Here is a 72,089-nt window from a genome sequence, read left to right as displayed (position 1 = left end):
TCGACCAGACCTATAGAGGAATTTCTGGAAAGTGGGTGGCCTCCAAATCAATCGATTGAAGAGTGGGATTAGAACCTTAGTACATTGACATACCAAGAAATAGAATAGAGGGCTCCATAGATGATTTGGAGTACAGTAATCATTGGGTGCGGTGGTAATTTTTGGGTCCCCTTAATTGACATATAGGGAGCCGTCAGTTATTCCTCGTTGATGGTTCTAAGACAATACGGGTATAATCAATGCGTACCTACTACAGTTGGTTTAAACAGGGTGGAAGCTTTAGTTCAGGACCCAAGATTTTGGCAGAAATTGGAAGAGATACAAATCAAGTGGAGACAAACCTTGAGCTTGCAATCAGGAACCTTTTTAAACCATTCCCCCTCGGAAACATATATTTAGTGGCGCCTAAAAAGAAGAAAAATCTCTGTGTCAACACAATTCACAAGAAAGAGGGAGGTCCCATATGACGTAGCTGAGCTAACAGAAAATATACGCAATTTAGAGATGTGTCTGAGGGGGAGAGATGAAAAGGTCAAACGGCAACGAGAGCAGCATCAGGCATATGTAAAGAAAAAGGAGGAAGAAATCATGAGACAACAATAACAATACCGATCAGACATGAAGGGAAGAGAGGAAGAACTAAGAATACAGTTAGAACGACGTCAACGAGAAAGGTCTAACTTGTTCGCTCAGATTTAGAGGTTGGAGGTGAATCCGAGTCTGCGGGCTAATGAACTCCAAAAAACATGAGAACAAAAGTGAACTTGGAGGAGGGTGTCTAATGAGAAAAATGTTGAAATGGAGGTGCTGGAGGAGGAAATTTGTCGTATGACTAAAGAATTAGAGACAAAAGAAGTGAAAAACAAAGAAGTCACGGAAGAAAATACGGAGCTTGCTTAGCATTTATCACGGTGCAACAAATGGCAGTAAGCCAACAAGAAGTGTTTGTAATAACGCACAGGGAAGGTCAGGTTTTCGCTCTGCAAGCCGAAGACGTATGTGAACAGATTGAAGAACTCAAAAAATAATCTACCCCTTTTGCGACTAGGTACGAGACTGTAATAAAATTTCTGGAGGTGGCTCAGGCACATTACCAAAAGTTCATCAAGCTCATAAGGAGGAAGAAGAAGAATGGCGAGTAGAGATTTTCTCTAAGGCAATGGGATCAATTAGGATTTTCTTTAAGTGTGAAAGAAAAATGGAAAAACTTTGTAAGCTGAATAGTTTTTGAACCTTCCATGAAAGAAAATGGTTATATTCGAGTATATTTACGACAATGTGCCCCAATTTTATTCGTTCATCCATCCATCCATTCACTCTTTCGCTCATTTGTTTATTCAGAAACATTATTTGAAAAAAAACGAACATTTTTATGACAAACCCAAATAATTTTCTAACTTTAGGAATAAATGTCATTTGAAAAATGACCAAGGATGCTCATCGGTATAACACCTACTCAAAAGCCACGAAGATGACGAAAGAAGAATTAGCACGTATGGCTAAACTGGAGGAACATATGAAAAGGATGATGGCAATGATGACTACAATGGTCAAAGATAAGGCCAAGGTAGATGAATGATGTAGCACTTTGGACAACCCAATCCCTCTTTACGGTGATACAAGGGAATATCGCGAAGATTTACCGCTTTAAGTGCCAGGTATGACTATTCAAATATCAAGAGTAAACAAGTTGCTTGCAAGTGAGGAGCTGAGAGAAGTGGACGAAGGAAAGTAGATTATGGACGAAGAAGCTCATAAATTCATCCTGATTGAAGAAAATTTGAAAGCCATTGAAGGATTAGACACCGTCGGATCTATAGAAGCAAAAGGCATGTGTCTGGCACCCGATGTGGTCATCCCACCAAAATTTAAAGTTCTTGACTTTGAAAAGTTTAATGGCGGCAATTCCCCATTACTCACATCGCCATGTACTGTAGGAAAATGGTTGCATACTCCAAAGATAAGAAACTGTTAATGCACATATTTCAAGATAGTCTGACCGGATCTGTGGCTCACTGGTATGTAAAGTTGGACAGGAGCTGGATTCTAACTTGGAGAGAGCTCACATGGGCATTTATTACTCAATACAAACATATTGTAAACATGGCCCCAGACTGCCTGACTCTACAGAACATGGAAAAGAAGTCAAATGAGAGTTTTAAGGAATACGTACAATGGTGGAAGGACCTAGCATTGCAAATACAACCCCAGCTCACGAAAAAGGAGACCATTATTCTATTCGTTGGTACGCTAAAAGGCATATACTATGATAAGATGGTAGGAAACGCCTCTAAGACCTTCACAGATATGGTATTATCCAGAGAAATGATAGAGAATGCATTGATGTCGGGCAAAATAAATGACCCTTTGAGCGCGAAGAGAGGTGTCGTTGGGAAGAAAAAGGAAGCAGAAACGCAAACAATCACATCGGGTGGATACCCATACTCTTACTTTTCATACCTGAGCCCAATACCTCCACGCCCCTAATACCTAGCTGTAAATGCTACCAATACTTCACCATTTATGTATCGTCCACCTGTACCCATTACAAATCCCCCCATGTTAACTATGCCAACCCGGTCCCCATTGACCCAAGCTTCATTAAGGCCACCATGAGATAGACCTGCGTTTGATCCAATTCTCATCTCCTACGTAGAACTTTTTCCAATTCTAGTAGAGAAGCATCTCTTTACACCCGCACACAAGGAACCAATGCAACTGCCATTTCTAAAGTGGTATGATTGCCAATGCTCGATGTGAGTATCACTCTAGCAATTCAGGTCATACCATCGACAAAATGCTTAGTGTTAAAATATAAGGTGCAAAATCTTATAAAGGCAGGAAAGATAGATTTCCAGTGAGAGAATACACCAAATGTTAACACAAATTCGTTACCAAACCACAGTCGAACGGTTAATGCTATAACTGAAAAAAGAGCCTTCAAATGAGAAAAGTGGAAGAAATCACAACCCCACTTGAACGATTCTTCAACATCTTGAGAAACTTAAATCTAATTCACACCGAGCCACTCAAATCTATAATGGGAATTGATATGGATCAAATATGCAAATTCCACCAAGGAGCTCGAGGACACTCTATCCAAGTTTGCCCAATGTTTAGGGAACATATACAGTGTCTCTTGGATTCTTTTCAGCTAGAGATACAGAAAGGTGTTAAGACCAATGAAATAAACACGTTAGATGTGAAACCTATCACCATCGTATATGGAAAGAAAACCCCTATTGGAAAAAGGTCTACCTCAAAGGTCGTACAGGATGATGTGTTGGTCATTAGGGTTCCCGGCCCTTTTAAATATGGAGATGACCAACGAATTCCTTAGAGATATGATTATGAGGTGGTTGGATCTAATGCCTCCAATATCTCAAGAATCAGTGGCATAACTCGAAGTGGGCGTTGTTAAAGCCAAACACAGTGGGGAAAGAACCCCGTGGTTAGGAAGTGATTTCAAAAAAACAACCAGAAATTGACAATAAAGAAGCCGATAAGAAATGAGAGAGGACCAAAAGGGAGAAGCCGAGAATGATGAAGTTAACAAATTTTTGCATCTGATAAAGCACAACAAGTATAACGTGGCCGAGCAGTGGAATAAAACAACAGCAAGAATTTCTTTGCTATCACTACTTTTGAACTTGGAGCCACACTGGGAGGCTCTTGTACGAGTTCTAAAACAAGCTTACATCGCTCACAATGTGTCAGTAGATAATGCCAGTCACTTAGCAGGGAGCATTTTGGCCTTAAATTACATATTTTTCAATGTTGATGAAATACCCCTGGATGGAAGAAGAAGTACCAAGGCACTACACATCTCCGTAAATTGTAAAGCCTATTCTGTGGCAAGGGTCCTGATCGAAAATGGGTCATCAATCAGTGTCCTACCTTTTTCAACATTGTCCAAGCTACCCGTGGACACCTCGTACATGGTATCGATCCCTTTAGTGGTGCAAGCTTTTGATGGCACTAAAAGAAACATGATTGGCGAAATAGAGATTCCCCCGTTGGAAAGAACCGTTAATTTCCTTATTCGCTTTTAAGTAATGGGTATCATGCCTTCTACAGTATGTTCTTCGGACGCCCCTAGATTCATTCGGCTGGGGTGGTACCATCATCCTTGTACCAAAGATAAAAATTTGTAGTCGATCCAAATTTGTGGATCGTGCGAGGCGAGAGGACCTATTGGTAGCTAACTTGCCAAACTCTTATTTCATAAAACTGGATGATGATGCAATAGAGAGTTCTTTCTAGACCTTTGAGATGGACACTACATCATACATGGCAAAGGGAATGCAATCCCCTAAGCCTCATATGTCACGAACAACAAACATGTTATTTGCCCAGACAGTAGGAAAGTGTTGGAAAATCCACTTAGGTTTGGGAAAAGACTTACAAGGTATCTCATAACCCGTTTTTGTTCTCACTCAAAAGGGTACAAGAGGGTTGGGATATAAGCCCACGATAGAGGATGTTGAAAGGATATGTAGAGAGCGGAGAGCAAAGAGGTTGGCTCGCATGGCTGGAGAGAAGTGGTGGAACCTCCTTTGATTTGTCTTCCACTATCTGAGACCTTTTACTCAGTGGGATTTGAGTACCAGGAAAGGACCCTAGTCAAGTTAATGATTAATGAAGATGTATGGATCTAAACATTATTGGCGATAGGGTACCGATGTCAAGAGACTAAGTTCGCTACGACCCTTCCACCTTGGACAACTAGCAGCTCATACCGTTACCTGCTATTCTTGAGTCCTCCCAGATGTAATCATTTTTAAGATTTATTATATCAATTTTTAATATCGTTCAATTAATATAATTTCCTTCAAAAATCCATGTAAAATTGTTCTCTTTAAAGAAATCAAGTTTGGATCATGTCCCTAGTCACTTTTATTCATTCAATCATTTTCATTCCTATACTAATATACATACTCATAATTATTTTAGGGATATACATCATGAATTGATAAATTATCCAAATTACATCTTTGAATCAAATTCTCATAATTATGTTTACTATAACGATCATGAGACGGAAGAGGATGAAGTTGTACCAGAGGAGTTTTTGAGGCTAGTTGAACAAGAAAAGAAGCTTATAAAACCCCGCTTAGAGGGAACATATTTAATCAACCTGGGTGATGATGAGGTAAGAAAGGAAATTAGGATTGGAACCACTCTTATACTAGAGCAAAGTCAATTGTTGAAGGATCTATTCATTGAGTTCTCAGATGTGTTTGCATGGTCATACCAAGATATGCCGAGTTTGGACACCAATATCGTGGAACACAGGCTACCTTTGAAATCAGATTGCAAGCCCATATACCAGAAGTTGAGAAGGATGAAACCAGAGATACTGTTGAAGATTAAAGAAGAAGTCAAGAAACAATTCGATGCGGGATTTCTAGAAGTAGCTAAATACCCAGAGTGGGTGGCGAATATTGTACCAGTGCCTAAAAAGGATGGGAAATGCAGAATGTACGTGGATTATAGAGATTTAGATCGAGCCAGCCCCAAGGATAATTTTTTTGTTACCTTAGATAGACACACTAGTGGATAACACTACTAAACATTGTATTTTCTCTTTCATTTACAGATTCTCGGGGTATAATCAAATCAAAATGGTGAGAGGGGACATGGAAAAGACCAAGTTCATCACAACCTGGGGAACTTTTTATTACAGGGTCATGCCGTTTGGTCTCAAAAATGCTAAGGCCACATATCAACGAGCAATGGTAACACTATTTCATGACATGGTGCATAAAGAGATTGAACTTTATGTTGGAAATATGATAGCAAAGTCCGCTAGGGAGGAAAGTCATGTAGAAAACCTCTGCAAACTATTTGAAAGATTGAGGAAATACAAATTGAGATTGAATCTAGCAAAATGTACTTTCGGGGTAAAGTCAGGAAGCTGTTGGGTTTCGTAGTAAGTGAATGGGGAATTGAAATAGATCCAGACAAGGTTTGAGTAATTCAAGATTTGTCACCCCCTAAAACTTAAAAGGAGGTAAGAGGTTTTTCGGGACAGCTAAATTACGTGTCACATTTTATCTCACAATTGACAAATAAATATGATCCCATCTTCAAGCTCTTACGTAAGGATATTGATGGTGAATAGACTGAAGACTGTCAAAAAGCATTTGAGAAGGTAAAAAAGTATTTGGCTAAGCAACCAATTTTGATTCCCCTAGTGCCAGGATGACCTTTGATTTTGTATTTGGTAGTGTTGGATAATTCTATAGGCTGCGTTCTGAGGCAACGAGATGGTTCAAAGAAGAAAGAGCATGCAATCTATTATTTGATCAAGAAGTTCACAGTATATGAGCCAAGTATTCCCATTTGGAAAAGATGTGTTGCGCTTTAGCATGGGTCGCGCGTCGACTAAGGCAATACATGTTGTATCACACCACCTTTCTCATCGTAAAGATAGACCTTTTGAAGTACTTTTTCGAGAAGCCATCATTTTCAGGAAGAGTTGCTCATTGGCAAGTGGTACTGTCCGAGTATGACATCGTCTGTGTGTCCCAAAAGGCTATAAAAGGAAGCATAGTCACGAAATTTCTAGTGGATCATGCGAAAGAGGAATACGAGCCCATGAGTTTTGATTTCCCAGATGAAGAGATCATGTCAATTTTGAAGCGCAAAGAAGAAATTTGGAGGGTGTATTTCGATGAAGCATCCATCGTGATTGGGCATGGGATTGGGGCAGTACTAATCTCCCCAAGTGACCAATATTTTCCCGCTACAGGTAAACTGGTGTTCACTTGTACAAGCAATGTAACTGAATACGAGGCATGCATTTTGGCACTTCAATTCACCATTGAGAAAAAAATTAGGGTTTTAAAAGTTTTTGGTGACTCAGCGTTAGTTTTTTACTAATTAAAAGGAGAATGGGAAACAAGGGATTCCAAATTGATTCACTATCAAACATATGTTCATGGACTAATCAAAGAGTTTGATGATGCCCAATTTTATCATTTGCCAAGAGAAGAAAACCAGTTAACTGATGCATTAGCTACTCTAGCCGCCATGTTCAAAGTAGGATCCAAAACAAAAGTACAACCTATACAGCTAAGGGTCAAGGACTCACTGACCCACTGCGCGGGAGTAGAATCGGGAACGGATGGGAAACCATGGTATGATAAACGAATAATTAGGAGGCTAGCTATGGGTTTCTTCTTGGATGATGATTTTTTTGACAAAAGACGATGTGACCAACCCTATTGAGATGTGTCAACACAGAATAGGCGAATCAGATAATGAAGGAAATCCATGATGGAGTATGTGGAGCACATAGTAACGGACATATGATGACAAGGCAAATCATGAGGGTTAGATATTTCTGGTTGACATTGGAATGAGATTATTTAAATTATGCTCGAAAATGTCATAAATTTCATATTTATGTTGATAGTATTAACACTCCTCCCACTAATCTTCATGTATTGGTGCCTCCTTAACCATTCTCAATGTCGGGCACGAATGTCATTGGTCCTATCACACAGAAAGCATCAAACGAGAATCGCTTCATCTTTATAGTGATTAATTATTTCACCAAGTGGGCCGAAGCGGCTTCATTTGCCAATGTAACTCAATCAGTGATCTGCAAATTTCTATAAACAAAGGGGGTCATTTGTCGGTATGGTTTACCTGAAAGAATCATCTCAGACAATTCCAAGAACTTGAACAATACCTTGATAGAAGAGGTTTACACACAATTTAAGATCAAGCATCACAATTCTACGCCATATTGTTCAAAAATGAATGGGGCAGTCGAGGCCGTAAATAAGAATATCATGAAAATCATTTCCAAGACAACAAAAACGTATAAGGATTGGCATGAGAAACTCCCTTTTGCTCTCTACGCATACCACACATTAATGAGGACTTCGACTAGAGCTACTCCGTTTTCATTTGTGTATGGCATGGAGGTCGTTTTACTTATTGAGGTGCAAATCTCATCTCTACGAATGTTAAGGGAGGTGCAACTAGAGGAGGCTGAATGGATGCAAGAGAGATATGAGCAGTTGAATTTAATTGAGGAAAAGAGAGTAGCAGCTTTATGTCATGGCCAGTTGTATCAGCAAAGAATGATGAAGGCTTATAAGAAGAAGGTGCAACCAAGGTAGGTTAGAGAAGGAGAACTAGTACTGAAGAAGCTTCTGCCATATGTTCATGATCACCAGGGAAAATGGATGCCAAAATTGGAGGGATCGCATGTGGTGAAGAAAGCTTTCTCTGGTGGAGCATTGATTCCCACTGAAATGGACGGAGACAAGATGTCGAACCCTGTAAATTCTGATGTAGTGAAAAAATACTTTGCTTAAAAACTAACCTTGATTGTTCTTTAAGAGTTATTGACATTAAGTAATATTGACTTTTTCTATTTTTCTTTTCTTTGTGCATCACATTTGAGGTTAAATTTTTCTTTGGAATCTTGCATTCTCCTTAAGGTTAATTATTTAATAAGTTGGCAATGTTCAAAGTGACGAATGGCATTTTTGAAATATCCTTCACTTGAAGAAAATTTATCTTCTGTTAACCACTTTGGATCACCTTGTTTGTTCAAAATTGACCCTTACCGAGGGATAACCCTACACATTGAAAGATAATTTGTGAGGTTTTGAGTATGGATCGATGATTTTACAACATTGTGAGGCAAGCATGAGATTATGTGCAATTTAAATTGAAAAGATAGGCGCATTCTCAAGGATGACCTTTGTGATAAGATTAACCATATTTTGAAATGATAAATGACATCCTTTTGTTCTCCCCATCACTTGGGGAAATTTATATCCCTTGCTACCCCATTTTGAGTCTGATGTATTTTTTTTTCTGAACCCTAATTAAAGTCATCCATCCCTAATGAAAGTAAAATTCTAAATTTTTTATCTCATTCCAAAAAAAGGAAAAAGAAGAAATAGGGAAAGCGAATAAGAAACAAAAAAGAAAGGAATTAGGAAGGAGTAAGAACGAAGAAAAGTGATTGGGAGATGGAAAGAGCAATCAAAAATTCAAAATAACTCCTCATGGTTTTTATATTCTTTCACATAATATATATTAGCTTGGAAAACCTTTCTCTGATTGACCCTTAACCCTTAGACCATGTTACAACCCTTAAAAAACCATTTTGATCAAATATGTTTGTTCAAATCAAGAAGTTAATCCTTAAGAACTTGTGACATCTTCAAGAGCATAAAAGAGGGAGATGAAATCTAGGGTGAAAACTCAGAAATGAGTAGTCTAGAGAGATTTCTAAAAAATATATATGAGATGCCTTGGAGGATAATACAGATTTTCAAAAGAAATTGATCCTTCACTCCGAACCCTGAAGTCATCTATTTGAGCCTATTTTAGCCCTTTCTTTGGCACCCAAACTCGAGCCGGCACTATAACCTTGGAATAAGTTCATTTCTGATTGCTCATGGCCGGTTTAAATTAGGGAATTAATCTACTTTGAGAATGTAAGATTCTATAGAAAGAAGATTTTGCTTAAATCAAGAAAAAAAAAGAAAAAGCAACGAAACAGAAGAAAAAACCAAAAAAAGAAGAAAAATTAGAGAGAGAAAGCAAGAGAAATGAACTATATTGAAGAATGTCTACTTTAAGACGCAATTTTGCAAAAGAGCATGGTATAGGGTTCATAGTCGGAACAATCCAAAGTTAGGAAAAGGAAATTTGGCTTCACAAGAATTAACGAGTTGGCTCTCGATGCAAGAAATTTATGTTTCAAGGGTGGATTTGTGAAATCCATAGTACCAATTTTGTTAAGTGAATTATCATATGAGAATTTAATTTATGGGTCATAAAATCATTTTAAAATTTGTTAAGGTGATATCCCATGGAATTTGATTTTCATGATTTGTTGTGTGTGGATAGGGATTTGATATTTTTCAATCTAAAAACATGATTCTCAAAAAGATGAATTTTATGAAAAATTCAAGAAAGGAAGAAAGGAAAGCATTCATTGCATTTATTGGCCCAAGCATGTAGGTCCATTTACATTTCATTGCATTTAGAGGCCCAAGTGTGGATGTTCATTTACTTTTCATTGCATTTAGAGGCTCAGGTGTGGAGGTCCATTTACTTTTCATTGCATTGTACACGAAGGCATAGGTGTGAGATCTATTTACATTTCTTCTACATTTTCATTTTAAAGATTTGGTTGTGAGGTTTAAATTTATCTTGTTTCACTCTTCATGTTTTGATGGTCTAGTATCTACTTTTCTAGTTTTGGATAACATAACATGTTTTTATCTGTTTCGATTTTGGTAATTGCAAAATATGTTATTCCTTGTACTGCGATGTTCAGTGCTATTTGATAGTGGTTAGGTCTCTACGTCTAACATTCCTTGTTACGCAAGCTACGAACAATGAGGGGCAGCTATAGACACTCATTTCTGTCTTAGCCCAATTGGAGGTCCATTTGTTCCCTTTAAATTTTTGTTCTCTCTTGGGCCTATTCGAAGCCCATCCGATTTTGGTCAATTTGAGGCCTTTGTTTTTCTTTTCTTTTTCTTTCCTTTTTGGGCCTGTCAAGTGCTCAAATTATTATTATCATTACTACTACTATTATTATTAAATATTATTATTATCTTTTTCTTAAAAATAAATAAGATTGAAAAACAATATATATACATTAAATGAAAGAAAAAAAAGGAGGCTTTTCATATTCTTTTTTTTAAGGTAAAAAAGAACAACAACAACAAGAATGCTATTTCTTTTTCTTTTCTTTATGACATAGACATGTCATGAGGGATTCGGTTTTGGGTTTCGATGAAGGGGATGTCACCGGACGTCAGTCCTCTATCCCTAGGAGCCCCAAAAATCTCATTTTTTCCCTTCCTCTTTCTAAAATAAAGGTTTTTTTAAAAAAAAGCTTGATCTTGGGAAAAGTTCTAAATTTTTTTTTAAAGGAGAAAGTTTAGATTTTTAAAAATAAAAATCTGCTTTTAGTCATTTTAAAGGAAAGTTTAAATTTTGAAAACAAAGTTTTGATTTTTTTTTTCAACTATTTCAAATAAAAGCTTTGATTTTTAAGAAAATAGTGACTTTTAAAAGAAAAAAAAGAGAGAAAAGTTTAGACTTTTTAAAAAGTTTTGATTTTTTTCAACTATTTCAAATAAAAGTTTTGATCTTTAAGAAAAGTAGTGATTTTTTTAAAGGAAAAAAACACGAGAAGGTTTAGATTTTTAAAATAAAAATTTGTTTTATTAGTCATTTTAAAGGAAATTTTAAATTTTTAAAATAAAATTTTGATTTTTTCTACTATTTCAAATAAAAGCTTTGATCTTTAAGAAAATTAGTGATTTTTTAAAAGAAAAGAAAAGAGAAAGTTTAGATTTTTAAAAATAAAAAAAAATTAGTAATTTTCAAGCAAAAGTTTAAATTTTTAAAACAAAGTTTTGATTTTTTCAACTATTTCAAATAAAGCTTTGATTTTTTTTAAGAAAAGTAGTAATTTTTCTAAAGAAAATTTTGATTTTTCAATATATATATATTTCCGACCACCGTATCCGAAAGCCGAAGAACTGTTGGACTCTCCGGTGATGGAGCCATGGCCAACATAGAAGGAGGAAGAGTTTTTTTTTTTTTTTGAAAAAAATGAGGTTAAAATGAAAGATCGAACAGAATTCTCTTATTTATAGGGGCCAAAATAGTTAATTTATTCTCATCCCCTACTTTTTAAATTTACAAAAAAATACCCCGCTTTTTGCAGTGCCACCCTCACTCTCTGGCCTATTTACACCCGTAACTCTTTTGTTTATTCAAACCTTCCATTTAATCCGAAATTTTAAAATTAAAAGCAAATTAATTGCTACATCAGTCCTCTATCTTCTACATTTTTTATCTTTTAGTCCCAAAATCAAGTTATATCATTCTGTTTCCATTTTTAATAAATTATTTATACTTATATCTACCCTTTCATTTGCATTTATACCTTATATATTTAATGTCAATTATGCACTTTTTAATATTTTATATTTATTCACACTTGTATAATTTTATTTATTCTTATTTCGTATTTATTTATTTTCATGTTCATTTATATTTATGTTTTTTTACACATTCCCTTACATACATTTTAATATTATATGTTTATGTTACTTTGATTCTTCTATTGTATTATGTGAATAAGGTGTATTATTGTTATTATTATCATCATCATGTCAAGGTCTTATTTATTTCATTTATTTAAGTTTTCTTTTTATTATTGCCCTTTTGAAAGAGATTTAATTTTTCATTGAATTTAGCCAATTTAATTAATTTTCCTATTTTATTACTATTCATTTTAAAAGATGGAACTTTAGGTCATTTTTCATCCTATAAATGTTGACATTAAGTTAGTTAAGTAGGTGATACATTTTAATGAAACCATAAGGTTTTTACATTTGGATTTAGGTTAGTCTTTAAGATCTTATCTACCAATTACCCTAGAAAATTGTAAATAATCAGAGGATATTTTTTAGGTTTTAAACTAATTTTAAATATCATATAGGATTCCTCTTTAGAATCTTCAATTAATATGTAAATATTCTTTAGGACTTTGTTCAAGATTAAAACTAAAGACTTTTGTAGGTGAATTGCAAATCATGAGTAGGTCTTTCTAAGTATTTTATTTTAGAAACTTTTAAGAAAGCTAATAAATGTTATTTAAGATATGCTAATTTAGGATTTTGACTAATTTAAACCTTAGATCAAGAATTTTAAAGTAAGATAAATCATAAACCCGACATAGGATACTTTCGTAAGATTCTAATAAGTTCAACGTTATTAATTAAATTTTTAAAAATAATAATAATAAAAGATCGAATAAGTTGTAAGTGGATTTTAATATTTCTCTTAATTCATTGGTAATTTCTAGGTTTTTTAGAATTCTAAAATAGAATTAATTTTAGGAATTGAATGTATTTTACTAGAATTATTTAGGTATCGTTTAGGGTTCCGTTAAAGTAAAAATCTCTAATTTAAGTTTTAAATTAGATAAGTTTGGTGACCACATCTTAATCAAGTTACAAGTAAACTGGAGGCATTTTCTTTAGAGTTTTTATTTAAGATTTCCATAAGATTTTAGTCTAGATTAAGACATTAATATGCTTAAATAAAAAAAAACCTAGCTCCTAAAACCCCATAGGACTATCCCTGGATAGGCGTTGTAGGGGTGCTATAACCTTCCCCACACGTAACCGTACTCCCGAACCCGAAATTTGGTGATGAGATCGAGCCTAGACTAGGATTTTTTCGTAGTATTAATTCTAGACTTTTAGATGATAGGTGGCTAACCAACCTAGCTCTAATTGGTTAGTGGCGACTCTACGTTAATTTAGGCTCTTCGTGTCTAGCTTTACTTATTAGGCCGCTTACTCTTATGTAGCCAACGTTATGACAATAACATTTTTGCTTGAGATGTGCGACGATATGACCGTATCGAGATGTCTCTCGCTAATCACATCGAATAGATCATACTTATAAGGGTCAATAGATACAAGAAATCTACATTGCAACCTCGTAATTCTTCCCCGGCTCATTCCCCTGACTTTCCTCCTAATTTTGGCCTGTAGCTCACACATATTTGAATGGTACTATTGAACGCTAATTGCACGGACTTTGCTCCTACAAACACCACCTTGAACTCTGTATTATAGATTTGATCATCGTAGTATATAACGGATTTCACTAGTCGACCCATTTTAATGTCGGTCACGGTTTGGATGAATAAACGCAAAGAAATAAGTAGAGAGTTATCTGAAAAAGTACACACAGCTCTCACCCGTGATGCAAGGTTCTTTTGTTTGATATTAACTTGATGTGCGTCTTGTTATGAAAATTACGCCCCTTTTATAAGAAAATTATGTAGGGAGAAAAAGAATATGTGCTATGAATTTTGTTTACGAATGCACACACTCTTTGCATAGTGTATGGTGCAAATAATTTTCATCACACCTTCAGAACTCATATAATTTTATTGAGATTTTGCACTTCATAACGTGCACAATAGTCATTTGAAAAGGTACTTTCTACTCGGGGGAAGTAAAATATGTTAAGAGAAATCTCGCCAGGTAGGGGGCTTTCTATAACATATTAACTCTTTTCGGGGTTGAAAAGCCTGACGCTTCGAATAATTCAGACAATTTAAACACCTCAACACGTTAAAAATATGTTCCAGTGCACTTTGAAGGTTTTATTTACAAACAGACCCTTCTATGCGGCTATAAAATGTCTCTCACATACTGATGCGATCCGCCTCGGGTTAGTGAGTCAAGTCATCTTAGTCACCCGATTGTCAACGAGAAATTAGCTTTCTATACTCGTAAAGTCTTGTAGTCGGATAAATAATAAGATAATGGGTGAAATTAAAATTGAAGTAGGTTAAATATAATTTGAATTAGGTAGGACTAACAGCGGAATTAAATATAGATAATTTTGATAATGGATGGAATGGAATTCGAACTCAAGAGTCAAGAACGAACCAACACTATAAAGAGTGCGACAGACAAGCAGATAAGTCAAGCGAGACTCGAAAGAAATTTGGAGAGGGAGAAACCTCACAAAGAACTCAAAGTTCAATTCGATTAAAATTTGATTAAAAGATTTTTTTTACAAGTTGAAAATAGCTAAGTATTTATAGCTATGACATAGGTTAGCCGAATAGACAAAATTATATAGCTTAATGACTAAGGATTCAGATTTAAATGAGCTGAAATGTACTCGAATAAATTCATAAACCTTCTTAGTACATGTTCAGCCTTTGGGGACGGCACAAATCAGCTTAATGAGAAAGGAATTCAGCTGCATGAATTTGGAAGCATTGGGAGCTGATTGGCATGTTTATGTTCGGCCATGAGCTTAAATGAGCTCAATTAATTTGCTTTGGTTCAGCCAAATGTGGAAGGCATAAATGGGGCAACTTGAATAGTCATTAGAAGTGTGAACAACAAGTTGAAGAGCCATTTGAAACTGAATGCTTAGAACTGAATGGTCTTCATGTGTGAATGAGAAAGATCAGCAAATGTGAACACCTTCAAGGCTGCCTTGGGAAGATGTTCGGCCATCTTAGAAATTTAATGGGCAGCTACTCCTTGGCTGAATGGGTGCTTAGAGAAACCAACAATCAGCACACCATGCATTGTAGCTGGTCATGCATGAATCCTACCAAACGTTGCATCCACCCATGCATGCACCTCGCATTAATGAGCATTCATGTATTCGGCTGCACCTAAAAGACAATGAACACATTAAAAAAAATTAAGACAAATTAAGTTCGGGTGTAACAAAATAAATACTTACTTTAGATACTTTAATAAACATCTAATGAAGCTAAGACAAATTAAATATGGACTAATTAAGACACATTAATTCGGCTAGCTCCAACTATACTAAAAACATGCAATAAGTTGTAATAAGATAAGAAACTAATCAATGAGCTGAAACAAAATAAGCTGAATAAAGTAATCACTTAGTTTATTCTAGCAATAAAGCAAAGGAACTAGAAATAAATTAAAATGAGCTCAAACAAGCTAATTTGAGCTGAACGAAGCTCGGGGAGCTAGAAAGGAGCTAAGGTTTACTTGCAAGAGGTTGCAAGGAGTCCTCGTTGAACTGGTCCAGACTACTTCATGGGGTTCGAACAATGATTCAGCCCATATTCGAGCAACTAAGGTCGAGATGGCCTCTCTAAAGACCTTAGCTCGAGCTCAATAGGACCATTAGGCAGCATCTTGGGTTCCTTGCTCAAGCTAGGTGAGCGTCGGGGCATGCTCGCACCATTCCCCCTCTTCAAAATGGCTTGTCTTCAAGTTGAGCCACGTATTCACGACAAAACAGACTACATTATAAGGCTCTTGGTGGTCAAATGAAAGAGAATGTCTCACAAAGATCTGATTAACACACACAACTTGAAAAGTCAAAATATTAGTCACATGCCTTCTCTCTTTAGGAGAAAACCATTTCGAAGTGTCACCTACACAATGAAATAGTTTAGTAACACTAGAAATTATAATCTCAAGAGAACTATTCAGAATCTTATTCAAAAATTGAGCAAATAAACCAATGCAGGGATCAAACACAGAAGTTGATTTTACCCTTCCGCGATGAATCAAAAATTGATCACATAATCCAATCCTGGGATCAAAATTAGAAATTGGTCTCACCTTATCATAATGAAACAAGAAATCCATTGATGGCAACCAACCAGAACCACAAGTCATTCAAAAATTATAACCTCAGAAAACAACATTGTAGGACTCAAATCCTTTGTACAATGATATGGAATAATATTCACCGGGATCAAAAACAAGATTTTCTCTTACCATCTTTTGTTGACTTAAATATTTCTTAACTGGCAATATGGTAAGAAAAAAAAGCAAACAAAAGTTATAAGCATGCACATCATGTTCGAATTCCTTAAGGCATAACATCGAACAACCTCCAGAATCAAAAATCTAACTTTGAACTTGCAAATCCACAGAATTCACATCTTTCATTTTCAGAAATAAAGATAAAATTCAGAACACACAGAAAAGGTCAACACATTTATTCAAAGTATGATTACGATGCTCACCTTTACTTGGCAATAACTCAAGAGAACATGCTCCGGGTTTGAATACATGATTTTGATCACCCGCTCCATAAAGCAAAAAAAGTTTCATTTTCACCAAGAAGTCATAAATGCCAAATAAAGAAGATGTAAGCAAAAACAAATTCAAACAATCAAACCTCTTAAATCTCTTCCGAACTGACATGAAAGTGCATGAGTATTTTGCACATGGGTTTAGAGACTTCTCATGAACATCACAATTAGATAGATTAGACGTCCTCCGCAAAAACTCTTTACCACATATGCTGAACAAAAAAGATGTGAGCATACAAACATTTGAACAGTTAAACCTGTCACATTTCATCTAAAAAGGCATACTTATACAAGAGGATTTCGCACAAAAATTTAAAGATTTCATGTATCCATCACAATCAAACAAATCAAACTCCCTATGTGAATAATCTTTATCACATACGTCCGAAGTTTGTATATGCTGAACCAATCCAATGTCATCAACATAATTGCCAATGTAAGACTTATCATAAGAAAAACTTTTCATGGCACTAGCTGGAACAAAATCATTAACATTAGTCATAAAATAACAACTAATCAAATCAAAATGAGATCTTTCAAAAATTAAGTCATCAGAAATTTTAATATCAACTTTCAAATCAGATTGCCGCGACTCGATTGCTAAAGATTCCTTACCTTGCTTATCTTTAAGCACTTGTGAATTAACGTCAACTTCGATCTTACATTTCTCGATTAATTGAAATCGTCTCTCATCAGGAAGGTATTGAAGTTGAAATTTGTCAATGGACCTTCAGAAACCTGAAAAGAAGAAGTAATACGAGGAAAACTTGCATATGGGTTAGCAAAAACACTCCTCGCTTTATTTTGTCCACTTGCATCTTTCCCACTCGTTTCTTCAAGTTCTCTTTCTTTTCTTTCTTTAATCTCGCTCTCTTTTTCAGTTTCTTTTTCTTGCTCACACGCTTTTTTGCTCTCAATCTCTTTTTCTTTCTCGATCTCTTTTACTTTTTCTCTCATTCCTTTTTTCTTCTCTCAATTTCATTTAAGATTCATTCATTTTCTCGCATCAACATTTCTTGCCTCTATTTTCTTTTTATTTCTTTTTGTCTCGTACTTTCGTTACAACAAGAAGACAACATGAAAGATTCAGAACGACAAGCTTTCCGTTGGTAATGAATAGAAGAATCTTTATAAGAGTCACGATCAACTCTTCGTGAATAACCTTCCGTGGGCGAATACTTTGATGCATACAGAACATGTTCGACTCTTCGTAAGTGTTTCTTCGTGGATGAACACCTTGATGCACTTTGAGAAATGTTTCTTCCTTCTCATTTGTCATCTCGAAAGGACTCAAACTCGAAGTTTGCTTTACTTTGTCTTGAACTCATCGGCATATAAGAATCACGGTATGGATCTTTTCTCGGATAATCATTGGATGTTTGTCCCCGTGATGATCTTATCACCGTCCCTCGACTTGGTGAAATTTACTTCCGTCGGACTCTTTCCTCCACTCGGTCCAATCGTTCATGCAATTTGTCAAATTTAGATTTCACAATTCGATGCATTTCTTTCATCACATACTGAAAATCTGATTCTGAAAGCTCTTCTTAAATCATGATTTATGGGTGCAAAGAAAAGTGTTTGAAAGTATAAAATGAATGCCTCACCAATGCAAACCTCACGTTTCACTCAGAAGGAAAAACTTGATGGCACTCCACTCGTGTTTGCACTCTTTTATGGCTTTTTCTACAATCTAATAAGCTCACAACTCTCGTTCCTTTTACCAATCTTTTCTTCTCTCGTAATTTCGTAGGAGTCTCTTTTAGACTAAATTTGAGTCTAGGGGGTCAGCTTCAAATGGGTTACAAGGATAATGATGAAAAAGGGTTAGGATAGGCTGAAAGAAAATTGGAATAGGTTTAAGTAAGGTGTATAGGGTGATAATAAATCGGATACAGAAAATGAACACTTTCAAGACTTTTTTTTAACTTCATAATAATTTTTTTTTATACTTCGAATTTTTTTTTTCAATAACAATAGATGAATGAATATAATTGAGTGCCTCTTTTTTTTATGCACGAATTTTTTTCCGAAACTTTTTTTTGTTCATGAACCTACTTCGGATTGGCCTCGAACGTCGGTACTTCTCGTTTAAATAGTTCTGATACCAAATGATGAGATCCACCTCGGATTAGTAAGTCGAGTCATCTTAGTCGCCCGATCGTCAATGAGAAAGTAGCTTTCTATACTTGTAAAGTCTTGTAGTCGGATAAATAATAAGATAATAGGTGTAATTAAAATTGAAGTAGGTTAAATATAATTTGAATTAGGTTGGGCTAGCGGTGGAATTAAAGATAGATAATTTTGATAATGGATGGAATGGAATTCGAACTTAAGCGTCAAGAACGAACCAACACTATAAAGAGGGAGACCCGGGACTTATATGGCTTAAGGTGGGCTGGTGATTGAAGGAAAAGGACCTTGACCCGTTACCTAAAAAGGTAGGAACCAAAGGTATCAAAAGAGAATCGGGTTGACGCCACTAACAAGCAGATAAGTCAAGCGAGACTCGAAAGAAATTTGGAGAGGGAGAAACCTCATAAAGAACTCAAAGTTCAATTCGATTAAAATTTGATCAAAAGATTTTTTTACAAGTTGAAAATAGCTAAGTATTTATAGCTATGACATAGGTTAGCCGAATAGACAAAATTATATAGCTTAATGACTAAGGATTCGGCTTTAAATGAGCTAAAATGTACTTGAATAAATTCATAAACCTTCTTAGTACATGTTCAGCCTTTGGGGATGCCACAAGTCAGCTTAATGAGGAAGGGATTCAGCTGGATGAATTTGGAAGCATTGGAAGCTGATTGGCATGTCTAGGTTCGGCCATGAGCTTAAATGAGCTTAATTAATTTGATTTGGTTCAGTCGAATGTGGAAGGCATAAAAATAGGGTAGCTTGAATAGTCATTAGAAGTGTGAACAACAAGTTGAAGAGCCATTTGAATGTGAATTTTTCGAACCGATGGTCTTTATGTGTGAATGAGAAAGATCAGCAAATGTGAACACCTTCAAGGCTGCCTTGGGGAGATGTTCGGCCATCTTAGAAATTTAATAGGCAGCTACTCCTTGGCCGAATGGGTGCTTGGAGAAACCAACAATTAGCACACCATGCATTGTAGCTGGCCATGCATGAATTCTACCATACGTTGTATCCACCCATGCATGCACCTTGGATTAATGAGCATTCATGCATTTGGCTGCACCTAAAAGACTATAAACACATTAAAACAAATTAAGTTCAGCTGTAACAAAATAAATACTTACTTTAGATACTTTAATAAACATCTAATGAAGCTAAGACAAATTAAATATGGACTAATTAAGACACATTAATTCGGCTAGCTCCAACTATACTAAAAACATTCAATAAGCAGTAATAAGCTAAGAAACTAATAAATGAGCTGAAAAAATAAACTAAATAAAGTAATCACTTAGTTTATTCTAGCAATAAAGCAAAAGAACTAGAAATAAATTAAAATGAGCTTAAACAAGCTGATTTGAGCTGAACGAAGCTCGGGGAGCTGGAAAGGAACTAAGGTCGACTTGCAAGAGGTTGCAAGGAGTCCTCGTTGAGTTGGTCCAGACTTCTTCATGGGGTTCAGACAATGATTCAGCCCATATTCGTGGTCGAGATGGCCTCTCTAAAGAGCTTAGCTCAAGCTCGCGTTATAGAACCATTGGGCAGCATCTTCGGTTCCTTGCTCAAGCTAGGTGAGCGTCAGGGCGTGCTCGCATCACATACCAAGCTTCATCATCCCTCACTCATATAATTTCTCTCCAATCATTTTTATTTCTCCACTATAAAACATTTCTCGGTCTTAAAAGTTTCAGCCAGTAAAAATATTTGGTTTACATTCGAGGTATTCTTGAGTCTTCGATGATCCGATATCACTTCGAGCCACAAACATTTCATATATCATGCCGAGATGGGATCATTGCCTCCAAAGCCTATCCTAGGAAAGTCAGTTATGGGATGATTTTGCTTTGTACGGTCAAGGGTGGAAGTCGATGTAAAGGTCTCAATCGACAACCATTATGCAGTAATGGATCAGGGTATAACGAGGGAGCCAGTTGACGGTCGTTACCTGACCACAAGCTCAATCTTTTCGAAATACCTGAAAATAATGCCCTATAAATACCATACAGAAGTTTGAGGTCATATTCATACGAAAAAACTCTAGGGTTTCTAACCGGAGTAATTTTTTTCTCCATTTCCAAGCAACCGATACCTTTAACCTTTATTCTTGTTCAAAGGTTGGCACCGTCGTGAACACAAGAGGACTCTCAGGCAGGGAGCGGCTATTACAATGCAATAAATGTAATGCTCCTTTCGGAGCGACGACAGTTGTCGTTATTACACAACCCATTAATAACTACAACTACTATCGCACCGACTCGAGTTTGACCTCTACTATGCCGGAACATTTTCTCTCCTCCAAAAAGCCCTCTTGTGTCTACCTCGGTGTCGGCCTTCAGACAAGAATGAAAGGTTAGAGATACAGGCTAGTTGAAAATAGAGAAAAAAATTACGTTGACTACATCGGAAGTCCCCAGATTTTTTTCGTATAATTATGGCCTCAATCTTATGTATGGTACATATAGCGCATTGTTTGCGGGTATCCAAAAAGCTTAAAATCCTGACCGCGTATTGACTGTCACCTAGCCGACCGGTTATACTCAAACCTGTAACTGCATCATGGCCGCCGACTGGGACCTTCACGTTGAATTCAACCCCTGATTGTATCAATTATTATTACCCCAAAATCAAATTTCCCCACAATGGGTTTCTAAGATCATGGTTCTATCCCGCTGTGACATGTGAAATGTATGTGTGCTAAGGTGAATTATCACATCCCCAACCCTGCAAAACTACCTAAGAATTTCTGTCATTTCAGTCTAAAACCCTTAACACTTTCAAAATACCGTAAACCTTAAAAAGCCCTAAACCAAAACCCTAACCCTAATAAAATTAAAACCCTAACCCTAAGAGAGAGAAGGGTGTCCAACTGGACAAGTTTTTCAATTAAATCAACCTATATCCCTAATTAAATTTGAAACCAACATAAAACCTTAATTAAAAAAATTGAACTATAGGCCTTATTTGCCGTTTATTTGTTCACCAGTGGATAAAATCTAGTTATAAGAAAATAAATATATAGCTATTTCTTAATCTTTATTAGTGAATTTATGATAACTCCACTAACAATGGATAAAAACTAATCCAATTATTGATACTCAAATTTACAAATTAAAAATTTATAGCTTCATGTTAATTTTAATGACCCAAAAAGTAAATCTGTAAAAGTAACAAATTTGAACAGTTGATCAAGACCTTTTACCAGGGCTTTAGCCGTTGACTCCCCGGTTATCAAATTACAAAATTTTTCTTTACAAAAAAAAAACCACATTTCTTGAAAATCATAGGGAATAATTTTCAACTGCTGCCATTTTAATTGTGCCGAGTCCCGAAATGCAGCAAAAACTTCTTCCCTCGAATCTAACGGGACCGCAACAAAATTCAAAGAGCTAATATATTCTGTACATTTCGTATCACCAATTATATCTGCAACTTTGAAGAGCCGACAAACCATATTTCTCCATATGAATTCCATCATCTTGTAGAAACTGTTACCTTCATTTCTGCCCCATTCTCGTTTTCGTCCTCATCACTATGGTCTACAGATGGTCGTTTCAATCTCTGGAATATCTCATCTAGGGACTCTGAATTAGATGAGCTCAAATGGAGGACGATAAGTTTGACTTCCTGATTCTGGCGTAGGGGAAGAAACCTTTTAGCCTCAATGCTTGCTTTAATACTTTGAAAACCAGATTTCATCGATCGTCATGTTGTGGCCAATCTAGAGGATGGCAATCCCTTCTAGTTACCAGAATGAGATTCGGTGATTATGTTATTCTGCACTGTTTTCTGATTTGATACATGTTGACCCTGTTCTTTTATCATCACAGTATACTTATGGCTGATGGCTTCTCTGCTTGTGCCATATTTATGGGTCTCTTCTTTCGAAGTTCTTAACGGAGATCCCTTCACACCATTGGTGGCTGAAGTTGTTGCCTTCATTTCAACAACCGTAGAATCCTGAGCAGTTCACTTTGAATCACAAACTGAACATCATTTAACTATAGGTTTTAGATGAAAAAGAGAGATTCTTTCTATATATGATTCATAGCAACTTCTATTAGTTGCCATACAATAAAGTAAATTGACAGATTCTTTTCAGATCGGTTACGTACTGTCATATCCAGACTCGATATCAGCACCATTGAAATTCCTTGCCAATGGGATAACTTGTTCACCAACCTTGCATCCTTGTTCGAGCCAAGATCGTTCTGTAAAGAAGGCAACTTATTAAATCCTCATCATATTTCTAAATAATTCTTAGCAAGGAATTTAAACCAAGACAATAGATATTTGCAGAATTCATAAATCAATGCTACTATTTTACCACAATAATACTTCTTTTTGTTATTACCAGATTCATAGCAGTAATTATCTATTTTACTATCTTTATGTTTTACAGTCATAACGTGTCACATAAATAGAAAAGGCACAACCAATAGCTAGTAACTGATAGGTAATATCATGCAAATGTCAAATACACTTCTTAAACTTCATTTCTTAGTTCTGAGCAACTAATTTAGAAATTGAAGAGTATTTATATAGATGGTTGAGAAGAATGGAGCATTGGGTTCCTTACCCTTTTGTAGGATAATTAATCCCGAGGAATCAAATCCATCCATATCATCAGCGTCAGTTTGAAATCGCAGTCTCTTCCAATTCCCAAAAAAACCAACTACACGATCAAAGAAATTGCTAGCAACTAACAAAGTATATACAACCATGATAAGTGGGATAAATATGGTTGAATCCTTCTCCAAAAAAAGGGACAGCATCGTCAATGTTCCCCATCGCTGTAACAAGAAGTTCAAATATAACTATCAAGAGTTATGCCAAGAGAATGATGAAACTTAGCACACACTCCCAATTTGATGGTAAAGCACCTAGGTTCCAGGTTTTGAGCATAGTAAAAATAAAAACAAAACAAAAAGATAGGACCAAATATGATACAATGCAGTATATTGTGCCAGCAAAATTTAGAAACTGGAGGTTTAGACAAGTTTTAGATCAGACACAAAACTCATAAAAACATACAGTAGACAAGAAACAGAAAAAGAACACTGGGAACCAAAAGCTGCTTTACTAAAATTGCATTGATATTACAAACAAGTATCATGATCTCTTTACAGAAATTCCAAAGTATACCGAATAAGTGTCCACTCATGAAGTGACTGAAAGCCGAGGTGCAGCATGGCGTATAATGAAAGTTCAGCTAATCAAACTAGAGCACGCTAACACTTTTATTTTCCCCTATAAACCAAAAAAGGTTTTAACATTTTGAAACAAATTAAGAAGATACTTTTATGTCGTTATCACTTCAATTAGTTTGCCTATTACAGATCATATGTAAGATGCCAATCTTGCAATCAAGAGGGCCAAGCCATAAGCATTAGAGTCACTAGACATACAGATAACCGGTGAATGCTATAGGAGAATTACCTTCTCGAATATGGTTTTTTTACCACCACAGTTAATAAGATTGAGAAAGTTGTATGAAATCGGAGGAGCATATCGAGCAACCATCCTAGTAGAGTTGTTAATGAGTAAACTGAATTTCAAAAGAAAAAATAAAGTAAAAATAAAAAACAATAGATCTCCAAGGAACAGCTTACGAACATATCATGAGCAAGCTGACTGAGCTAGTCCGCCATGGTGTTAATGAGTAAAACATTAACATTCCTATCTCGAATAAAGAGTAATATGTGTAGATGCAGATATACATCAGAGGTATAAAACAAAAGACCTGGAAGAAGAAGTAATTACCAGAAAAGTAGGGAAAGAAGAGGATAGTGCAGAAGAGAATAAGTTATATATAGGGGGCATATAAAATGGAGATATGATGTCAATGGCAACTCCATGCAAAGGTGAGGTAATTTTGAAGTGGAAACGTATAGAAGGCAAGAAAGAAGATTAAGGACGATAGAATGTCAAATTAACATTTTAAGAGACCTAGCATTTCTTGCCCAATCAAAAAATAGAACCAAGATTACAATATCTCTATGAAATTACACAAGAAAAATACAAAAATTTTACTTGTACAAGCACCTCCTGCTTCTTTACTGAATATATAAGGATAGAGAAAATAGATAGGTGTAAAAGTGTAGCCTCAGCTAGGAGAATCGTTGCAGACATGTTTCCAAGTACAATAGCCAAGACCTTCCTTAGTTGTTTCCTTAGGATGCATAGCCAAATAAATTCTGCAAAAGGAACACTACTTAGTTCAAGCATAGCAGATTAAAGCCTCTTATAAAACATCTTGTCCTTAAGGATACAAAAGCCATTATATCCATCCTTAAAGGACCTGAAACTATTGGAGGATCACAATGGTCCCCGTCTATCAGAGACTGGTTGCGACAAGTTCAACAGAAAGATCGATGGCAAAACTTTAATGAGAACACACACACACAGAGAGCTCCAAAAAGAACAAAGTTTTTGGGTCTTCCCAAAACAAAAACAAAAAAAAAACAAAGAATAATGAAACAAGGCAACTACTGATTCTAGAATATAAAAGCAAGAGAGCTCCAATTACCCATTTTATCCAAGAGCATTCCCATTTTCCCAAAGCGACCAGATGTGAAACTTGAAACATATTTCCTGAAATGACATCATATACGAACAATAAAGGTTCAGGAAACACAGCTAGAACATAAAAAATCTAGAACAAAAGAAGACAACAAGGTTAGAAGGACACCATCCAGTTGAATTGCGACGTTCGTAGTTTTTTACTGTATCTTCAAGCTGAAGGGCCTCTATAACATAAGTCATGTACTCACTGCAAAACCAAACATGTGTAAGATACAAAAAAGCAAATGCTTCAAATACACTGCTAGATTGAAGTCTCTATGCACCCTATTCAGTCTAGGAATTAAGAACAGAAGTTCGTCCCACGATACATCAACTAAGGTTTATAAGAAAGAGAGGACAATCAATATCACCACTTCCCAAGCACATTTAAAACAGTTTGAAGATGATTTACAACTTAGAACCAAGTAAATGCTCTGGATTAATAACATGCTTAAAGTCTAAAATCAACGTTCATTTTACCTTTTATACCAATAATACTCTTCTCGAGCTAGCCGAAGATGACGCCTGAGTGTTGCCATAGATTTCTCATCTGAATCATAGTCCATATCGTTTTCTCCTAGCAGACCACCTTGTGGCTTAAAAGACAGGTCTTCCCTAAACTGGAGAAAATTTGGGATACATAAAGTCATGTAACATTCCAAAAAAGCGAACCTTGTTCATAGAAATGTTTGTGAAAAAATGCAAAGAGATACCATTTGAGCTAACATATTATCAATAACATCCATGTATGGTCTCAAAGGATCACGCTTGGACATCTGATTGGATGTTGCTTGGGCAACCTGATGTAAGAAATAACCAGTTAGACAAAAAACATAAGGATTAACTTTGAATAATCAAAGAATGTTTAACCTCTGAGGAAAAATTGGAATGTTGATAAACTGATTGCTGAAAGCATGAGGAAACTTCAAATGTTTCATTTACAAAAATCTAAAATTGAACAAATATACATGTCCTCTTATCACGACCGTGTACACGCGTATGGTTGAGACTGAATTACAGTGAGATCCTGACACTAATATGCGCATGTTTTAGAGCCACACATTATTCTACAATGATACACACACAATATATATATATAAATATATATGCATAAATTATTTGAATGAAGGCAGGTGTGCATCATATGGGAAAGATATTTTAAAACTTTAATGGGGCCAACAAATACCACAATAGCATTTGAAAGTTCTTGATGAGTTTCATCAAGCTTCACAGTCATTTTAGCAATTTTATGAGAAAGAACTTTTTGCCAGATGGTCCAATCTGCCTTTCTCCAAAGGGTCTTTGGAACTTCACTAAAACCAAAACCAAGAAGAAATGCACCTATAACAAGCCCAAAAGTATTCGACAAAGCCATTGCTAAACCAAGGATCCCAACACTCCCGTCAACATAAACTTATCAAGTAACAGAAAATAAGAATGTGTCAGTTGACAAGAAAGGGAAAGTTTCTAACGCCCACTTTTCTATACTTTATATAATCTATCACTTCAAAAACATCTGCATGCAACATATCTGATCTAGAAAAGAAATTTCAGCAAATAGAATATGAACAGGGATGAAAAGAAATCCAAAGTCTTAAGAGAAGATATAAAAACATGATACAATTTCAAATGTAATTCAAACCTTAATAAGCATCCAAGAACATATCAGAAGGACTATAATAAAACGAAGAAAAGTAACAATAAGTAAAGAAAGACAAGCGAACCAGTTCCTATTCATCAAGATGAGGAGAATAAGTCCTACAAGGCCAATAGAACCCACGACTGAATAGAAGACTAAATTGACACGCACACTAGTCTTCAATCTTTCAGTCACAGAGAAGTCTCCAGCATCTTCAAAACCCTGAATAAGGGGCACCACAACCTTGCTTATAACATAATTTAATTATATGAGGAAATGCACCACAATCTGCAAAACCATATAGAAGAATCATCTCTATTCCCAACAAAATAATCCCACAACTTAACATAAATGAAAATACAACAAATGGATAAGTACAACCACCAGTAATTGTCATTTCAAGCCCACATGAAAAAGTTGTAATAAATCACAACAATATGAATACAGTGCACCACCTTTGAATTATTTTAACCTTAGCTTATAAAGTAGAATCTAAAAACTTGAAAACCTATATCCATCCCGAAAGAATTAAGAAAGTTCATTTACAGGAACTACAATCAATTGTGCCACTAAAGAAAATTGATCTAGAATACTCTAAATGGCATATCCCCGTGAATTTTAGTTCAACAAAAAAGGCATCCATCAATAGAGAAACCAAATAAACTAGTGCGAAATTCAATGAAGAATGAAACGTACCATGTAAGGAGAAAAGTACCCCAATAAGACCAACTCTAAAAAAACGAGATTCCTCCATTTTCAATATCATTATCTGGGTTCGATATCGTCTGCACTAAGTTAACATTATTATTTTTAATTTGTCTAGCCTAACTTATTACAATATTAAAAAAGAAAGAAAGATAGATCCAACAAATAAAGTACATTTCCGAACGGAATTAAAAAGAACAAAGAATTACCGTTCAGATATCCGCGGGGACGAGGATGATAATGGAAAGAGAACAGAACCAAGCGTATTCGACGGTGAAGAGGACGTAACGAGGGACATCCGGGCCAACGAAGTACCTCAAGGTGAGAATAACCATCCCTAAGGTTAAAGGCAGCGAGATCAAGTAAAATACCCACATATCCCCTTGCCTTTTCCTCTTCCACGGATTTTCTTCTATTGAAATCACAACCAGTCATGGTGGTTGCTTCTTTCTATCTATCACGGTCGGTCGCGGTGGTTGCTTTGTATTGTGCTCAACGCTTCGTGCGGGATTTCGTGCGGTGTGGGGCAAAAATCACAACCAGTCATGGTGGTTGCTTCTTTCTATCTATCACGGTCGGTCGCGGTGGTTGCTTTGTATTGTGCTCAACGCTTCGTGCGGGATTTCGTGCGGTGTGGGGCAAGGCGTTTTGGGACTAACGTTGCTTTAGGCTTGGGAGATTTAATTAACCTTTAGATGGGCTGATTTTCGTGATTGGGGAAAATTTTGGGCTTTATAAATGAAAAGGAAAAATGAGGACAAGACATGATCCGATAGAGATTTAAAAATCCGATAAGGGATAGAATCAAAGATGTTTCATATTTTTAAACTGTTGCCAATTGATGTTATTATTTTATTTTTAAAAAACTTATTCTTTTGCCCCTAAGTTTTAGCTCAATTGGCATGGGTATTATTGTTAATGCAGGAGGACGTGGGTTTTAATGGGTTAAAACGCATTATTCTCTTATTTATGGGTTGAGGAGGGGCTAGCATATATGATCAGAACTTGTAATATAATTGTTCAAAAAAAATTATCCTTTTATGTGGTTTTTTATATTATTTTTTATAATATATGTAGTTAGATTTTCAGAATACTATCTCGATATTTATAGGTATGGAGTTTGTTGAGATTTTTCTACTTGATCAAGTTTTTCACATCCTATTGGAATCAATGTAATTATTTTGAAATGATCGCAATACCTCAACACCTATGAATGTCGAGATCCTTATACAATATATAAACAATTATATTTATTAACAGTAATAATAAATTGCAATGAATATAAATATACATCAACATACCTCTTCATCGACTTGTTGATTGATTTCTCATCACGTCCAAATAAAGTCCTTTCAATAATGTGTATGATCCAAACAACCCCTAAGTTTGTTTAAATATTTAATGCAATAGGTGATTATAAATATTGATAATTGAATACACCTTAAGATATTGTACATAATTATACTTTTACCTTCTATTTAGAGGGAACTCTCATGATTAGGAAGAGATGGGCCCTAACCATGTTATCTTTATCCATGCCCATGTTTGCAGAAGCAGCCAACAACCATTTATCTCATCAATCAATTCTCAAGTCGCCTTATGGAGCACCCGATACAAATACATCAAATTCGCTAAACCCCAATTGAATCGATTGATCATCCAAGAAAACTCTAGTGAGGAAGATACATGGACCTTATTGCTAGTCTTGTTTGGCAACAAAATTCCTCTTAACATCCAAAACATCTAAGCTTTTATAGATTGATTCATCTCCTCCACAGTTGCAAATTGTGAAGGGGCTAGTTTGATAAACCTCTCAAATCATGTGCATTTCACACAATTGTCATCTAATTCTTCTTGTCCTTATCCTTAAACGGGATGACACCCAACAAATGATGGTACTTGTGCTCCACGTTGATGCTACTAGCTTCGATTAAGCGACATCCTCTAGTATTATAGTCACTTCCCCACGTGAAACTGTAATGAATGTGTTTTCGCCATCCATTTTTCTAACAAGACGACAAGTGACTTCAGTAATTTTATACTATGTTGAGCATGAACAACTTGGTCGTGTCACTGTTTAGAATTTTACAAAAAAAAATTGTTAATATTTAATTTCACAAAATCTTAAAAACATTTCTACAAAAAAAATAATTTACTTGCCAATTTTACCATATTGGCGGCATCTTTTGCTATATGTTTTATTTTAAACCTTAAATCAACCATTTCTTTCCTAAAAAAAGAAAAAAAATTTAAGGGTTTGAGAGGATTTTGGTTGAAAAAAAGAAAAGAGAGAAAATAATTGAGTATTTATAGACTGAAAGTCGACTCTCATGATTGTCAACTTTCACTCACTACACCAAAACAGGCTTTTAGCGGCGTTTTTTAGCGCCGCTAAAAGAATTTGCGGCGCTTTGAGAAGCGTCGCAAAAAACGCCGCTAATGACAGCGTCGCTAACTTTAGCGGCGCTTTCCCACAAACGCCGCTAAAGACGATGACTTTTAGCGACGCTTTTTCGACAAACGCTGCTAAAGACCCTGACCTTTAGCGACGCTTTTCCCAAAAACGCCGCTAAAGACCACAACCTTTAGCGACGCTTAAACAACAAACGCCACAATGAAGATGAGTTTTAGCGGCGCTTTTTAACAAACGCCGCTAAAACATGGCTTTTGAAAAAATATTTTAATTAAATAATATTTATTTGTATGATAATTATTATATTATGTTTTGTTTTGTTTTTAAGGATAAAAATATTAATTAAATTAAAATTTCTATTAAAATTTTAACTTTAAAGCTAAATATATATTTCCATGTAACAGGAATATAAATTCGTACCGATTTCAAATATTTCCTATAAAAACCTGTCATGACAGTGATATATATTGCATGCTTGATAATATATCAACCATCACAACCGCATATATTTCAAGACAATTCACAATTCTTAAACACCCATTCTCACAGAAAAATTTGCTAAGTATGACAGGCTTCAGATTGTTGAGAAAAATCAATACAAAGATTTATAACCTCAAGCTATCAAACAATTCCATTCATCTAAAGACATCCTTCTTAGAAAATTTATGAGCACTATGTCATACTCATTTATCAGCTATTAAAAAATTAACGGCATGTATGACCTTGCAATTCAATTAATCACCACATTTCGTCCAGCAAGCACTTTATTGGCTTTCTATAAAATTTAAGATTCTTAGACTATCCCCAGAAATTATCAGTCTAGATATTCAACACCACATTTAAAAGGGAAAAACAAAGATAATCCGTTTTTAATGACTTTTCCATAATTAGTGACTACAAAATATGCTACTCAAAACAATAACATTTGAACATGCTAATCAAAATTCTGGACCGCTAGACACAACATAAAAAACCTCTTGATAACTTAAGCCACGAGTTGCATGCATAAGATTTTGGTGGACAAAAATACCAAGCCGAGGAACAGCAGAACCAATTTCACTCTTCCATGGGCTGATTCTCTTCTGTCTGTGCTTGGGACACATTGACTTTGATTTTTGGAAGACAAAGAGATGAATCTTGTGCAAGTGCGAGCGAAGCTTTGACCAAGTGAATGCCCAGCTCCAATTGCTTCCTTGCTTCTTTCTGCCTCTGGACTTTGCCTGTCTTAAGCCTGGAAAAAGATTTAAAAATGGAAGGGTTATTATTTACTAAAGTGCATGTTATAATATCTTTCAATGGGAACTGAAAGCACCACAAACCAACCTGTTTTTGATGTGGTCAGATGCCCTGTCTGATCTGATTTTATCAATCTTTTTAATGGCCTTCAGAGTATTCTCTGCAAGGTTTCTATCATATCTCTCCGGCCTATTACGTTTTCTCTCAAACTCAAATGTTGAATCCTGGTGCAAAAAGAAAAGAAATAGAAATCATGCAGTGTTTTGGTATAAGCATTGTAATAATGCAATAAAAAGTCCAAAATCAATGCCTTAGGTCTATCACCTGTGTCATGTCCTTTCCATGCAAACGCCTATAGGCCTTGGTCCATTTTACTTTACAGGGATTCCTCTTCATCTTGAAGTTCTTGTGGCATTTCGATCTACAGAAACGGAAAATCTGCAAATGTTTGGACCATCAGAAATTAAAATCAATGCAAACAGCACGAATGACATGTAGGGAACATAGTACTATAAATTATTTTAATTGATGCCCTCAATCTGGCATAAATGTTGCTGAAAACTGCATGTATCTGAACACTGCCAAGCATAAACACATACCAAGTATCAAATTTTAGGCCACTACATAGAGAAATGCAACAAAAAAGAAAAATACTGCAACGAGAGTAACTAAAAAATGGATGAGAAAGACAGAAAGGCGACTTCTGGACAAACCAAAGGCCAACTCCATAGAATCAAACCAAATGTGTAGCATGATAAGCCAATATGGATAATAACTAAACAGAAACAAACAAAAGCGAAGAACCTTTAAGAGCAATAAAGTAATATAACCTTTGAATACATGTAAAAGTAAGAAAGAAACTCCTACCTTGGCATCGTTGCGAACAAATTTAATACCATGCCCCGGATATACAGTGGAGGAACAAAACCAGCACTTCTCTAATCTCATTCTTCTTAAATTAACTAACAAAACACAATTTCCTAAACAGAAAATAACATTGACAATATCAGAAATCATTTCATAAAGAGACTAATTAGCAAAATTTAAGGGGGTATCACAATCTTAAATTGCATAAGTTGACATTAGCATGAAAAGAGAATCATATATAACCTGAAGCATATGATACTTCCTTACATTCAATTCATCAGGTTTTCAAGTTTATTCGTCAGAAATTATCAAGCATAGACGAGACATAAAAACCCTAATAAAGAAATTCCACCTAATTATTTTACCCAAGTGAAATATTATAGACGGTGAAGTATTAAACCATTCCAGGTACCATAAAATAGAAATAGGAGTCATTTCTTACCGCAAACTAGCTACAATAGCCAACACACAATCCCTTCTAGCTCCTATATAAACAAATAATCATTAATCCTATTCACTGCATCCCAATCTGACAAGCTTAGAGTAGTCAATAAACCAATTATTCATTAATGTATAATAACAAAAGAATCGAACATTTGGTCTCTATAATGCAAATTAAATGACAGCTTTAGATGAAATTAAAATAGGAGATACACTGTAGAACATACAAAGATAAGGAAAAGAGTAGCAAATTATTTCTTACATGCATTGTAAACATGTTTGCGCCGTAAAGGTGGAGCACCTACTCACCATGTACTGACCAAACTTCTCTTTAATTGCAGGCAAATTAGCACCACCACCATTACCTAGCTCAATCTACTAGTTAACAATTATAAATTTTTTTTTCTACTAGTTAACAATTATAAATTTATAATTTTTTTCTCATAAAAAATCTTTTACCAAATTTTCTTATATTTTCTCATCAACCAAACACCTAAAATACAGAAATATTATTAACTCATGTTAACAATAAATGCGTTAACGATTAGAAATAGTATTCTTCATTTGGAAGCCAATGAAGCTACAGAAGGATGAATCATTAATTTGTAACGAAAACTGCATGGAACAGTGGCTAGGACAAAAAGGAATACAGATTTGAACTTAAAAACTGCATAAACTATATCAATGTAGGCATAAGTAGAAGGATGTTCTGGTTTTGCTTGTTTAGACTAGTTGAAATTTGAAATTCTTTATCTTTTCCCTCGGTATAAAGATGATATACTTTTACATGTATTTCTTACATGAACGGCACTAGTGGTATTTGAAAATTTGAATAGCAGCAACAATTCTTCAACAGTTATAGAAAATGGCATCAGCATATATAAATTGTCTAACTAGGTAATGTCATCATTATTAAAAAGAAAAAAAATGACTATCAAATCTGTAGATATCTACCTGCTTGCAAGGTCAATACCAATAAGGTCCTTTACAGTATCTATATTTTCACTATAGAAAGAAAAAAAAAAGACAGCGAGAGATTAGAATTTTTTTCTAAAAGAGATGTTTGCTGCTAAATTAGAAATATATATGCTAGAGAAGCATTGCAGTGGCAAAAGAACTATGCAAGGTAACACTGCTCCAAATAAGAGATCCCTAATTTTGAAGAAAAAGTTTGATAAACCAAAAGCAACAGCTTCAAACTGTTTCAGTTGTTTCAGTTGTTAAAGGCACCATGGACTTGCTCAAATTTTGCCAGTAAGTATAACTCAGTATATCTAAATGACAAATAACAAGAAACCTACCTAGAACCAGCTGATCGAAGAGACTGAGAAAGGGTGTATAAAAGTTGGGTCCAACACTCTTCAGCATCCTGTAAAAGACCCCAAATTACATATCAGAATATAAACAAATCTGGGAAGAACAATTACAAAAGAAAATGATAAAAGTTTGGGAAGAACAAAATAAGAATTGAATTTCATCATTTTTATTAAATAACGATAGATATGTACCAAAAGAAAACCAACAGTTCCATATTTACCATACAACCCGCTACGATGTCTGGTAAAAAAATATATGAATTAATCATAAATAATTCAATCTCACGGGCAACCATTAAACCTTACCACTAAGCCACCCTGATTAAACTTGTTTTCCATCCAAAGATCACAGTGCAATGAATCAAATAATAATAATAATAAATAAATGAATCCCTCAAGTTTTGTTCTCAGTGGAAATAATAATAAATAGAAGCAAAATTAGCCGATAAACACATGAAACACATTAAAAAAGTGAAGGTAAAACAATTGATAAACCGAACTTTGTGAGATAAACATGTAAAAAGCAGATAAAAGAAAATTTGTGAGATAAACATATAAAAAACAGATAAAGTTTGTAACCCAAATTAAACAATTAAATATACCTGATTTCCTCTGTCTTTTTTTTTTTTCTAAATAAATAGAATGGTAAACCATGGTTGAATTCTTTTTCATTGAAATGGAAGGGAAGGAATTGAGCAAGTAGTATTGGAAACAACTGAAAGAGACACATTTTCTAAGCTGTCATTCAAAATTTCAGTCATGGCTGCTGTTATTGCCTCGGCTTGCTTCGAAGGCACACCTTCCGCCTCTGATCTCCTAACCTATAAGTATAAGCACCATGTCTTCAGATATTTTCAAGATTCCAAAAATCAAACAAAAGTACAGTTTCTAAAACAAAAGAAGGAATCATTGTAATTTACCAAAGCTAAAGTGTCGATGAGAAACAATCGCTTTCCATTAGATTTAACGAGCTGAGAACAGTGCATCCGCTGTGAAAATAGAGTGGGAGAAGCTAACAATCGAATCGCAGAGGGAGGAATCGCAGCGCGTCGTTCTGCTCCTCCAAATTTTTTCGATTGGGATTTTGTGAACAAATCAGCGCGAATTTGGGATTTTTTAGTTTTTGGGTTTTAGGGGGAAATTTGGGGAAAAAAAGCAGCGCCAATTTTTTTTTAAGAAAAATAAATTTTGTGGCGTTTTAAAAAAAACGCCGTTATTGCTTATATATCAAATGGTTTAGAATAAATATTAGTATTTGTGGCGCTTTTTCAAAAACGCCACTAAAAATAGAGCATTTGTGGCGCTTTTTTAAAAACGCCGTTAAAGCCTCAAAAACTCAATAAAACAACGTCGTTGGGCCTAGTTTTTTTGCGGCACTTTTCTAAAAACGCCACTAATGCTCATTTTTAGCGGCGTTTTCTGAAAAGCGCCGCTAATGCTTATTTTTAGTGATTTTATTTATTTATTTGTTAAATTTTTTTTATTTTATTTGTTAAAAATTATTAGTTAAGTGATTTTATTTATTTATTAATTTTTTTAAATCTAATATTTAAATATATCAAATGGTTTAGATTAAAATTTTTAAATATAAAAGCATTAATTGATTGTATAAAATTTCATCATTTAACAAATCTCAAATAAACCTTAAATCCTAAACCATTTAATATATATAAAGTTTATCGATTATCTCTTAAATAATTTAAACTATAATCATAATTTTAATATATTAAAATTAATATTATCTCTTTCACAATTATATAAGAAATTATTTAATATATAAATTAAAAATACTAATTAATCTAAACCCTAAACCCTATCCCTAAACCATAAATCATAAAATATAACTCTAAAACCCTAAACCCATAACCCTAAACTTTAAATCCCAACCCTTAAACAATAAACCATAAACCGTAATTCTTAAACCCATAATCCATAAACCTTAAAATAATAACTCTTAAACTTTAAACCCTACACCATATACCCTAAACTATAATCATAATTAATTCAATATTTTAAAATTAATACTATCTCTTTTACGATTATATAAATTAAAACAATCAATCATGTACCAAGAACACTATAATCATTATTTTAATATATTAAATTATTTAATATATAAATTATTTATAAAGAATTTAAACTATAATCATAATTTTAATATATCAATTTAATATTATCTCTTTTACAATTATATAAGAAATTATTTAATATATAAATTTAAAAAACTAATTAATCTAAACCCTAAATCCTAAACCCCTAACTCTTAACTCTCAACCCCTAAACCTTAAACCCCAACCCTTAATCTATAACCTTAAACCATAAACCGCAACCCTTAAACCCTAAATCTTAAACCATAAACTGTAAACCATAACCCCTAAACTCATAATCCATAAAACTTAAAATAGTAACTCCTAAACCTTAAACTCTAAATCATATACCCTAAACCAAAAACCTTAAACTATAGAGATAATTAATTCAATTTTTAAAATTAATACTATATCTTACGATTATATAAGAAATTATTTAATATGTAAATAAAAAACACTCAAGAATGTACCCAAAAACTTTAAAATATTTTAAAATAATAGTATTTTAAATTTTCCATTTTTAACAAATATTTTTCTATTTTTTTATTTCAAATTATTTCTAAGTGTCATTATTTCAAATTTATCCATTTTTAACAAATATTCAATTAAAAATAAATAGAATTTTAATTAATATAAATAAACAAATTAAATAGTAATTAGACAAATAAAATGTTTTTGCGACACTTTTCCAAAAACGCCGCTAAAGACCAGAGCATTAGCGGCGCTTTTCCAAAAACGCCGCTAAAGACCTGAGCTTTAGCGGCGCTTTCTCAGAAACGCCGCTAAAGACCAGAGCATTAGCGGCGCTTCTCCAAAAACGCCGCTAAAGACCAGAGCATTAGCGGCGCTTTTATAAAAACGCCGCTAAAGCCCCAAAAGGTCGATCTTTAGCGGCGTTTTATTTAAAGCGCCGCTAATGCTCAATTTTTAGCGGCGTTTTTTACCCAAACGCCACTAAAAATGCCGCTAAAAGCCTGTTTTGGTGTAGTGACTTATTAAATAGGTTCGTTGAGACAACGGGTAAATAAATTCTCTAGTTAAATTTCGCAACCCTAAACTCGACATCTAAGAAAGTTGAGATACTATTGGATGCACATTATAGTACTTTCCTCATTGCATGCAAGCTCGGACTCTTATGATAATTTGATGATCTCCTGAATTTGACATTCATGGATGTAGAGGTATTTAAAACAAAATGCATTATAATAAATAACTTTTGAATATAATTATTTAGATAAATAATAAAATAATTTATATTTAAGTAAAAAACTGCTTTTATGTTATTCTCTCAATATTTGATTTAATGGTTGATTTAAATTTTAAAAGAATAATAAAATTGAAATGTCTAATCTCCAAATAATAGCCTCTTTGTAATTGAATTTTTGAGTTTATTTAACATGGAAAAGGAGTTCACCTTTTAAGGATTTGTTTTTGTTAGGAAGAAGAATAAATTTCAAAGCCAACAAACACCGACGATGTGAGAAAAAAATATGTAATAAATATATTTATTAAAATTTATATAAATATAAAGAAGGTTTAATTGAAATGATAAACTAAAATATTTAAAATTTATTGGGTTGTTGATTCAAATTTCATAAGTTTTTTATTAATTTTAAAAGATAAAAAATATCCTCATAATAGTATAACTTGTTTTATATATAAAAATTATTTTAATCGTTTTCAATTGAATTAGTGTTTGATTGATTCGTGACACCAACTCAGTTAATAATTTAAATATAGTATAGAATTATAGATAATATAACTCGCTTTGTATATAAAAATGTATTTTAATTATTTCTCAGCTAAATTGATACACAATTTACTCGTAACATCAATTCAATTAGCAACGTAAATATAATACACATTAATATAATTTACTTTGTATATAAAATAATATTTTAGTTATTTTTAAGCTAAATTAATATTGAATTAACTCGTAATAATAACTCAATTAATAACTTAAATATATTATAAAATAAATATTAAAATAGGAATTATAATAGCAAACGTAACTTCATTTTAAATCAAATAAATATCTTAAATATTAAAATATTTTCCCACAATTAACAATATATGTGGTGAAGTAACCTTTAAATTACTTGATTTTTTTTTTCGGGGGTGGGGGTTTAGGTTAGTTCGTGGATTTAAAGCCCGTCATTGGTCATAAACAAAATTGTTGTGGGCTCCAACATCATCGAAGAAAGAAAATTTGTCTCTACAAACCCATGTTTTAATACCTAACATTCTTCCCTTTCTTCACTTTCAATTTCACACTATTTCTTTAAAAAAAAAATGTCACTTTATACTTCAAAATTGTCATAGATTTATGCCAATACAAATTTCATATCTCCTAAGGTTGGGTGAGATTGAATCAAATATTTTTATTAAAATTTAATGATAAATATGGAGTGTGTCTCGTATTTACAAACCGATGTTGCAATGAGGAAGAGTCGACATCCTGACGATACGAAGAATGATGTCCCAACAAGGGACATATGACGTTGCGACGTGTTTCCCAATTCAATCGGGTTTTCTTCTCCTAGTTAAACTCTACTATTGTTTCCCAGTTAAACTCTGATTAGTCTAGGGTTATTTTAGTTGTGTTTAACCTATAAATTTATCCTATAAAAGGGATTTTTGTAATCTAAATTAATCATCTTCACCATATTTGAAATTGAGAGAGTTTTTTGAGTTTTGAAGGAATTTCGAGTTGTAATCAGAGTGCTTTGTTCTTTCGGGATTTACGGTTATTTGTTGAAATTATCTTCATATTGTACTCTTTCAGTTTTTACTCATTTAGTAAAGTCTCCACTGCCCATGATTTTCTGCCCTCTTCTTTTGAGGAATTTTTCCACGTAAATATTTATATGTTTGATCTTCTCTACTTTTACTTTTATTTTCTCGTTGCATATACAGATCAATTCCCAACAATAAATATATAAAAATATTAATAAAAATAATATTTTAAAATTATTATAAAAGTAATATGAGCTTTCGAACTCAAGAAATTTGTACTTGTTGCACTAGTATGTAAATCAAAGTGCATGGCAATTAGGTCCATTTTGATATCTAAACTTAAAAAAATGATTAAGTTCAATTGTTAAGTCTAATTTTTTTAAAGTCCAAGCTTTAGACTATCAAGTCATTAATTTTTACATTCTTTTTCATTTCAAGGATTAAAATGAATTTAATTATTAAATTCATATATTAAAGTGGACAAAACAAATAGAAATATGAAAGTGAATTTAATTGTTAATTTGAGGGCCATGAAAAATCATTATAAAACTATTTAGATTAAATTAAAATTGATATGAGTAGAAGATGGCCATGATTGAGAATAATTACATTAGGATAAAGAAAGGAGAAGTCGAGAAATAAAAGCATAGTACATGGTAGGATTTAGCAATTTAAAGTCACCCTCTATAAAGCCTGTTGAAACTGGAAACCACTTTTGAATGTTCTTTTCGTTTCTGCAACACAAAAATACAATTCCAAACATATGCAAGACAAAAAAAATAAAGTTCATCAGATTCTCACTCCTTTCTCTACTCTGTTATTGACAATTTTCATGATTTTTTTTAATAATGCAATATATATTTACTAATATATGTATATCAGGAACTTATTTCTCGAATTTTTTTTTACAGATACCTCACGTCTCTTTATGGTATGTTGAGCAGTCAACTATTTCGAATATAAGATTCCTCAAAAGTATAAAAAGTGCATTTATTACAAAATGTCAATATGAAAATTCTGTATTTGAAGTAAATTTTGATTTGTAAGACTTCAATTCCTATAACTGTCAGGGTTTCATATAAATTAACATCATGTACATTTATTTTGGACTGTTAAAGATTGTAATCCTAATTAACATTAGAATACCTCATGGATTCAATGAATTTTGATACTTATAGTGCCAGTTCTTTTTATTAACATCTTATTACTGTTTAAAAAATCTAAACCTAATAAATGCATTCAATTGATCTCGACACTCATGGATATCATGGTTCATATTATCACAATTTTTCATTATTAGGGTTAACCTAACCTTAATAAATGTATTCAATGGACCTTCAATGTCATGGTAAGTTTCAACTCAATTTTTTATTGTGGCTATAAATCCTCTAGGAAGATGGTTGAGTTTTTTTTTAACCTACTTAAACTGAAGTCTGAACTCATCAAATTTTCAACCAATTAATCTTTACTACTATTCTCTAACTCATTGTTGCTTAAAGCATAATCTGTAATTCGAATAGCCCAACATGAACCAAATTGAGACTCTCCCAATGAAGGGTTGCACGATCCTCTAGCATGAAATTGAATCAATTCCGAAACTTTTTAAATCCTAGATTATAATCGCTTGATAATTGTAATTATAATTTTTTCCTAATCTAAAAAGAAAATTTAAAAAAAGATAGGATTTAGTGAGCTCATAGAAAAACTACTAATAAAATAAAAATTTCACTAAATTTCTATAGAGTTTTCCCTTATCACATAGGCTGGCAATACTATGTATTTATAGAGGAAAATATGCAAGAGTTTAATTCTTATTTGGAGTTATAATTTAATCAAACCGAAGGAGTCATAGTCTAACAAGGACAACACAAGGGTGACCAGTGATTTCCTTAAGGGGGGAAGGGACCCCCTTACCGGTAACCTTTTCCTCAAATTGGACTAGGATGGTTGACCAATGCTCGACCCAAATTTTTTTCGTGCTTACTACTCTTAAATTGGATAAAAAAAAGTAAACTCAATTATTTAATTAAATAAATAAACCTCCAAATCAATTTTAATTAACAAATAAAATTAATTATTTTAATTAATTCATTCATTAATTATGCACGAAAGCTGATGTGCTAATTTTTTATGATGAACAAAAGTGCAAACTGAATCAAGTGTAAATGACCATTTATAGGGGCTTTTTGAAGGATTATAGTGACTTGGTTTGGATATAAAATGAGCAAGATCAAGAACCACCAAGTGAGGAGAGAGTAAAACCTTCTAAGACATCTCGAGGTGCTCCTCAAGTCTGAATTAGACCATTGATTTTGATGAGCTTAGGGGATAAGTTAAAGACACATGTGGTACCAAAGTTTGTGCCTCACCTCGATTAAGCTAGTCATGTGACAAATATTGATGCAATTTGGAGTTCTTATGGCACTGTGAGTATAATCTCCAATGTACTATTCTCCTTCGTATCAAGAAGTTGATCCAACAGTTGATTCGTCTAGTGCTATTGCATCAAACACAGAAACCCATCCACATCCACCATAAGATCACGATTGCCCTATTCCTTCTCCAAGTCTCAAAACCTACACCTGAAGGAAAGAAAAGGCTAGAGTAGAAGGTGATGAATGAGGGGGTTTCCTATTTCTCTTTCTTTTTACTTTGTGATGCATTTCCCATGTTACTTTTTCATTTCATTAATAATTTGTAGTTTTAGTTAATGTTTGCTTTTCTTGTGTTTGTAGGTATCATTTAATGTAGTTTGAACTGGATTATACCGATTGGTCAGACTGGTTGGATAGGGAACTGATCGAGTACCGGTTTGAAGAGGGCCTTTGAACCAGATGACCCAAAAATCGATACAAACCAGTTGAATCGAATTTTTAATTTTTTTTAATTTTTAATATTTTTAATCGGACCAGTTTAACTGATCAGATCGATTGGACTGACAAATCGATAGCCTGACCGGTTCACCCACCGAAAAACATTGATACCATTCCATTTAGCTTGGACTGAACATATAATTTAAAGCTTCAATGAAAGGTGTCAAATATTCCAACATTTCATTTTTTGCTTCAAAGGGTAGTATTTTGTGCTTCAAAAAATGAAAACAAAATCAATTCATTAACTACCTAAATCAATTCATTTTTGTTAATAGTAAAACATGTTAATAAATTTAATGTTAAAATAATAAAAAAAACAAAAACAAAAACAAAAGAAAATAAGTTCTCACCTTCTTCATTTTGTTCTATGCTTGGCCGAACCACCATTTTTGGAGTTTGAGAGCTTCGGTTGGGTATTTGTGCTTGCATGGTATGTTTTTATCACCTATTTTTCATGAAATTTATGTTTTTAAAATCGTTTTAATTTAATTTAACTACTTCGGGGTTAATTTGTGAAAGTATTAAATGTTTAGGAAGATGTCATTGATGAGTTTGATGTGTTTTTGAAGTTAAATGGTAGATCATTAAGCTTGATTGTTAAATAAGATTATTTTGCACGCTGTACGGGTTTGAATTGTGATGAGATGATAATTCTTGATTTATTCTTGTCCACTAAATATAACAGACTCTAGCATTTGTTGTGGACTATCGTGTTATATTTACAGTGATTCTTACGTGTAACCGGGGGCAAATGTAAGGCCTTCAGGCTTGGCACACAGTGTTGAGGTGCGTTACTGGAGGGGTGTTAGCCTATAGGCTAGGCACTTGGTGCCAAGGCGTGTTCTCGATTGGTTTGGCTCGTTTGAGCATTTTGGTGCTTTGGTGGATAATTGTGTATCCGTATATGATATATCGTTCATCGGGCAAGTTTTTAGTGGTTAAAAGACTTGTGATTGAATTGTATAAATGTTTGCATGTTTTCCGATATTATATCGTGACTTGGTATCGAATGATTTTATATGTCTGAATGGAATACTACAACTTATATATATAGCTAACCGTTGAATGATTGTGGTTGACAGGACTAATGCCTATTAACATTGTTATTAAATGATATGCTATGTTTATTCAGTAAGTTTTATCGTTTCAACTTGTGAACTTACTAAGCTCTATTGAAGCTTACTAGTGTAATTTTTCATGTTTCTTGTAGATAATTTTTTTGCGGAGTCGGGTGATCGGATCAACTTGAAGATTACACTATCCAGATACATTTTGGTAGGTTTTGATACATTTATTTTGGGTTATATGACATGTAATAGGTGTGTTTTGTATATGTTTTGACTGTTTAGTACATGCGTTACATATGAGATTGATGCAAAGATGCTTAAGCTTTGTATTAGCTTGCTTGTGTATGTGCCTTTAATTTTGGTGTGAATATGTTCATATAAAGTTGTTTTGGCCATTTGATATAAACCTTATGTAAGTGCTTGAATCATGGTATGAATGAATGTGAACGAATAAGAAGAAATGGTAAGTTTGGCATGAGTTTTCTGGATGAACTTTTGAATTTGAATGCAAATTAGTTTGGTGTGACATGTGGATTGGGGTTGAATTGTGGTGTCAATGAGGACACATTGGTTAGGCACTTAGGTTGAAGGTTTTGACATGTTTTCAACTTGCTTAAATGTGTTTTTAAAGTATGGAAATAGTTGATTTTGATTTGGCTTGGTACCTAAGTGTTGGATGAAAGTTTACCTTGTTTTAGAAGCTTTTTAAGGTGCACACGGCTTGGGACACGGGCTGTCACACGGCGTGTGTCACACACGTCCTAGCCACACAACTGTGTGCCTTATTAATTTTAGGTGCAAGATTTTTCACACGGTCACAATTAGTTACATGGTCTAAGCACTTGGGCGTGTGGGATAGCCACACGGCCATGTTTAAGGCCAAATGAGCTAGTCTCTTTCACACGGCCGTGTAACTCCTGTTTCCAAAAATTTTCAAATTTTTGATATTTTTTCTGTTTTGATTCAAATTAGTCCCTGATTGTTTCCAAATTATTTTTAGGGCACCGTAAACTCGATTCTAGGCCCGTAATATATTTATGCTATGAATAATATTTAGTTTTGATTATTGATATTTAAATTAATATTGAATAGTTTAATGATGTTAAATGTTTCAATATGTGTCGTAATATTATGTAGCATTAATCCGACGATGGAGACAGATTTAGGGTGTTACAATCTCTTCTTACTTGAGAAGATGTTCTCTTTTATACGACACCTTTTAAAGTGTCAAGTATTTATGGGCTTAGTCAGAGGCATTTATGATGATATAGTCGGTGGACAGTATCTTTCTAACCGCGGGGTGAATACGGTGTTTCTGTACAGTTAATCTATGTCAATTATTTGTGGTTCTCCATTTAAATACCCCACTCCCCATTCTTTTATTCTCATACAAAATCCTAGACCCTCCCCAAAAAAACTTTAAATTATATTTTTTCCCTTTCCTACGTTAACCCGAATCTTTTATTTTAATTAAAAAAAAACTTTTTGATAAAATGGTTTATTGAAGTTCAAATGATCACATACCTTCCTAAACCATAAGCATGGTAAAACTACTCAAGTATTAAAATTTGTTATTATTAAATTGTGTTACTATTAAATTCTGTTTAGATTATAGTAAATCAAATATTAATTTTGTGTCATTTTTAAACAAGCTGAAGATTGAACTGCTCGAGCCAGCCATAATCATAATTTTGGCCAATCGGATCCACGTATCCAAAAAAAACTTATAAAGGGATGATTTATACACAGCATTCGAAATGCCGCACTTCAAAATTGTGCTGGAAACTTTTCATTTTTCCATGCAGGGAAGAGATTATTACTCTAAAAGATGTAACTTTAATAATCTCGATGAAGATTTGGTACTGGGGATAGCACAATCGAGTTGTTACTCTTAATCAAGTGAAAATTGCCTAGACCAAGTAAGAATGTAGCAAGACATCAGTGGCGGAGAAAATAAAAATTTGGGGTCGAAATTAAATTATATATTTTTACGATAGTAAAAATATAATTTTATCACTTTAATAGTCTATATCTTCATAATTATTAAAGGATTAAATCAAATTTTTATTATTTTTAAGGAATCAAAGTGCAATCTTACTATTACTAATTTAAAATTTTATAAATTATGAAAGACTTAAATGAAAAATTTTCCTTTAGTTTGGACTATTCATGTAGTTATTGTTCTAACAATTTTAATATTTTTAATGCATGTAACTTTATATTTTTATTATGTACTATAAAATTATGGGTTAATATTTAGTATATTAATAATGTAATTTTTTTAATTCTACAATCGAAATTAAGGGTTAAAAATTGTTATATGTTTTATTTCTTTTATATAATTATTTTTAATATTTTATTATATCTTATAAAATATTTGTCATCACTCTATCTTTACTAATGAAATCTAAAACTACACTATTAATATATTAAATATTTTCCCATTATTTTACTTAATATTATGTAAAATTTTAACAATAAACTTTAATTCCTACAAAAATTTGACTTACGCAACGATTTTTAAAAACTATAAACTTTTATTTTATTATAATAAATTTATATATCTTATGTAATATTAATAAAAATATTTAAATTTAATGTTTTTATAATTTTTTATTGTCCGATCAAACCAAGCTTTGATAGTAAAACATTCTACTTGACCAAGCATAATTTAGCCTACAAGATTTTTAATAATTTTATAGTTTTAAGTAGTTCTTATCATATTTTCTTTTTATATAATATTTAAAATTATTCATAGTTCCCCTAATCCATAAATAAAAAAATAATATGTTTCAACGCACTTAAACTCACGTATTCCTACATTGACAACAATACCGATATCAATCGAGCTAAGACTTCATCAACTATTCATGAAGATTATTGTTATTCAATTTTAAATTTATTCAAATCTTAACAATAATATAAATATTATACTCAACGTTTACAGTAACAATTAAATTAAACATACATAACACAAGCCTAATTCTAGTTTGGAGGGTAAAGTTCCTTCCTACTGTAGGTGTGATTACTGCAGTTTTATATGGTCTAAGATTCAATCTTTTATCTAAAGAAGGCTTAATATTTTTTTATAAAACAAAAAGTCGATAATTTTTTTTATTTTTTAATTATAGGTTGCTGAATAATAGTGAGTCCTCTAAACATGTGCTTGGAGCTGTGAAAAATCTTTTCTTTCATAAACTATTCTTCTAAGTAAATTGTGATGTAATTAGCAAGATTTACATATAAATCATGTAAGAGACAGGTGTCTTTGATCATGCTGCACACTTACGGCTTAAGTGTTTTTACCATAAATAACTAGTGAAATATTGATGGACGATCTTTCATCTTACATAACTATCACCCGTGTGTTTCACATCCCCATCAAGCCACCCACTAATAGCGGACCTCTCGTTAAATTACTTGATATTGGTGGGTACGTATTTATTCTAAAAAAGATATCACTAAAAGACCATCAAAACATAACAACCTTATATTACATCAACAAAGGGAATATCAAAACAATAACGAAAATCAATGCGTAACAAATCTATCACTTGATCGATCATACATACAGGTCACCAATCGTATTGTCGGTGATATGGCACCACCAAGCATGGGAATCTTCCCCTGTAAATACCCCAAGGCACAATAATAAAATGATCTTTTTCCCTTTTAGCAATTTCAAGCATTTTACACTAGCATTAATCTCCTCCTCTCTATATCTCTGCAACTCCCTTCCTATTCTCTTTTTTCGTCTCATCATCATCTTATTTTTCTCTTTTTTTGTTGAACATCCGTATCAATAGAAATCTTTATTTATTTTTTATCAATCAAATTGATGGACTTGATAAAGTTATTCCCAAGGAGATAAGAAATTGTAACAAAACCAAATCAATTTTACATCTACCTTAGTTGTAATTAGAAAGTAAGAAATGCATATTTGAACTACCAGCAGCATATTCCTTTGCTGACTTTGAACCTAGGATTCCATTTTTAATTGTTATTATTATTAAGGCATGAATGTCAAAAGTTATGTACTGTTCACTTTTCTGCCATTCTATTTATTGTTCTTTCTCAAAAGAAAAAAGAAAAAACTTCGTTCTTAATTTATGACCTTTAAATCAACTTTGTTTGAAGTAATAACGATTATTTTAATAAATCTCAAAAGTCAAGATTTATTATATTTGTAGGAGCCAAACCCAGCATTTTATTTTTGGGAAATTCTGGGGAAAGTTCATTGTGGTGGACTTCCCATAAGCTCCCTCCTAATATTAAATGAGGTATCTAGTAAACAAGTTAAAAAAAGTTATTTATTTTTTGATACTCATAATTTTTATATATATACAAATAATATATATTTGCATACTAATAAATTGATTTTTTAAAATAAAGCAAATTTTATAAGATAAACCAATATTTTACAGTCTTTCATAATTTTGGTACTCCTTCATAATTTTTCATATTTTTAAAAAATATCATAAAATGAAAATTTTTTCTTTACAAAATTTAAAGTGAAAAATAATAATTTAAAATTACCAAAATTTTCATTACATAATTCCATTGAAATTTTTAATGTTTAAAATTATGAGTGATATACCAAAAATATGAGGAAGTGCCAAAATTATGAGAGAGAACTAAATAGCATGAGGGAATACCAAAAGTTGTGAGGGATGCCAATTTTGGTTCGTCTAGATATTTTTTTCATTTATTTAATTTTTACATTTTTAAAAATTATGATGAAATATTTTTTCAATACCAATTTTAGCATTAAAACTATAATTTGATAGTGTCAATTTTTTTCCATTACAAAATCCCATTGAAATTTCTTAAATATTTTAATTACTCCAAAATTATATCTTGTATAAATATTTTTGACAAAACAATATAAAATATTATGAGAGAATAGCAAAATTTTAAGTATAAAAAATATGAGGATGTACAAAAATTTGGAGGAAATACTAGAAAATCCGAGGAAGTACCAAAACTATAAAGATGTACCAAAATTACGAGGATACCAATTTTGGTTTGTCATAAAAAGATTTTTCATTTATTTAATTTTTACATTTTATTAAAATTTTCATGAAATATAATTTTTTCAGGACCAAGTTTTAGCATTAAAATTATAATTTAACAATTACAATATTTTCCATTACAAAATCCCATTGAAATTTCTTAATATTTAAAAATAATATTTTTTATTTACTCCAAAATTATATCTCATGCCAAAACCTCTTATTGAAACAATGCCAAAAATACGAAGAAATATAAAAAAAATTATGAGGAGATACAAACAGTAATGAGCAAATACCAAAAATTGAGAGGAAGTACAAAAAATATAAAAATATGAGAGAATACAAAAATTATGGGAAAATACCAAAATTTAGAGAATACCAAAATTATGAGAGAATACAAAATTTATGAGAAAGTAAAAAAATCATGAAGGAATATAAAAAATATGAGGAAGTACAAAAATATGTTGTAATACCAGAAATATGAGAAAATACTAAAAATTATGAGAGAATACAAAAATTATGAGGAATATCAAAAATGATGAGGGAATATCAAAAATTTGAGGAAGTAAAGAAAAAGAAAAAAAAAAAAAGAGAGGTAATACCAAAATTATGATGAGATACCAAATTTGGGTTGTCTTAATAAATTTGTTTTATTTATTTAATTATTCATTTTTAAAATTATGAAGAAATATTCTTTTCCTTACCAAATTTTGCTGAAAATATAATAATTTAAAAGTCATCAATTTCTTTCGTTACAAAATTTTTAATATTTAAAAACAATATTTTTACTCCAAAATATTATCTCGTATCAAATCCTGATTTCAAAATCATACCAAAAATTTTGAGTAAATGCAAAAATTATGAAAATATATCATAAATTATGAAAGTATATCACTTATTAACTTATAACATTTTTCTTTTTAATAAGTTGTTTATTTTTGAATTATATATCATTAATTTTCGATTTATAAAAAATAGTACTTATAATAATTAGAAGAGGAGGAATCTCATCCATACTCTATTTTAATAAAGTGATGGAATAAAAAAGTAGAAATTTTGATGATTTCAAATTTGGTTTTGATGGTTTTGGTAGTGATGGCATTTTCGAGCTTGCACCTAATAAAGCAAATGAAAAGGACTTCCATTGAAGATTTCCATTTAATTTCCCAATTTAAGACTATTACAATTCCAACTACTCCCATACAATAATTATTCTCAACCAGGCAGCTCTTTTTTTTGCTATTAATTCAATATTCAAATTTCGTTTATTCATTACTTTCAATAGATTGAATTAAAATAATGTTATTTTTCTAGAATTTGACATAATTGGTATGTGGATGAAAACTATTATTTTAAATACTTCTATCTATCTTATAAATAAAAATACATTTAATCAGAAAAAAAGTGGGGTTGTTTTACAAGGAAACAAAATCCTTTCTTTCAAGTAAAATTGGATAAATTCTTTTTAATGAATGGTTATTTTTTATATAAATTAAAAAGTAGCGAATACTTTTAATTTTACTTTTAAATAATAAATTTACATTTTTTAAAAATTAAATTCTATCATTTCACTTCTCACTCAAGCTTAATTACAGGCTTTATAAATGTTTAAATATAATTCTAGAAAATACTTTTAAAATGTTGATTTAAACTTGGCAAAAAAAGTTTTAGGAATTTTAAGATTATAAATTCATTTTTGATGGATTTTCTCATGATTTTTGTTCAAATTATAATTATTCTAATTATATTAATTATGATAATTATTATAATTGTAATTGTAACCTTTTTTAAAAAATGTGGTCCTTATCTCATAAAAGAAAGAAGAGCCATAAATCAAATTACCCAAAATTGTATTCAACATCTTAATATCAATAGCTTCCAAAGTGTGGAAGGAAAAAACAGGAACAAAAAATTGACAATCTTTGAGTGACCAAATTTGAGATAGGAAAAAAGTAAAAGGGAAAATAATTATTTAGTACAAGAGTGAGTGATATGCATCATGTCATGTATGTTGGGATATAGCATAAGGGACATATCATGTTTGTCATCTCTTTGGCTTTTTATGAAAGTCAACCATTGGATAACAGCTATGTTTCTTATGGAACGACTTTCTTCACTTAAATATTGTCCATATATTATTATTAATTTTTTCATGGTTATAGTAATTGGTCTCTTCTTCACAACATTATGTGACACATGATTTATTTTTCAAAAAAATTGTAGTTTATTAAAAGTTGTTTTCCTAAACTACTAAATTAAGTATGCCCTACATTTTACGGTATCCTAATAATTAAGTAGTTATCTATAATATATATTAGTTTTAAGAAACTTTTGAACCAAATGATTATGTTTTGTTGTTTATTATATGATTGGTTTCATATTTTAAATAATTTTATTATTTATAAGATTTATCAAATTTATAAATAAGAAAAAAATTATGATAGTTATACATAAGATTTTTATTATGTTAAAACACTTTTGTTAAATGAATTTATATAGTAATAAATAAAACGATAAATTTTATAGTAAATTATTTTACGGGTAAAATATCAAAAAAGCCTATTTTTTTAAATTTATCGAAATGGACCCGATATTTTATTATTTATCGGAATGGGCCCTTTTCCCCGAAAACGCGTCCACGTCAGCGCGATGTCAAGGGACGTGTCAGCAAAACGTGTCTCTTAGGGCGCGCTTTGCTTACGTGGACACAAAGCGCGCTTACGAGGACGCGCTTTGTTGCCATGTAGGCAAAGCGTGTCCTCAGGGACGTGTTTTGCTGACACGTAGCGCGCCCCTAGGGACGCGTTTTTGCCGTTTCTCCCACATTAGGTTTTGGGTTTTTAGGGTTAGGGTTTAAGATTTTTAGGATTTTTAGGGCTTTGGAGAAAAAATTAAACAAATAAGAGATTAGGGTTTAGGGTTTCTTAATTAAATTAATTATATTTTTTCAAAATTATATTAAGTTTCGTGTTTATGAGTTTTTAATATAAAATCAAAGCAGGATGCTTTATTAGAAGAATTTCTGAAATCGCGCCCATGTGGACGCGCTTTTGCTACAGTAGGTCCTGAAAAAATAATTTTGAGTTGACGTTTCTGAGAAAATAGTATAAAAAATGCTTCAGGCAGGATGCTTTATCAGAAGAATTTTTGAAATTATACCACGTGGACGCGCTTTTGCTCTGATGAGTCTGAAAAATAATTTCGAGTTGACGTTTCGAACAAATAGTATAAAAGTGCTTCAAGCGGATGCTTTATCGAAGAATTTCAAATTGCATGCCCACGTGGATGCACTTTTGCTACAATGAGGTCTGAAAAATAATTTTGAGTTGACGTTTCGAGTAAATAGTATAAAAACGCTTCAAGCGGGATGCTTTATCGAAGAATTTCAAATCGCGCCTCGTGGACGCGCTTTTACTCTGATAGCATGTTTAATGAGGCTATAAATGAGGCAAAAAATGTTCTCAGATTGCATAAGTTACACAGCAAAAACAATTTAGAGAGGCTAAGAAGGTTAGAAATTAAATATGAGTAAACGTATTAGTGCTGTTATTTACTATGATGGTGAGGTTTGCCACACCGAGAACGTTGTTATTTTTTTTCAGAGAATACGGTGCGACTGGTTTTTAACTAGAACATAGATTTGACAGAACTTTGTAAAAGAATTAGGCGTAAAATTTTCAGAACGACGCCAATGAAATTTCTGTCTATTACGTATCGATTTTGTTCTTCTGTTGATCCGGTGACATATGACTCGTCCTACATAAAAGGTGCTCGTAGCTTGGAGGCAATGGTGTAGACTCATCTTGCTAGTGGAGCACATTATATTGAGTTATATGTACAATTTACATCACCAAATGATATACTTGCGACCGGTGTTTGAGATGTATACACGACCCCTGGCCGACACTCGATTAGCGGGTTACAATACACAGAACAACCCATGTTTGGTAGCGGTGTGGAATGCACATCCCCTGCAAGACACTCTGTCGGTGGATGGGACATGTACGTCAGTGGCTCGATGTTTGATGCTGGAAATACGTACTGGGGAACGACATTAAGTTCTAGTGGTTGGCAATCTACATCCAATTGGGGATGTTATGAAATGCCCAGAAGAAGGAATGATGTACTCGCTACGACGTCTACCGATGAGGGGACCTCGTACGCTGCAAATGATGGTGGGTTAGAAGATGACTCCAATGTAGATCCACCTCGAGAGCCCGGGCCTGATGGTGCAAAAGTTGGCTTATTTTTTGAACCGGAGCCTATTCCGACAGAACCTGAAGGTGCTGAAAGGAGTTCAGATGAAGAAGAAAATCCACGATTCAGAGCATACTCACCTCCAGCCCACATGCATAATGTTGATCTGTCTGCAGATGATGCGTTGGAGTTTCCAGATCTACCACACCGGTTGCGTGATCGTACAAGTTCAGGGCTAGATTCGGGTGAATTTGAAGTTGGTAATCAGTTTTCCAACAAGGATAGTTTTATTGGTGCTTTCAAATAACATAGCATAAAAAACGGCGTTAACTACCACGTCGTTAAATCCAAATTTGATAAGTTTGAGGCGAAGTGTGCCGTGCAAGACGACACATGTTCATGGAAAATCTATGCCTCGTTGAGGAAAATGATAGGGTTGTGGGAGATAAAAAAGTACAAAGGTTCACATACATGTGCTGCAGGTACAGTATTGACGGTTTTTGAATAATACTGTTATTATGTAATGTTGCATTATTTAATGTACTTCGTTTATAGGTGTTTCACAAGATCATCCCAAGATGGATTCAGCTATGTTAGCTAGCTTGATACTGCCCACGGTGAAAGCAGATCCCAGGACTTTAGTGCCGGTGTTAATTGCCAATATTCGTAGCCAAATAAGGTATATGCCCTCTTACCGCAAGGCTTGGATAGCTAAGCAGAAGGCGTTGGAGAAGATGCATAGTGGGTGGGACGCTTCATATAATAAAATATGGCAGTGGTGTCAAGTGCTAGAGAGATACGTCCCAGGTGCCATCACAGATCTTGAAACGGAACATGCGTACTACAACGGCCGATTGCTACGTGGATGCCAAGTGTTCAAACGCCTGTTTTGGACCTTTAAGCAATGTCGAGACGCATTTCCATACTGCAAGCCATTGGTACAAATTGACGGTACCTTTATGTTTGGTAGGTATACTCATCGGTTATTGCTTGCAGTGGCACAGGATGGTGGTGGGAGAATTCTTCCAATTGCGTTTGCAATAACACCAGGGGAGTCATCTGATGACTGAGATTTCTTTCTATCTAGGTTAAGGAAGTATGTGTGCCCCCAACTTGATATCTGTGTTATTTCAGATCGGGGCACCGGTATACTAGCTGCATTTGATCGACAGGGAAGCTTATGGCAGCGTACACACCATCGATATTTCCTAAGGCACGTTGCTTTCAACTACTACAGGCAATATCCATCTAAGAACGAATGTCGACAAGTGACCAATATGGGTATTTAGTCTCTATTTGTGTTATTTCGTTTGTCAATTTGAATTAGTTGTAAATAAAGAAGTGATATGTAATATTCTCTATGAACTTATATTGATAGAGTATGAAATAAATAAAGACCGTTTTCACGAGATGTTGGCAATTTTACGTTTAATTAACGAAGAACGCGCGGACTACCTTTGTAACATACGTTTCGAACAGTGGGCACAAGCATATGATGGCGGCCTACGATATGGTCATATGACCTCAAACCTGGTTGAATGCATAAATTCTGTTCTAAAAGGAACATGCCATCTACCGATAAAATCGTTTGTGCGAGAGACATATTTTCGTTTGGCGGTGTTATTTCCAAAGCGAGCAGTGAGTTATGCAGGCCAGATGCAAGGAGGCCATGTATGATGCAGTAAGGTAGTGCAAGAAATTAACAAGGCCAAGGCGCGGGCGAACACCATGCACACAGTGTGTCACGATCGAGACAATTTATGGTTTTGCGTGACAGAGTTTGACAGACCGCACCAAGGTTTTGTTGGTGGGCAATATCGTGTACACTTGCGAAATAAGACTTACGACTGTGAGATGTTTGATGCACTTTGTTATCCATGCGCTCATGTTATTGCAGCTTGTCAGAATCTCCGTCTGGATCCGATGAGCTATGTGGACAAAGTGTACAAATTAGAAAACATGTATAACATCTGGAGACACGTTTTCCCACCGTTCCCTGATGAACGTAAGTGGCCGCCCGTATCTCTTGCTCCTTTTAAGCTGTTACCTGATAGAGAATTGTGTCGCAAACCAAAGGGTCGACCTTGCTCGACTAGAATACGTAACAATATGGATATCCGAGAAATAGCCAGTCAACAGAAGTTGTGCGGATGGTGTAGGAATCCAGGCCATACAAGTCGATCATGCCCAAATCATAATAGTTGAATGTCAAAGTAAACAAATTATATTTTTTTGTACCAATCAAAATATTTTGGAAAATCTAACATTTTGTTAGTAAAATTATTAATTGTTAATTGTATTAATTGTTAGTAAAATTATCAAATTATATCAAATTATTAATTGTTAGTACCAGTCAAAATATTTTGTAAAATCTAACATTTTGTTAGTCAAATTATTAATTGTTAATTGTATTAATTGTTAGTAAATTTATCAAATTATATCATATTAGGGTTAGGTTTATAGTTAGGGTTTTTCTTAAAATTAGGGTTTTAGTGTTTTTAAGTTAAGGGTTTTTAAGTTAAGGGTTACGGTTAGGGTTTTTAAGTTAAGGGTTAGGGTTTTTAAGTTAAGGGTTTAAGTTTTAAAGTTAAGGTTAGGGTTTTTAAGTTAAGGGTTTAGGGTTTTTAAGTTAGGGGTTAGGGTTTTTAAGTTAAGGGTTAGGTTTTTTAAGTTAAGGGTTTAGGGTTTTAAGTTAAGGGTTAGGGTTTTTAAGTTAAGTGTTAGGGTTTTTAAGTTAAGGGTTTAGGGTTTTTAAGTTAAAGGTTAGGGTTAGAGTTTTTGTTAGGTTTTGTCAATCAAATTATAAATTTAATTATAAATTATAAATTTATAAATTTTTAATAAATTAGTTTAGGGTTTTTAAGTAATAACTCAAATAAATTTCTATTTTATTACATCAAATAATATCAAAATATTCAAAATGTTTGTACAATTATATTAAAATACAAATCAATCCCGTGTTCGCCAAATTCAATTGCCACATGGCGTACTGTCGACGATTCTGTTGGATTCCTCCTTTGTCCAGCTTCTGGCGGGGGTTGTGGTTGCTCCGGCAGGGATTTTGGTTCCTCCGATAGGGCATCTGGTTGTCGGTGTTGGGACGATGAGCCACCTTGATAGAATAGTGAATGTGGAGGTGTTTGCATCACCAACGGTGACGGTGTTTGAAACCTATACGGTGATGGGGATTGGTAAAAAGAAGAGCTCCCCGACGGCCCCTCTTGCGATCTCTTGTGTGACGCTGGCCTATACATCGGTGGTCCACTCAGCGTAACAGAAAATAGAGATGAACCGGGCCATTGGCTCCAACCTGCCATAGGACTCGAAAAAGGAAACATAGAAGGGTTATGATACATAAAAAGGGCTAGGATATGCACCTGACATCATCTGAAAAGGCTGTGCCGTGGGTATCGTTGGTTGAACTACTGGGTCGGGTGACTGTGTCGGTGCTCTCGCTGGGCCTGGTAATTGAATGGCCGCTGATGATGGGCCGGGTGAATGTCTGGGACTCGTTGATGGGTCTGCGTCGTCGTCCCTTCGTCTTGGATTTAAAGGCCCACGTCGTTCCTTTTGGACACGTAATTTCCACTGTCTCTCCTCTACCGACAGTAAATACGGCTTGCCATGGATCCTAAACCTTGGCATGTATTTCGGCACGCATGCTAACTCCAGAACGATGATCAGTTCCCGAGTAGGTATATAATCATACCGATCTTCCCACATTTGGATGTAGTGGGACCAGAATCTCGGCCACTCCGTATGCAATTGTTATAGGTCGATTTTGTGGTGATCATCAAACACCTCAAGTGCCACGGGAATCGGTTGTCTACATCCAAATTGTCGTCACACTCTGTCTGACTTGTGCATCTCCACGGTCGCATAGCTGATCAATGCGACTTTTGCGTGCCAAGTGTTTGGATTTTGGAAGAACTCATCCGGAATTACTGCCCAAATTACCGGATCCTCGTATGGTGTCCATTGAAACTATATGAACATGATAGAAATATTAGTTATATACATAATACTAAATACTAAATACTAAATACTAAATACCAATCGACTAGCTCATGATGGAAATATAAATTTTACTTAGTACTTACATGTGCTTCCGACTGTTGGTCTAATAGAAGTCGTATATATTCAAGAGAGGTAGGTAATCGAGCATAACTTGCCGGATGGTTCCATCTAGTTAAATAAAATTTTAGCATACTATTATTTTTAACAATCTACATAATAATTGTAAAAAATCTAATATAAAACTTACATTGTTATGAGTGGGAATGTATATGGGTGGTCCACTCGAGGACGTAGAAATGGAAAGCGAAACCGTGCCCATGACTGCAGTAGTGATAGGCAACCTCCTATTTTCGCTTTACTCGGTCGCGTCGCCCCACACATCTCCTAATATAATGTTGCCAAGATGACAGACCCCCAACTCAATTCACCAGCTGCTCTAAAATCAACGAGTTTCAGTAGCCATCTTAGATGTACGAGGTTCCATGACAAGTCTGGCATCAGATAACCTCCAATTATCTGAAGAATGTATGCCCGAGCATATCGAATTCTTTCTACTTCGGTTGAATCATCATCCGGATTCGGGAATGTGTCTTGTAACTAGCCCATCTCAATCCGACCTCCGTTAATTTTCTTCGGAATAGCACCCAAAAGCTCGTAGCACACCGCTCCCCAATCGCCAGATTGAACAGACCCAGTGACTGGGTACCCGTCCATCGGCAATCCCAATTGTAGATTGACATCTTCCAAAGTGATAGTGCACTCTCCACATGGAAGATGGAATGCGTGCGTCTCAGGTCTCCACCTCTCGACCAATGCATTGATAAGTTTCGGGTCCAACTTGCATCCCCGACCTACCGTCGCCATGTGCCAAAAACCCGCTTCCCGCAGGTAATTCTCTACCAACAGTGATGGAGGACCATGCATATTCCGGATATAGCATTCCAATATCCGATCTACAGACTTTTATAACAAATAATAAATTAATAATTATCTAAAAATGCATAAATAAAAAAAATCTTAAATAATGTTTAAAAAAATAAATTTAACACTTACCATTTTCATTTGTTTGACGGATATGTGCTGGTTATCAAGACGAATCAATTCTCCGGCCATTGCTAAATTCGTAAAAATTGTTACGATTTAAAAAAATTTAAAAAATTAATTTTTTTAAAAATAATTAAAAATAGGGATTTATGAGAAATTTAAGAGGAAATTGATAGCAAATTAAAATTAAATATGGATTTGAGAGAAATTTAGAAGGAAATTGAGAGCAAATTGAGAGGAAATTGAGAAAATAATTGAGAGATGATTAGTTTGTGAAAAAAAATAAAAGGGTGGGGGTTTTATAGGTTTTTTTTTACCATTGGGGGGGCAACGGTCAAAAAATGACCGCTGCCTTTGTTCACGCTGGGAAAATGCGTCCCAGGCGCTTTACGTGGCGAAAAAAACGCGTCCCTGAGGGCGCGCTTTGCCTACATAGCAACAAAGCGCGTCCTCGTAAGCGCGCTTTGTGTCCACGTAAGCAAAGCGCGCCCTAAGGGACGCGTTTTGTTGACATGCCCCTAACATCGCGCTAACGTGGACGCGTTTTCGGGGAAAAGGGCCTATTCCGGTAAATAATAAAATACTGGGCCCATTTCAGTAAATTTAAAAAAAATGGGCTTTAATGGTATTTTGCCCTTACTTTACATTTAAATTACTATTTTTCCATTACAAAAATTAAAACGAAAAATTATATTACTTTAGTTTTAAATAGAAAAATTTAATTATTTATATTTAATAAATAATTTTTTCATATATAAAATTTTATAGATAACACAGTTATATAATCCAATGTAATATAGTATATTTATATTAATGATATATTATTTACAAATCATTATGTCTAATTTATTAACTATTACAAAATTTTAAACCTGAATAGTGTAAAGTGTTTAGTGCCCCAAAAAGAAAGTGTAGAGTGTTAATTTATGATATATCATTTTATATTATAAAAATGTTTCAATAGTCGTTAGTGTAACTTCTCCAACTCGATTTAGATCTTAGTTTCGAATTCAGGAGATTATATTGACTACTGAAATAGCCTAGTAGAACTATCGGAATTTAAAAATGATCATTTTAAACATTTGTTTATTTTAGAAGAAAGCTTAGCCTCTTTTCAGAAAAATTCAAGAGTTATTAAAAAAATGATTAAGTTTAACTTTTTCTTTTTAACGGTGTCTACCTTTGAAAACTTAGTTATCTTTTCAAATTGTTTACTTAACAAAACACATCTACAACTTAGCAGAAGGAAAGTGATATTAATGTGATTTTTAATGGAAACCATGTTTCATGCATAATTAAATTAAAATTCATATTCTAATAGCGTAAATAATTTAAATGTCATGCATGCCTTAAATAAAAACCTGAAAACTAAATCTCATGCCACAATTTAAAATAAGGAAGTGTCAAATAACAAGAATTATAAAACAATAAGTCTAAAATGCTTGCTTTTATATAAAAACAATAAACGATGCGTCCTCCAAGTGCTTAGTCCGCGTCCTAACCTTGAAGATTATTTGTAAAGATGGAAATAAAAGGGGAGTGAGCTATGAAAGCTCAGTGTGAGTGCCATCACAAGAAAAATAAGAGCAAACTATAAACAAGACACATTGATTTAACAATTTCGAAAATAAACACAATCACAAAACACTTCAGTTTAACAAATTTTCACATAAAACACTTCACTTCACTATCTTAGAATTCCAAATAATAACAAACAAATGACAATTCAAAATATCGGTATTTTAGTTCAACTCAGCACAAGAATAATTAGTGCAATGATTATTCAAACAGAAACACTATTCATAAAACAATTCACAAAAGCAATTTCAACATAGCAATGTTTTAGAGCACTCAACAATGTACATGTATATATATGTATCATCTCAAAAATTTCCAAATTTGTATGCACATGCTTTATGAATGTCATACAATTTCGGTTTAACAGAAAAGATCCTACCCCACCGCTACACACCTCAATAGGAGTTCCCCAAAACTCCTCTACCTTTACACCATGTTATGGATAAACCACTCATCGTTGTGGATGAACCACTAGTTTTAAAAAAAAGCGTGGAAGAACCACCGGGTTTTTTACAGACATGCTGCCACTAGGTTGTGGATGCACAACACATTTACAGAATAAAGCTACTTGTATGGTGTGGATAAACCACTAGGTTATGAATGCATAACGGGTTTGCAGATAAAAGCTGCTAATACAATATAGATAAACCACTCGGTTGTGAATGCACAACGAGTTTGCAGATAAAATTTGTTAATATGGTGTGGATAAATCACTCAACAGTGTGGATAAACTGCTCAAACGATGCAGATAAACTGCTCAAATTTGTGGATAAACCAATCAACGGTGCAGATAAGCTGCTCACACTTCCTCCATTCATATCGTCCCACCCCTTGCAATGCAATATGACATACTTATAATAGATCAATGTGATAGCAATTAATATGCTTATAACATATTGAAACAGTAGCAATTAATATACTTACAACAAATTAATTAAGTACCAAATAATATGCTTTAATCAGATCAATTCAATAGCAAATAATATGCTTTAATCAAATCAATTTAGTAGCTAACGACATGTTTATCATGTGTGTTTATCATTTGTTCAGTTTAATGGTATAAAGCATTCCATAAGTACAATCACAAATATAATACAATAGACATTAGAGTTGCTCACTTTTCATGCAAAAATATGAAAGCCATATGAATTCAGTCCATCAAATCATAGATTCTAATATAACTCATACTATCAGGGACCTAATTGCATAAGCAAAACACTAAAAATAGTTCGGGAACCATTCAAGGACTAATTTGCACAAAATATAAAATTATGGGAAAAACTGTAAAATTTAAGAAACAAGGGACATGTGGCTGTGTGAAAATCACAATTTTAAGCTACAGGGGAGACATGGCCATGTGGCAGGTCGTGTAGAAGGGTCCAGGCCGTGTGAGAAGCAAAATAACCTAAGGTTTTAGTGGCACATGGTCATGTTGGAGGCTGTGCGGTCCACACGAGTAGTCCACATGCTTGTGTGTTTGGTCATGTGGTCTTATTCCGAGGCTCAATTTTCCCCAAATACCGGAAGCACGGACAACATCCCTTGTAATCAAATTTGATGTGGCGTACCTACAATAGGTCCTTCAAATAACAAATTTGCACGAATTAACAATGGATATCAAAGTTTGTTAAGATTATTGAAGAATTCGGTGAGAATCGAGAAAGATCGTTCAATCGATCTCAAGATTAGCATTCGATAGAAATTCTATAAAAATTTGGGATCTAATAAAGGGAAACGAAATGTACTTATAAATTCTTGGCAAAGATTGTGATTCTATTGATGATATTCTAAAATCGGTGGAAGGAACGATTGGATGAAGAACGTTTTAGATTGGGAAAGCAAAATAATTATCAACAATTAAGATGAAAATATGGTGTAAAGAGAATATAAATAGAAATATGGATAGAAATTCTATAAGGATTTGAAAAGGGAAATATGAAAATCCAATTAGGAAAAGAAGATAAAAAAATTGATGCAACCCTAGCTCGGGAAGTTACCACCGAACCTGTTAAACTGCCACAAGGACCTATAACTCGGTTACAAGCTAAGACGTTTCAAGATGTGTTAGCAAGCTATGTTGATCGAGCTTGGGGAGAGCAAGTAGCTGAATCCATTGATCATGCTTGGACCAGCTCAATAGACGTACATTCAAATTTATTGCATGCTGAACTTTAATTTAATTAAACTCATTTTAGTTAATAATTTTTGGAATAAATTCTTATCTTTATTTATTTAATTGTTGGAATAAATGCTTATCTTAGTTTATTTAATTGCTAGAACAACTTATTGTTAAATATGTTTATTTACAATTTATTAAATTAAGTTAAGTGTTTACAATTTATTAATTAAGCTTATTAAGTTTAGTGTGTTAAAATGTGTTTTAATGTGTTTTAATGTGTTTGTTAATAAATGCTTGCAGTTGACTATTTAGTTGCTTATTAAGTTTAGTGTGTTTAAATGTGTTTAAATGTGTTTGTTAATAAATGCTTGTAGGTGACTACTTGGTTGGAATCAGTTATGTACAAGAGCTGTTACAAAGTATTAATTGTGACTATTGTTGGTTCATTCTCTGCCCTTAGCCTAACTATCCATTCATTGTTAAACCTATTTTTTTGAGCCTTTCATCTATTATATTGAAACGAACTTAACCTTACTCAAATTCACGATCGGGCAAACAGATACGATTCGGGACATCTACAACCGAGCTCGTATCATTTGGTATCAGAGCTAGCAAATTTAGAGTAAGAATCAACGTTCTCGGCACTACTGTATTGTAATTCAATAAAAAAATTCGTGCAAAAAAAGGTATTCATTTGTATTTAGCATTTTATAATTTTTTAAAAATATTTGGAATTAAAAAAAATGTTCAAGTTCTTTGTTGCCGAGTTTTAAAAGCTTTGTTTGCTGCCCGAATTAGTCTTATTGTTTCATTCTACTATTTTGTCACACCTAAACTAATCTCTTTTGTTTCTAGCCCATCTACTGGTCCTAACATCAATCCTATCCTAACCTGTCAATTCTTTTGCAAACCGACCCACCTTAGATTGCTTTTAGTCTAAATAGTTTCCTTAAAGAACTTAGAGAGGCAGATTGAGAGGAAAAAGGCACTAGGGATGTGAGCAAAATCGAGTGAAGAAAAAAAAAGCCAAGTTTGTGTACTTTCTTTGTGAGAGAACTTGTGAGGTTTTGTTGAGAGTATTCAATATGTCAAGAAGTCCAGAAAGAAATCCAAACGTTGGAGTAGGCGTGCTAGATCTCACCCTTCACGCACTCATGTGAGAAATGGAGCGATTATTCAAACGTAAACTTGAGCCAATTGAAGATCGATTATTTTGAGTCGAGACACGAGAATAGCGCGTGGCAAGTCCGGAAGGTGTAAGGCGAGAGCGCGAGCATCTAAACCAAGATCCCTATGAAGAAAGTGGCCAAGAAAGTGATCATTCATCTGCTCGAAGTATACGTCAATAAGGCCGCCAACAACATCGGGGCCCTATAGATTGAGACCGTCCAGATGACAACCTTAAGAATATTAAGATGACGATTCCACCATTCCAAGGTAAGAATGACCCTGAAGCTTATTTGGAGTGGGAAAATAAGATTGAGCTTGTTTTCGAATGTTACAATTATTCGGAGAGCAAAAAGGTGAAGCTCGCGACAATCGAGTGTTCAGAATATGCAATTGTGTGGTTGGACCAGCTAGTAACAAGTCGAAGGCGAAATGGTGAAAGATCTATTTCCATTTGGGCTGAAATGAAGTCTGTCATACGAAAATGATTTATTCCTTTGTACTACCACCGGGATCTATATCAACGACTCCAAAACCTTACTCATGGTAATAGAAGCGTTGAAGACTATTATAAAGAAATTGAGATAGCAATGATCCGTACTGACATCGAGGATGATTGAGAGGCCACAATGGCTAGATTTCTTGCAGGCTTAAACCGTGACATCGCCAACATAGTTGAATTACAACACTATGTTGAAGTGATGGACATGGTCTACATGGAAATTAAGATTGAAAAACAACTCAAATGAAAAGGAGTTAGTCGATCCTATGCCAATCCCTCCACTAACAAATGGAGCCAACGAGTCAACAAACCTCCTATTTGAACAAAAGAACCAGTTGTAGCAGCTAAATCCAATCAGCCTGTTAGTGAGTCAAGTAGGAATAAAAATGAACAAGCGCCAAATCGTACGAGAAACATAAAATGTTTCAAGTGTTAAGGTCAGGGCCATATAGCTAGCCAATGTCCCAATCGACGTATTATGGTGGTAAGGGCCGACGGTGAAATTGAATCTGAGGACAAGGATGAAAATAAGCTTAAAATGCCATCCGATGATGAAGAAGAAGATTTAGAGTTACTGGTTAAAGGTGAAATCCTTGTGGTGAAACAAAACCTCAACGTCCGTAGTGCTGAAACTGATCAACAAAGGGAGAATATTTTTCACACCTGATGCCACATCCAAGGCAAGGTATGTAGTATGATCATTGATGGTGGAACCTGTACTAATGTAGCAAGTTACATGCTAGCGGAAAAGCTAGGTTTGGCCACAACCAAACACCCAACTCCATACAAGTTGCAACGGTTGAAAGATGAAGGTGAGCTTAAAGTGACAAAGCAAGCTGTGGTAGCATTTTCCATCGGGAAGTACCAAAACGAAGTGGTGTGTGATGTAGTTCCCATGTATGCGGGACATCTCCTTTTGGGGCATCCATGGTAGTTTGATAGGCGTGTGGTCTATGACGGTTATACAAATTGATATACATTTAAGCACCATGGCAAAAATGTAACCTTAGCGCCACTGACTCCAAAACAAGTGTACCAAGATCAATTGAAATTGAAAGAAAAGAAAGAAAAAGTACAAGAAAAAAAGAATAAAAAAATGGAAAAGGTGAGGGAGTGGAGGTAAAAGTACAAGAGGAACATGAAAATCAAAAAGAAAATGAGAGTGGTAAAATGAGCATATTTGCGAGGGAAAAAGAAATAAGAAGTCCTTGTTGTTGCACCAGCCCGTGTTTGTACTTATGTACGAGGAATGCCTATTTGATGCTAATGAACTTGATAACTCTTTGCCTTTTTCTGTTGTTTCATTACTTCAGGAATTCAAAGACGTTTTCCCGAAAGAAGTGCCTAGTGGATTGCCTCCTTTCCGAGGTATCAAACACCAAATAGACTTTATTCCTGGGGTTACGATTTCGAATCGACCAGCTTACCAAAGCAACCCCGAGGAAACTAAGGAGTTGCAATGACAAGTAGCAGAATTATTGAAGAAAGGTTATATATGGAAGAGTCCAAGTCCGTGCACGGTACCCGTTTTGTTGGTGCTTAAAAAGGATGGTTCATAGAGGATGTGCGTAGATTGCTGACTCATCAACAAGATAACCGTCAAATACCGTCATCCCATCCTATGACTTGATGATATGTTGTACGAGCTTAGCGGTGCTAAGTTGTTTTCTAAGATCGATTTGAAAAGCGGCTATCATCAAATTTGCATGCGAGAGGGGGACGAGTGGAATACCACATTTAAGACCAAATACAATTTGTATGAGTGGCTAGTGATGCCATTCGACCTCACCAATGCCCCGAGTACTTATCCACAAACTAGTGTGTAGGGATGGATGAGTTTTAGGGAACTCTTATGGTGTGTAGCGGTGGGGTAGTAACTTATTTGTTAAACTAAATTCGTTTGCATCTGTAAAGCATGTGCTTGAAATTCTAAAATTTTTTATATGATATGGTATATGTGTTTTTGCTTATACATGAGTTTTGATAACTCATGTGTTTTTCTGTAAATTGACTAAGTTTCCTTCTAAGAATAAAGCAATGTTTTAATTAACTGTTTTAAAACTTCGATAACTTTGTCAGGCCATTTCCGTGGCCAATGTATTCTCTCGAATTCGGGTCTAACATCTAGGTCGGGTTGGGGAGGTTACACATAGAGATAAATAAGAGAACAAAAAGATTTTTTCAATATAACCCTTCAAAGAAAAGATACAACTGATGTATGAAAACTCATTGGTTATGTACTTGTCGTACACTTGAGAATTTTATTATTCAATTATTATTCCTTAAAAGGAAGGAAACATATGTATTGTAGACAATACAATAATGCATACTATCTTTAGGGATAAGAAGCATTTTTCTTATTTGGTAATGAACGAACCAATCTTTGATGGTACAAAATTAATTTAAAGCTCCAAAAGAGTTAATACATTGTACCTTATGTCCAATGTAGTAATGGAACATGTTAATCTTTCATAGTACAAAATTAATTCAAGGCTCGATAAGAGCTAGCACATTGTCATTTGGATAAACAAAGCGATAATTAAGGCAATATGTTGTAGTTAGTCTCAAATAAATTATTTTTGTAACACCTATATCCCATTTCCATTGCCGAAATAGGATACAAGATGGTACTAGACAAGTTGAAACAATTAGTAATGATTTACATTCAATAATAAATTCAATTCCATAATTACAAGTAATACTCAACATGAAAGAATCATTTAGTTTCAGGTCTTAAATCGAGCTTTCAAAGCTCTAGAAATAAGTTACGAACATTCAGGAACCAATTCGGAACAAATCAGAGCATTCATGAAGAAATTAAAAATTTTCAAGTCAAAGGTCACACGACTGTATATCTAAACCGTAATCATTAGAAATTGAACGTTCTAATTACTGGAAAAATATGAAGTTAATTGTTATCTTATTTTCAAATATAATATACAAGTTAATTTGCAAATCAATTCACATTTTCTATTACTTTTTAGTTTACTAATATCTAATGCAATAATCATTAGTATTTAAACGTGTAGGTCCTACACATTAATTGCGAAAGCTAACTTATTAATGATGATTAAATAAAGTCAATTCCTTAAAATCTTTACTCGACTTAAAAATATTACTTAATATAAATATTATTTAATCAATATCCACTTATATTTAATTTTCACTTATATTTAATCTTTAACACAATATCTAATATTGATGTTTTTAAATTTAATTTAAAATTGAAATTTATCATTAAATACAAAATTGAAGCGGTGGCTTAATCTACTATGCAATAATAGATGTACATTTTCTTTTGAGGGAAACAGATGTACGTTTTTCTTATGAAATATACATATACACCTTAATTAAGGTGATAAACACGAGGTGGTTGAGCTAAAATAATTATGATGCTGGCTAATTTATTATTGGAAGAGTGGCTGTTTTAAGAATAATATTATTTTATAATTACAAGTATCTTAATTTATTTTACAGATTAAAATTAATTTTATTTGAAAATCATTTCACCAACAAATAAATATTTAATATATTAACTAATTATATTATTTTTCTTTTAAAACTAAATTACAATCAATACCATCTAAATAATTATAACTATAATTAATTATTACAATAACTATTAAATTAGTAACCTAAATATATTCAAATTAAATTATGATAAATCGTTTAAAACAAACCCACAATCAATGAAACAGTAACTTAAAACTTTAAAATCAGAGAACCTCATAAATGTAGATGATTTTGGTCCTCACAATTAAAAATAGGGTAAACTATCCAATTATGTTCACGTTCTTGTTTTAATCACTCAACTTTAAAAATTTTCAATTTAAGCACTAACGTTTGAATTCATTCCTATTTTGGTCATTTGTCATTAAATTGATAACAGGAAGCCTTGTAACACCCTTACTCAACCTGTTCGCCGAATCCGGGTATAGGGCGTCATAATTGGACCAAATTCACATATAATATTAAAACTCATTATTTTAAAAATCAAACTGCATTATGCCTATTTATAAAAAAAACTTACAACAGAGACAAATATTTTTAAATAATGTTTACCATCCAAACCTCGAACTCTAAGGGCATTACATATTTACAATATATATATATTCGACTCCACGACAAAGTCTCTAAAGGTATCCCTTTCCTATGTGCATGATACTTTACTAACAGAGCTCCTTGATCCAACATTGTCTGGCTTGATCCCTCCCCAAGTCCCTTGTTCCGCAAATCCAACAAAACACATGTCACACTTTGGTAAGTTCGGATGAACTTAGTAAGTCTCTACATTACTTGCAATTAGACCCCATCTTCCAAGGGTTAAATAGAAAGAAACTAAAATACAACTAACTCCTTGCTTGTGCGAGTAAAGCCTCTTAAGCTAGTCATAGTGGGCTCTGATTTATTCCCAATCCTATCCGTTTATGGATAGATCATTAAGCAAATTACACCTGGGCAATCATATCAACCCATGATCAGTCTCGACAGTTCTTCGAACGTCTCGCCATTTTCATGAACTCCGTCCTTACCATTACTTGTATTCTTGTCACACCATAAATAGGCGAACCAAATTGGTTTGAGAGACTACGCCAGTGAAAACCGCCTAAGTTACGAAACTTAGAACGGGTAAAGGTGATAACTTCGTGGTAGAGAGTTATGAAGAACTTCGCCAATTACATGAAGTACCGGTCCTAGCATTAGGAAGGCCATAATAAGGTGAGAACCTTACTAGGTAGACTTTTTCCGCTAATAAGATCGCCACTTGTGTTTTAGTATCATTACTTAAGAAAGTACGATGGCTTGTAGGATACGTTTATGTCACCTAACATCCTCATGGAGGCAACATGTTAATAATTAAGACACTTTAAAGCCTCGTAGGTTGTGATTAATTAGTGAAAGTGTGCGAGAACAAGTAATGATTAGAGATAAATCTAATTGGGATTCGGCCGTGGGTTATCTATAAATAGGATAGCGTGGTAGTGGAAAGAAGATTTCTGATTCATCTTCTCCACCACACTTTGTTAATATCGAAGAAACCAGAAGAGATCTTCGCTGCTAGCAAAGGTATTGACTGTAAAAGTTAGGAGAACTTTGATGCTAGTTGCTGCTGATAAATTCTTAGACCTTCCTTTGCGTTTTACCAGATAGATAGAGACTAACTTAGGAAAAGATTAGTGGGGTTTCCTTGAATACTTGGTAGGAAGAAAACTCTTAACCTTAATCTGTTTGCTTGTTTGATATAGCCTAGAACCAAAAGGCTTACTTGTTGCTATATACCCTTAGTTCCTATATCTTTGAGCCTCAAGTATCTTTTTCTTATGAGCCTTTATATCAAAGCCTCAAGCCTAAACGAGTCTAGTACTCGATCCTTCTTTGTCCCCTTCTTTAATTGCACTATGTAATGGATGTTGAGCCATAGATATTGAGGGTTAGGTAGAAACATTATGGTGGCTTTGTGTGCGAAAAAAGAAAATGAATGGATTACGTGAATTAGTATGTTAAAAAAAGTGAATGAAAGAATGAACAATAAGGAAGAAGAGTGCTAAATCAAAATTAAGCTCAAAAATGAAAATATTTCGATTCACAATTATAGATTTTGCACGTACTAATCCCAAGTAATACCTTCTATCATTTTGGAAAAATAAGGTTTGCGAGAGAAGGAGAAATAAGAAGGTGAGCTTGTAAATAAATTGGGTATGAGTAGGGAACAATGTCGTGTGCTTAACCGTTTCTAGTGCTTGAACCCGTTTAGAGTATCTATTATTTGAATCCAAACCATTCTAAGCCTCAAAATGCTACAAGCCTAGAAAACCTTTGGGACCCGAATAAGTCACCAACATAATAATTTGTAAAAAGCTAGAATTTGTTTGAACGAACATGACTAATTCTTTTTAAATATCAATGAATGATTCGTATAAACTATTTTGATGGATAACACTTGTTCATATGTTCATCTACATCTATTAACATTTTAACGTAGTGAACTATTTATGTTTGCATTAGGAATAAATAAGTTAGCTAGCTATCATTCTTAAGTTGCATGTGAGGTAATTCTCGTATGATTTTGATGTTTTACCATTATGTAGCTTAATTGTATAATTTAGTCCAAGGGTCGTCTTTTCTTTTACATTTTTGGTGTGTGTGCTTGAGGACAAGCAAAGAGTTAAATATGGGGGAGTTGATATGCCACAAATTGATGTGGCAAATTAGGCTTTCCCGACATACTTAAGGAGCTTTTTCTCGAGCAAAATAAATTCTTTTGCATAATTTTATGTTTTTTATATTTTAAGTTAATAAGTGAAAATATCTTAGTTGTGCTCATTTTGTGACCCAATTTGGCCAATAGTGCCATTAGGGGGCCTAACGTGTGATTAAGTGGTGTAGGGACGTGTTAGAGGTTGGAAATGAGCAAGAATGACATCCAAGGGTATCGCGATATATACAACTGAGAATCGCGATACCTCCAATAGTATGGAAGATTGGAGACACCCTTTAGTGGTATTGCGATATCTACTTTTGGTAACGCAATATCCACCTTTCCATGAGGAACTCAAGGCTCAACACTGCCTAAGGTGTCGCGATATCCTCTTTTAGGTATCACGACATTGACATCGTTAGGGGGACAAAATTAGATAAAAAGGGTAGTCTTTGTCCACCCAATCCACCAATTATCCAAAGCCCGTGTAGGGGTATTTTTGGCAACAAAAACTCATCAGAAGAAAGCCTAAAACAACCAAAATTGGTTGATGAGAAGAGACATACACATTAGCTTAGTCTTAGGTTTAGTTTTCTCTTAATTTTTTTGCACTTCTTCTAGGGTTTTCATTTTCTCTTCTTTTTTCTTAGTTTAGAGCTTATTTTTCTGGATTTACTTCTTATTCTTGATGTTTTAGTGTTAGTTAAGTTAGTTATCACTAGAGCTTAGGTTTATTTACACTTTCAGTCCTTGTACCTTGGTTGTAAGACATTTTTAGCTTTAATGTATTTTAGTTTCTTTTACTTTAAATATATTAAAGTTTGTTCCTTTTAGGTTTATTGCTTTAGACATTCTTGTTGAATGCTTTTAGTTTCATGTTCTTTAAGTTTTCTTACATTAAAATCTCAACTTTTATAATTTTTTAAAGCTTTACTTTAATGATTGTTTTGTTTTTCATGTCCATATTCATCCTCTTTATTTTTAACATGAGCAGCTAAACTTAAAAGGAGGCTGGTTGATGGAGATGTGAGTAAGTTGATTTTTGGACCAATGACTAAATCGAATAGACCTAAAAACTTAAGAAGTGACGCCCCTAAGGGAATATCTAGGCAAGTGAGATCGAAAGATAATCTTGTTGTGCATCTGTTAAATAGTCCTGGATTAACAGGTGAGATGAAGAGATAAATTGGAACTAAAACATCTAAGTTGGTAAAAGTGATATCGAAAGATAAAAATGAGTCACTTAGTAATTTAAGCTATTTAAGTTCCTTTTCCAAGAATTAGTGAAGCACATTGAAATCGACCAACCACCGCTAGTTATTCTTTGCAAATTAGTTCTTAGATTAGCATATTTAATTTTCTTGTAAAATTTTCTTGTTATGACGTGTCGTACTATAAAATTGTATTAGTAGCCGCTTAGACTCTATCGTGTATCCTCTCTATTGCTCAATCACCATCTTTTTTGGGTTAAATCCTTGGAATACTCCTGTGTTCCATTGTAACACTACAAATATTACAACTAACTTGTACACTTGCAATAATACCATGCTTTAAAAATTATCTTATAAAATCGTTGTTTTATGCGCACGCGTAAAAGTCGATCAATGACATATTAGTCTTTTAATTAGTTTTCTCATTTTCAATTAGACTAAGGACATATGTAGGTTCATCTACTAATACAAATTGTCTTTCCGTACTATGATTTGACCACGTAATACCACTTAATATTAGTTAAACATTTAGACAACCAGTGAGCAACATTTTCTTCCGTTTTGCTTTGTGTGCAAAAATCATGTGAGGAAAATAATATAAAGTATTTATGTAATTCATGAATAATTTTATTAACCAATTTGTTCACAAAATTACAAGTATTCTTAGACAAAAGTACTACACTCAGAGCCCCAAATCCAACAGTCTCCCACTTGCCCTAGTGAAGTAGATGAGTCATGTTTCGCATTTTTGTGCCCCTCCAAATGTTTCTCAAAGAGCTCTCTAGGTAGTAGAGTCTTGGTAAAACAAATCCTTAGGGTTTTTTGATCCGCCACAAATTGATGTGTCAAATTGGGTCCCGTTTGTCAGTTAACGAGCTTGCTTTCAAGTATTTTTAATGTCTTTTTAGTAGATTTACGTAATTTTAGTTTTTACAAGTAGATTTGTCAAATCTTCTCTTTCTCCTCATTTTTCAATCCAAAATGACCAATTGTGCCATTGGGGAACTTAATGGTTTATTGAGTGTTGTAGGTAAGCATCAGAGACCCAAATGTGAGCGTAAACATCACCTATAAGGAGGTATCGCGATATCGAAGCATGAAAGTTGTGATACCCTTGATAGTGCTAAAATGAGAAGAATAGAAGCCACCTATTGTGGTCTCACGATACCAAGTATGGGTATCACGATATCGAGACCCCGAAGGCTCTAAATTTCATTTCTGACTTGGATATCATGATATTTAAAACCAAATATCACGATACCCTAGGATGTTACAACATCCAGAACTGAATGTTGCAACATTCTGCCTGATGAACAAAAAAATTACTATAGGGGTAGTTTTGCCCAACGATCGCACCAATCAAATTAAGCGCCCAGGGGAATTTTGGTCCAAAAGTTAGGGTTGAAATAATCTATTTAAAGCCACTTTTGGTTGAATGAAAAGAGGGAGCTTTTTAGTTTTGTTTTTATAATCTTTTTCCTTAGTTTTAGGTTAGGGTTAGGGTTAGGGTTAGGGTTTGTTTTCTTTTCTATTTTTTTCATTTTTAATTTAGGTTTTCTCTTTTCTTTTTAGAGTAGATTTCGTAGTTATTAGTTAAGTTAGTTTTTGTTCTTGTTTTGTTTCATTTACATGTTAAAGACTTTAAACTTTCTTGGAATCACTCTTTAATCTTTGCTTAATGTCATTTACATGTTTCTTGCTTCTTACCTTGCTACTAGTTGTTCATTTTTACTTTGATTTTAGATTTCTCCATTAAAAAACCAATCTTTTATCTTTATTTTCTTGCGTTTGATGCTTATGGATATCTTAGTTGCTTATTTCATGTTGTTGGCTTTAATATGGTAATGGGTAACTAAACCCGAAGGGGTTGGTTGATAGAGATATAGGTAAGCTTATTTTTGGACAAAGGACTAATTGTAATAAATAGGACTAAATCGAATAGAACTAAGAACTTAGATAGTGACGCCCTTAAGGGAATATTTAGATAAAGTGAGATCGGAAGGTAATATTGTCGCGCACTCGTTCATTAGTCCTAGATTAACAGGTGAGGTCGGAAGATAAGTTGATAAAATTGAGATCGAAAGATAAAATATAACCACCTAGTAATTTAAGCGCTTTAAGTTTCTTGTTCAAGAATTAGTGAACCACACTGAAATTAGCCAACCACCATTAGTTATTTATTGGATAATTTATGAGTTTTGTGTTCTTTACAATTTAGTTCTTATGATAGTTAATTTAGAAAGTACTGTTAAAAATATCTGTTTATGCTTTACCGTACTATAATAATTAGTGAGTGGCTAGCTAGAGTCCTTTTTTGCATG

General features: G+C 33.7%; 2 protein-coding genes across 3 annotated transcripts; both read right to left on the bottom strand.

Annotated features, from left to right (window-relative positions):
* Positions 1-22,105: 22,105 nt before the first annotated feature.
* LOC105762061 (uncharacterized) lies at positions 22,106-28,392 on the bottom strand. Its single transcript, XM_052625220.1, is given in 15 exon segments — positions 22,106-22,764; positions 22,894-22,989; positions 23,358-23,511; positions 23,513-23,603; positions 24,204-24,302; positions 24,391-24,521; positions 24,812-24,975; positions 25,308-25,372; positions 25,470-25,550; positions 25,823-25,962; positions 26,056-26,142; positions 26,529-26,755; positions 27,059-27,224; positions 27,674-27,766; positions 27,896-28,392. Coding segments are annotated over 15 exon segments (2,274 nt in total). The 5' UTR covers positions 28,064-28,392; the 3' UTR covers positions 22,106-22,252.
* Positions 28,393-30,937: 2,545 nt separating this feature from the next.
* On the bottom strand, positions 30,938-35,046 carry LOC105763534 (probable ribosome biogenesis protein RLP24). Of its 2 annotated transcripts, XM_012581774.2 has the most exons (7): positions 34,880-35,046; positions 34,562-34,780; positions 33,945-34,012; positions 32,203-32,315; positions 31,660-31,773; positions 31,423-31,559; positions 30,938-31,330 (listed from the first exon to the last, which is right to left on the bottom strand). In XM_012581774.2, the coding sequence occupies exons 2-7, from the start codon at positions 34,687-34,689 to the stop codon at positions 31,156-31,158; spliced, it is 735 nt and encodes a 244-aa protein (XP_012437228.1). In that variant the 5' UTR covers positions 34,690-34,780; positions 34,880-35,046; the 3' UTR covers positions 30,938-31,155. The 2 variants fall into 2 exon arrangements, with proteins under 2 accessions (XP_012437228.1, XP_052480877.1); XM_052624917.1 differs by lacking the exons at positions 33,945-34,012; positions 34,562-34,780; positions 34,880-35,046 and adding an exon at positions 32,645-32,663.
* Between the last annotated feature and the right edge of the window lie 37,043 nt (positions 35,047-72,089).

Source organism: Gossypium raimondii, chromosome 12 (genome assembly GCF_025698545.1).
Source record: "Gossypium raimondii isolate GPD5lz chromosome 12, ASM2569854v1, whole genome shotgun sequence".
NCBI classification, from domain to species: Eukaryota; Viridiplantae; Streptophyta; class Magnoliopsida; order Malvales; family Malvaceae; genus Gossypium; species Gossypium raimondii.
The sequence above is the reverse complement of the archived record's forward strand: the minus strand, read 5'-3'. Positions and strand labels throughout refer to the sequence as shown.

Coding starts and splice junctions, on each gene's coding strand:
- LOC105763534 (XM_012581774.2), bottom strand. CDS start 34,689: ATGTGTCTCTTTCAGTTGTTTCCAATACTACTTGCTCAATTCCTTCCC. Junction 34,013..34,561: donor AAAAAGACAGAGGAAATCAG/GTATATTTAATT, acceptor GGTCTTTTACAG/GATGCTGAAGAGTGTTGGAC. Junction 31,774..32,202: donor TTGTTCGCAACGATGCCAAG/GTAGGAGTTTCT, acceptor AAACATTTGCAG/ATTTTCCGTTTCTGTAGATC.